This window comes from Sceloporus occidentalis, unplaced genomic scaffold (assembly GCF_023333645.1).
Source record: "Sceloporus occidentalis isolate IW3139 unplaced genomic scaffold, rSceOcc1.0.p SCAF_280, whole genome shotgun sequence".
Lineage (NCBI taxonomy): Eukaryota > Metazoa > Chordata > Lepidosauria > Squamata > Phrynosomatidae > Sceloporus > Sceloporus occidentalis.
This window is the reverse complement of record NW_028317260.1, coordinates 488911-560999: the sequence shown is the minus strand read 5'-3', so window position 1 is coordinate 560999 and position 72089 is coordinate 488911. Positions and strand designations below refer to the sequence as shown.

Genomic DNA, 72089 nt, shown 5'->3' with positions numbered 1-72089 from the left:
TAGTTATAGCTCGGTAGGTAGCACTAGTATAAACATTAAATAAATATAATAAAGTACTAAATAATAAATCTAACTTTAAAATACATTTAAATAAACCCCTAATTTTTTTTTAAAACCCATTAAAATTAAATTATTATTTAGACATAATACATCTTTAACCAAAGCAGTGCACTGCTACTAATCTTAAACATAACCGTACATTAACCCTAAGCTATTTTTTAGTTCTTGTCCAACATTTTTCCATCCGCATACCTGCCAACACACCCAAGATTTTGGTGGACAGTCCTGCTTTTTTCCAGTCCTGTCCAGTAAAAGTTGGGTTGTTGCAAAGTATGCCATTGTAAATAGGTAGCAAATGTTAGGCATGTATTACAAGTGGTCCAAAATCAATTTAAAAATGTAAAATAATCCCTATTCTTTTATTAAACATCTATGGATGTGTGACTGTGTATGATAAACGGAGGCCAAGTTCCTTGGAGCATTTGTCTCTAGGTCATTTTGTGTACAGTACACCTCAGTACGTGTGTGCAACTCTATTGGTCGTTTCGGCAGGGGGCTGGCCTGCCATCAACGAATGAAGTGCGTTCTGCAATTCACTAGTTGATGCCAGACCAGCCCCCTGCCGAAACGACCAATAGAGTTGCACACACGTTCCTTCACGGCAGCTGCTGCTGCTCCGATGTGTTGTTAACCCCGTATTAACCCCTGCAAGGCAACCGGGAAGGAAACGAAGATTAAACGAGCACGAAGAATGTCCGCGAATATTCGCCCGAAGAGAAGACAGGAACGGGCGAATATTCGCGGAATACGAAGGTTTTTTCCCCCCCGATGACGAGCACGAAGACGAACACGAAGAGCCCCCTGGTGCCCAAGTCTAGTTTCCACCAAAGATCAGCAGTACTAACACAATGGCAAAGGATGATCTTCTTAACCCTAGGCCAAAAGAATATAAATGATTGATCACTCTGACATGCATTGCATCTCTTACCTCTACAATGGATTTTTTAACCTTTAAACACAAGGTGACGAATTAAGTCTATTCACTAAAGTGAGGGTTGACAAGAGAGTTGTGGTTTCAGCTCCTTGACTTCACTAAAGATTGTGAAGGACCAACCCCAATGAGGTTCTGCTACAAGAAGAGCTTGGCAGACCCTGTATAATGTATAGTTTAGCTTAGTTTATAGTAGTTTAGTTTGAGAAAAGACTTGGGTCCATCAAGGTCAACCCAAATCAGTGAGATATCTTCTATTCAAGTTATTAATGTAGGGCCATCTTAGCTCTTCATGCTGTAGTAACCTGCCAGTGTTGGACCATCTTAGTTCACCTCAACTCTACTGCCCACTTCCCCTTTAGTAAATAGACCCCCAACCATTTAGGAACATGTCTATAATGTCAAACCAAATAAGTATTAAACTATGTTAAAATGCCGATATTTCTCTTAAACATCTGCTTTAATGACCTGTTCCTTACAATGGTAAGAAGCAGGGCACTTTAAGGCCAGCGGCAGCCTGATGGTGTAAGTGTGACTGACGGCTAGATATGTGAGGCCACATGCTTTGTGTTTATGCTCATGTAGCGCGTAGACGGGCTGTCAAATTCTATGTAAGTTATGGACCAAGACTTATGTTGGCCGCACTATAGATAGCCAGCAAGGTTAAGATGTATTCTTGGGTAGGGTGAATGCTCTATGCTGTTTATCAAATTGAATTCTGGGATTAGCTAAACACGGGGAGTGCAATATCAGGCCAAGGGTAAACGGCAGAGGCATTATATTAATTGAAAGCCAGCAACGAAAGTAAGTGAAACATTAACTCCTTCTGCTCCAAGAGCTACAATGTATCAGAATCCTTGATTGCTGTTCCAGCACCTCTTTATAGCTTTCTAAAATATTTTGGTACATTTATAATATAATATTCTTCAAAGAAAAGACTATAACGAGACAGATCTGCTAAGGTGTATTTACTTAACATGGTAGGAAGCTCAATTAATAGTTTGTCTTAGTAGAACAGCACCTTTAACTCCATAAACTATCTATAACCCAAAAGGCGACACAGCGCAGCGGTCTTTAGATTAAAATTTTATTCTGCCGATAAATTGCCAGATCTGCCAAGGCGTACTCGCTCGGTCTAAGTGGAACCGCAGCTTAACCGTGATGCATTAATTTGCAGGATGCTCTCATTTGTTCAGCGAACACCATTTTTCTTTATTATTTAAGCTCGGGGGAAGATGTATTACAAGAGACGCCGAGATGTTGCTTTATCTAACACGACGCAGGCAAATATTCATAATTCACCGCAGAGCTCCATCATGGTAGCTGTCGCTGCCCGCTTCCCAAAGAACCATAGAAAGTCTACCCTGCGTTATAAAACGCTCGGAATAACGCAGATCGATGCGGCCGTGGAAATTCCTTTAATTTCAGATCAGCATTTTATTTATTTTTAGTTCAAACGCGACGTTCTTTGCCAACAGGCCCGGGAAAGTCAATCATGTCCTTGTGCTTAGTCGTTTTTTTTTTTTCTTTCATTCATTGTCTTCTACTAATTTATTTTGTGTTTTGTTTCCTCGAGAGACAGGTTAATGCCTGCGCGTTATCAATAGTTTTTTTTTTTTTTTTTTAAGAGGAGCGAAAACCCATGTTTAAAGCTTCGCAATTTCTCACTCCTCACTTGTGACAGGGGCTGGAGAGCTCACGGCTTTGGGCTGAAGTATCACCTATTGATTTTTGGCAGATGGAAGCAGGTGTTTTCTCTTTTCTTTTTTTTTTCAGAGCAGTAAAATGTAATTCCAGACTTGCGCAGAAATTAAAAATCATTACAAAATGTAAAATAAATGAAAAATAAAAACAGAAAAAATAGATTTTTACATGATCGTATGCAATTCATAAAAAAAAAAATATATATATATATATATTTATATACCCCCCCCCGTCCCCCGAAAACTCTCTTGGACTGAAATACCTGTGCCCCTTTTTCCTCCCCTGATGCGCTCTCTTTTCTAGGAGAATGTTTGCTGGGTATGAGGGGATCGCAGGGTTCTACAGCCCCAAAGGCCCCGATAATGTGTATAGAAACAGCAGGAAAGGGGTTTATAAATTAAACTCGGGACCAACAGGTCACAACCATAAGTAACTACACCTCCTAAAGTGTCTGCCTGGCAATATAAAAGGTTTGGAGGTATGTGGGGTCCAGCCCTCTGAACGGATACATTATATAGATAAATTATATACATTTATATATAGATATATTGTAACAAACCACCTAACCACACAGCCTCCTTGGTACTGTTACATAAACAAAAATAAACAAAAACAAATCCTTGCTCTTCTCAGAGCTTACTATTCCTCCTTCCCTAGGGCAGCCTGTCGGCTCACCACCTTAAATAAATGTAATTGTATTAAAGACAGGCTCTCCGCTCAGCAGGCTCTTTATAGCCCTTAATAGGCCACAAGTGGCCCCCAATCAATTTACCACCTACCCGGGTCACAGTTTTTAGAAAATATGGACTGGACATTTCAGTAAACAGACACCCTGTTATTGGGATAGAGAACTGGCCCACCCGTCTCTTCCGGGTATTCCACCCCATGGACCCAAAATACACAGAATAAAGCATAGCAAATATTATACTATACTCTCCCCGGGGCTGTACTTGCCTGTACTATACAGGGCAGGAACTATAACATTCTGAGTCCTAAATACGTAGAATTTAGGACTGCACCTCTCACTCTGTCATAATATATCAATATATATATATATATATATATTTATACATGCATATATATTATATATTACATTTTTCTTGTTAATTATTGTAGATGTAATAGGGTGATATATATATATATATCTATATATATATATCATACCCCTTGAATATATGTATTGTAAGAAGTGCTGCGTAAATTTATATATAATAATAAAAAATTATATATATATATATATATTTATATATACACATAAAAAATAACACATAACCAAGAAGACCACAACGAAACAACTTAAAGCATAAACAAAAAAGAGAAACAAGAACAATCTGTTATTTGAAATAGATACATGCAATACCCAAGGCTCTCTCCTGGAATAAAGTATCTTCTCCTATTATCTGGTTTTTGTGTGCAGTCTCTTTCAGAAGGATCCTGGCTGCCCTCTATCTGCAGAAAGAGCACAAAGTGAATTCCAGGACAGGCTTGGGCTGCTCTCAGCATGCAGTAGTAATGAGAGGCAGGGAGGCAGAAAGAGAGAGAGAGAGAGAGAGAGAAGGAGAGAGAGAGAAGGAGAGAGGGGGAGGCAGAGAGATTCACAGCTTTGCAAAGCCCAGACTGGATGCACTAAATACATCAATCCAGAACCAGGATCCTGGGGGGGGCTTCTGATCCAGAAAGAGCTCTAGATATGGGGACTAGAGCATATGAGAGAGAGGGAGGGACATTCAGCCTGGAAGAGATGTGACTCTGCGAATTAAATCTCTCCAGTAACAGGAAGGGGATGAATGATTTTTTTCCACCCAGCTCTATTAGAGTCCTGCCTCACTGGAGGAATACAAGCTCTGCCAGGTAAGGCTCTGCTGCAAAGCTGTTATGGCTCCTGTCATGTTCTGCATGTCTGTCTCCCCATCATACACAAGGAACTGGGTCTTTGGGTGGGGCAGATAGCTCCTAAGCTCCCTTCTGTCCAGGGAAGGAGCCTGTAGAGGGTCTTTTAGTAGCAGGGGGTCTGTAGTAAGGGGCTGATATGATCTCACCAAGAGCTTGAACAGTCTGCATTGAGAAAACATAAGTAAGGTGGATTTTTTTTCCTCTTTTCCATTTTTCTCTTCTTTTCTTTTTTTCTTTTTCCTTTTTTTTTTTTTTTTTTTTTTTTTTTTTTGCGGTGGCTTGATAACAATAGAACAGCATCTGCATGTTGTGCCAATACTGGTCTAATGCAATCAGGATGTAAATTAAAGCACACAGACAATTCATATGCACAAGGAGCCACCATCCTGCAATGCCTGCCTCCTACATACCCCTGGCAGGGGCAGGAGCCTGAGCTTATGCCCACTCCTCTGGTCACCGTTGTAGAAAGACCAGGAGGACCATATGCTGATCTTTTGTTGAGAGGTAGAAGACCCCCAGAGGTGATGTTTTTGGCAGGTCAGTGGGATACATAGTATCACTGACCCCCCACCAGGATCCTTATATCTGTCACTGAGCAGCAGATGGAGATCAGAGGACCTTATACCCCCCCCCCAATTAAAATGATCTGATATGGTATAGGAACAGCATCCTCTGGATGGAGTCATATCAGATTATGTGACCTAAATTTTTAGTGCCTGTTGCCCTGGAATCAGGGTGGAATAGACAGGAGGGGGTGAGAATTGAGCTAGGTAACCTGTGATTGCATTATATAATGTGTTACATTGTAATAGAACAGTATACATTCTGGAGGGGGTGTTAGGTGTATGCTATATGCAGGCTGGGATGCCTCTAGTTGTTCCCTGGAGGTATCAGAGACACATTAGGGGTTCACTCTGATGGATACATTCCAGAAAAAAAAACTTGCGGTCTATCTCAATGGGGGTGAAAAAATTGGGGGATGTCTTATGTTCCTTTGGTTAACAGGGCTTGTGGATTTAATAGACTCTCGGGTTTAAGAATTGGGCAGCGAAGGGACTCACAGATCTGTTCTGAAGTTAGTCGCTTGCTGTTGATTTATTTTTCTTGGCCCAAGCGATCTTTCGGGTGGAAACCAGTGTCTCTCAACAGGTAGAAATCAAGTCATGTTACCCTTTCCAGTACTGCAAACACCGTGCATGTGGCTCCACTACCAGGTCAAGCGCATCTAATAAAGACGGATCCCGGGAAATGAATTGTTCGCTAGATCCAAAAGGGTCGTCATAACTTCTTGGTCTGATCAAGTCTATATCGGTCCTCACCTTATTACTCTACCCAGATGATCTCCATTCTCCATATTTCATGGTATCTGATGTTTGCGTTCTAGTAGGACATGTGCGCTGTCCATGGTGCTGAACACCCACGGTACATTGAATGGTGTTTTGGGGAACTCTCGGCGCTCTACGGGTGTTGTGTAGACTGCAGGTATAAGCAACCTGTAGCTCGGCGTTGACTCTAACCGGTCATTGCACCCGGGCAGCGTCTGGGAACACAAATGCTATTGACATAAACCCACATCGTATTCCAAGCTCAATGAGATCGGGGGTGAGTATGGCAGAAGCATGTAGAATATATCACACGCTTACATCCGGTTCCTATAAAGGTATCCCATAATAACGTGTTATCTATAGAAAGTATGATGTATGAGTAAAGATCGCCGAGATATTGTATTCGTGACACAATTGCAGAAAGACAACTAAAACGAATTAATTGGGACATAAGACTTGATATCTTGTAGCAACCCCTTCTAGTCTGGGTTTTCCTGCTTTAAAGACTCAAACCTTAATCGGTCCTCACTATTATTGTCTCATATGCCTATCCCATGCGTGTAAATTTCTCACTTCTGCTGGGAGGCTGTTCCACGTATCTACCAGCCAGTAAAGCAAAACTCCTTTACATTCCATCTAAACATTTAACCCTCTAGTTTTAGATTAGGGTCTCTTGTTGTAACATAATCTCCCCTCCTTGATGTATGGGGTCTCTGGTTTAACCAGCACCACCTGTTGCGTATTTAAGGTTGGCTACAAGGATTCCTAATAATGTTCCAAAATATGGTTCCATGAAGTATTTCTGTTGAGTTTAGATTCTGCTCAAATACCGTGTTCTGTTCTATTTATCTTACCTGCTGCATTTTATCATTTTATTCCTCCCCATCCCCCCCCAAAAAAAGTTAATTCGGAAATATTGAATGAATAAGTAGATGTTATTTGTGGAATATTTTGACACTATTTTGGCTTGATTGGCATGATTGACACTATTCTTTTTTTTTTGTCTGCCGTTTCCCTATTCATACTGTCCTGTCTTTAGAAATCTGATTGCTTTTGTAAGAGGCTCTTTTAGGCTTTTGTTAGGAGAGGCTGTGATGTTTTTTTTTCTTATCATTACCCAATTACCCAACAAGAAGTCAGTTTGCATCAGAAAGAAAACATATGATGAGGAAGGTTCTGCGGCATTTATTAGGAATGGATCTTTTTTTGTCTGCCTCATTCACGGCGGGTAGGATAAATAAAATAAAATCGCCTGAAATGAGCATTTTCAATTAGCTAAAAGCATGACGAAGGGTGTGTGTGACCCGCCATCGATCATAATGGCTGGCATCGGAATGCCGATGCGAAAAGAAAATTAGGGGCCACAAACTGGCTCCTCTATATTACAGGGAATTGCATCGGCAGTCAAGAAGCTAATAGAACTTGTGAATAATTTTCAAGATTGTAAAGAATGAAATGATGTGTAAGAATGTGCGTATATTACATTTTGCTGCCTTTCTTGCAAACAAAAAGTTAATGTTTGACTTTTGACTAAAAGCTTACTTAAAACTCAACAAATGTTATTTTTTTTTTTATCAGCCTTTTTGGTAGACCTGTCTGGATAAGGATTCTGAGAATTGTAGTATAAAATGCTCTGTGTAAGAATGTGCGCATACTCATTTCTGCTACCTTTGTTTCAAACAAAAATTGAATGTCTGACTGTCCACCAAAAGGATCCTCAAAGCTTAACAAATGTATTTTTTGATCAGCCCTTTGGGTAGAGTTGTCTGGCTAAGGATTATGAGAATTGTAGTAAAAAGTGATGTGTAGTGTTAGAATGCGCATGTACTAATTTTTGCTAGATTTGTTGCAAACAAGAAGTTAATGTTACAGATACCTAAAGCTCAGCAAATGTCATTTTTGATTGTCCCTTTGGTACAGTTGTCTGGCTAAGGATTATGAGAATTGTAGTTAACATCTGATGGAGTACAGGTTGTCTAGATATAAATGAAATTGTTAATTTAGACTAAATTGTGAAATGTTTTGGTTCGGACAAGTAGCCAATAGCGGTGCACTTGGCACGGTAGAACCTGTTTAAAAAGGCTTAATTCATTGCATATTGGTTTCTATGGCAATAACACCACTTTTAGTACTTTGTACTAGAATTGGTCTGTTACAGACACGGCAAAGTGACACGTCGTCCGTCCGTTGTCAGATTTACGATTGCAACGCTTACTCGTGTTGTTGAGAGTGTAGTAAAGGCGTCACATCGCCCGCCATAAGTGAATTTTATCTGCTATCAGTCACGGTTGTTTGAGATGGAGAATGAATGATCCATTCCGACACCGAGACCATCCGCTCTGTATCCATTTTATTCAAGAACCAAATTGACATTTAGTAGGGATGCGGAGAGAGCCAATGTGGGCGTTGGCGTGACAGGAATCCTCAGACGATGCATGAAATGTTACTGGATTAATTAAAAAAAAATATCAAGGAGAAGTTAAAATTTTTCTGTAATTGCACCTTAAATTTTTGATGCTTTGGGATGTTTCTATGCAAATAGAGTTTAACACTATATTGTCCAATGTAAAAATGCATTAAGGCCCCTAAATAGTCATATGCAGAAATGGGGTGGTCTGGGTTGCAGAGGGGCAACCCCCCCCCCATGGTGGTCCTAATTCTCCAAACACGGCCCGTCTGATGTTCCCCACAAACAGACTTTTGCAAGGGTAAGTGAGTGTGTTAGTGTGAGTGTGTGTTAAGGAAAATGTATATGTGTGTGAATGACAGTTACGGTGTGCCTGGAGGGGGGGGGGCACGTGGCCACTAGGCTATATATGTACCCCCCCAGGCCATTAACTTGAGTTTGAATAATAATATTTCTAATATTTATGATAATAAAACCCCAAAGTGCAGCCACATACAGCACAAAAAAAAAAAAATATAATAAACAAGAAAAAAACAATACAACATTTTAATTTTACATTTGTTTTTTAAATACAATAAACTTTCCATTTCAATTAATATTGACTTTCAAAGACTTTAATTTATCTTAAGAAAAACCAAAAATGAATTATACGCCAGCCGTAGGGTTTTTTTCCCGTATATTTTATTCCAAATACCGCAAAGTGGCTGCGTTGAAATACTTACAAGAGGCACTAAACTTTAAACATGTTTTGCTTTTTTTTCATAGAAACTAATGTAAATTTTAAGGAGCACTTGGAATTTTGATTCCCCGTTTAGATCGCTTACAGAAGAGCAGCTGGAGGCGCGTACTGACTGCTACCGGCAGGTGACTCCACGAGACTCGCGTCTTGCCGATCAGCCGTCAGGTAGCGAGTCGCCGATGGAAAAGACCCTTCTTTCCAATAAAACTCTAAACAGGGGATCCAGTTAAGGTCATTGATTAGTTAACAAGGAGAAACAATTATGTTTTATTAACGAGGGCAGATGGGTAACTAGCGGTGGGCATCGTGTGCCAACTAATGCCCATTGTGTAGGCTCCGTGAAGACTTGTAATGGTTCGTATAGGCGGTTGGGTTTGAGGAGGCATCGAAAATAGGTTCCAAAATGTTGTCAAGTATGGCAATGCGGAGAAAAAGTCTTCAACACAAAAGCGAAAGGCTCCTGGAGTGTAACTATAGTTACTAAAGCTGAGGACATAAAGCGCCTATCAATATGCAGTCTATATCGAAAACACAGAGCAGGTGGCTAAGCGGAGCAATTCAAGTAATGAGACGTTTCTACTGGTTCTGTCACTCACAGGGGTTTTAAATAGAACTAACAAGACCTGGATTATGAGAAGAAAGTGGTTCTTCCTATGGGGAAATTCCGTAAGGTCGCGGTGCCCACCTCTGCCACACACCTGCCGATATTTTAAGCTTCCCCCCATCTAGAATGTGATCGTTATTGAGCAGGAGTAACCCTGAAGACCACTTGGCTCCATGGAGATCTGTGTCTTCTCACTTCAACAAGAGAAATCACTTAAGCTCCGATGCTCCTACTTGAGCCTATGGTCCATGTCAGGGATGGAAAACCACTGCCAGCTACCTGTCTGGCGTCAGGGTAGGAGAAGCCCACGTCTGTAGAGTGTTACATCTGCAGTCGAATGTCACACTTTTACTTCCGGTGGCTTTTGCTCAGAAGGTGATATATCTGGGCATAGAAATGGCCGTCACCATCCTTATTAGCTGCTCACTTAACTGTTTAAAAAAAACACGTAGTGATGGGAGTGAACAGGAGTGATGGGAGTGAAAACCGGCCATTGGAACACAGGAGTGATGGGAGTGATAAAGGGCCATTGGAACACAGGTGCGATGGGAGTGATAAAGGGCCATTGGAACACAGGAGTGATAGGTGTGATGGGAGTGATAAAGGGCCATTGGAACACAGGAGTGATTGGAGTGATAAAGGGCCATTGGAACACAGGAGTGATGGGAGTGATAAAGGGCCATTGGAACACAGGAGTGATGGAGTGATAAAGGGCCATTGGAACACAGGAGTGATGGGAGTGATAAAGGGCCATTGGAACACAGGTGCGATGGGAGTGATAAAGGGCCATTGGAACACAGGAGTGATAGGTGTGATGGGAGTGATAAAGGGCCATTGGAACACAGGAGTGATTGGAGTGATAAAGGGCCATTGGAACACAGGAGTGATGGGAGTGATAAATGGCCATTGGAACACAGGAGTGATGTGAGTGATAAAGGGCCATTGGAACACAGGAGTGATGTGAGTGATAAAGGGCCATTGGAACACAGGAGTGATGGGAGTGATAAAGGGCCATTGGAACACAGGAGCGATGGGAGTGATAAAGGGCCATTGGAACACAGGAGCGATGGGAGTGATAAAGGGCCATTGGAACACAGGAGCGATGGGAGTGATAAATGGCCATTGGAACACAGGAGTGATGGGAGTGATAAAGGGCCATTGGAACACAGGAGTGATGGGAGTGATAAAGGGCCATTGGAACACAGGAGTGATGGGAGTGATAAAGGGCCATTGGAACACAGGAGTGATGGGAGTGATAAAGGGCCATTGGAACACAGGAGTGATGGGAGTGATAAAGGGCCATTGGAACACAGGAGTGATGGGAGTGATGAGGCCTCTGTACGCCTTTGAAAAGATTGCATAAAAAATCAGCCATTTCCAGGTACAATAGTCATTTACAACATTAACCCCGTCTGCGCTGGATTTCTGATCCATTTCATCTTATTTTAATGGAGAAAATCTGCTTTTCTTTCAAGAACAAGGACATTTCTAAGTGACCCAAAATTTTGAACAGTCGTGTAAATCGTTTTTTCCCTTTTCGAAAAAGATTTTATCTGAAAAATAATATATATGAGATAACTCTCACTGGGAGTATTAACTCCTTCATAGCACATCTTAGAGGATCGCCACCCGTTTGCCTGCCAAAACATCTTATAACTGTAGCCTAATGGAGACGCACCAAAAATCTAGAATCTGCCGGCAGATCGGCCCCATCCGGCCCCCGTCTAGTCTGCCCGTTTTTCTTGCTGTAAAGACTCAAACCTGGTCATTCGTTGGTCTCGTCTTAGATTCAGGCGCCATATGCCTATCCCATGCATGTTTAATACCCTCACCGTATTACTCTCTACCACTTCTGCTGGGAGGCTGTTCCATTTATCTACCACCTACACAGCAATGTGATTTTATGTGACAATGAAGCCACCATATTGTTCATATGGTATAATAGTAAGTAGTAAAAAAGTAACAGTGGGTGGCAGCTACTAACCTTTTAGAATGTATGCACATTTTTAAGTAGACTCTGATTTCTTGCCTAGCCTGCTGTGCTTGTGATTTAACGGCCCCGGGATGCTTCTGCAGCCTCTCTCATCAGTACATCAGCGTCGGTCTGTGCTGGATTTTTAATCTGGATATTTACAGGATCAAAAAGATGCGCATGAAGCTTTTTTTTTTATTAATAAAAGCAATGGCTGAAGAGGCTCATTGTTCATTATAAGAGCGGATGAATAACAAACTCATTCTTTAACATGACAGCGGTTGTAGCAGCTACAACAGAGCCGGATAAGATAGATGTTCAATAATTGTCTTGATACGTTGGGTTAATAACGTTGCAGCGTGTGATGTTAACTCGCGGCTGAACACAAGACGTTGATAACACTTGTGATTCTGGCATTGGGTTGGGGTATTAATGAGTCCAGAGGCGGGTCAGGGGGGTAATTTCTAGCCAGAGGCGGGGGGGGGCAGTAGTAGAAACAATTTTCGGCAGATTGGCCCCATTCTAGTCGGCTCCTGCTGTAAAGACTCAAACCTTCATCAGTCGTCGGTCTCGTCTTAGATTCAGGAGCCGTATACCCAAGACATAGGGCAAGGCGGCCCTGGAACTACAGTTCATTCAGTATGATGTCATTAATCAGCTTTGACAAAAGAGTTCTGTTCACTAAAGGGAGAGTTGGTTGGCGACATTGGAAGCTTTCTTGTTTCACTGTTTATTGTGACACTGATAGGTTTCTCTGGCAAGAAAGTCTCAGTCCTGTATAATGTATAATTCAATGGGGTTAAGGAGACTGAAGAAATATCACTGATTTAACTATACATTAGACGGGGCCAGCCAAGCTCTTCCTGCGGCAGAAGCTCCCCAGGGTTGGACCTTCATAATGTAAAGTGAAGTCAGGGGGCTGAAACACAACTCCCCAGTCATTGTAGGCTTGATGTTATTTCTCCAATGCTGGTTGTTTGTTTTTAGGGCAACATACAGGATCTGTTCTATTATCATTAATACATCTCCCAGGCCTTCCTTCAGTTATCTTACTTCATTCAGACGCCTGAGAGTTTATATATAAATAAAATCATTTTTCCCACCAAGCTTGCAGGCTGAAGTCTAGCTACAGTTAAGGGCTTAATTGGGGATGACTAGGTGGCCCCTGGCACTTTAAGGCCATCGGCCACCCATTGGCTGGGGTGGCAAATCAGATAGGAATGGGGCGTTTCCCCGGTGTCCCAGATGGCCCGTCCAGGGCTGGTATGCCCAGGCCACCTATAATGATCCCATAATGATTAGTTTTGGCAGTCCTGATGGGTCCAATCAAGTCTTCTCTGTGTTTCGACCCACCACTGCTGGGGGTCCAACCATTTGGAACTCCTGCCACAAAAGTTCCTCCTGAAAAACTCAAGTTGGGCATTTCTTTAGTAAAATAAACTTTAATTTAACTTCTATGCTGGAACGAGTTATGTTTGTATGAAAGGGACTTCCTTCGAAGAGTGACTCACCCGGTGGGGGCGGAGGACACCCCGGAATATTGAAGTCAAAGTGTTATATTTAATAAATTGAAAACATAACGGTATTTTCACATTCCTTGGCTGAGTCATACGTCTCTGTATGTCTTTTTTTTTTCTACCTAAATCTGCAATATCTGTAGGAGTTTTGACTGTATCTGTATTGATATAAAAAATCAAGCTTCATTATATCTTCAGCTTCAAAGGTATTTTTTCCCTCCGTGGAACATCAATACATAGTTTGATTTGTGTCTAATAACAGTTGGTCAGAATATATGAGGTTTGAGCCATGGTTTCATAAGTGGAGCCATGCTCGGCTAATGAGGACATTTCGACGTTGTAGGTTTGTGAATCTTGACCCGTCTTGTTAAAAGTTTTGCTTGTATTAGTAGCTTTTCTTGAGAGAGAGAAAAAAAAAAAATCAAACTTGTAATTTAACCCATGAAGTGACTTGAACGATGATGGATTGCTCGTATTGGAGCGAGAAGATGAAAAGTAAATTGGATGGGGGAGAAAGATATAGAGAAAAAAGAGATAGGATGGAGAAATTTGGGGGAGAGGGAAATGGAGGGAGATAACAGACAGAGATATCAATATTCAAGAACTCAGAGACCTCATGAGCTTTTAGGAGCCTCTTCTGCTCCCATAAGAGACAACGGGAAATTCAAGTGAAGACCTGGTGGAACAAACCATGGAATAGACATTAAAAAAAACCTTAATGACCACATCAATGGAAATTTAAGTGAGATACCGGTGGCTTTACCTATAAAAATGTCCGCACATTGAGTCTTCTACTGATCCATACCCCTCATCTGGCTCACCAGTGGGCCGATACCTACCCAACCCGTTGCTGTGCATTGTGTGTCCGACTGCCGAAAAATACATATGGCTGGCACGCATGATGAGGTTTATTACATTTCTACCCAAAACCCTCTTTTCTAACCAGAAATTGCTGTTCTAGAATGGAGAATGAGGCGCCGTGCTCCTGCGATTTCTTTTTAGGGGGGGGGGCAAAGCATGCCTATCTGATCTCCCTGCGAATTAAAATGAGCTCTTGATACATTCGCACAACAGGTAAGTGTGTTTGAATCCATTTAAATATGCAAACACTTTCATTGTTGCGAAAGACCTTTGTTGTGCGTGTGACCGGTTGATACAAATTAATTATCCAGCTTAAGGAACCAGAGAGATTTTCCTCTTTTTGTGCCGTGCGTTTCTAATTATTTACTTGCAGAATCTGAACCACCGGCGATCGTTCTAAGCCAGGACGGTGACGACCCTGCAAAGCCGTGTCTCCATCAGGCGTCCGTGTCAACGCAAGCGAAGAGCTGCACTGCAGGGTAGGCAGAAAAGCTGCAGTCTCTTCTATCTGGTGGCTCGCCTTGTAACGCGGGGCTCTTTAATACGAGCTGGCATGGAGCAGCTTGATGTCAGCCATTGACACGGTCCACTATGACAGACTGTCAGCCACGTGACAAGGCCCTTTGGACACAATACAGCTTAGATGTGCGCCGCTGGCTTCAATGTCTTTAATATCTTTTGTCCCTCAAACTCATTTGCAATGCACGATCGAGACATTTCACAGTTTCGGTCATTCTCTTTGTCTCAAAAACATCTGTTGATTCTTTTCAAGACCTTAGGTGCGTCTTCTCAATCCTCTTTCAACCTCAAAGTTATCTTAACGACATCTATACACAGCAAACATTTGGGTTCATAGGTCCTGCAGGTTAGATAAGTAATTGGGAGCAGAAGATGACCTCATGTGTTTATATAATTTACAGCATCATTGATGATGTCATGCATAATGACTTACTTTTTTCTACTAATGAGTCTAGGTATTTAATCTTGGAGCCATATCAACTATATGGATAGAAGAAAAAATACTGCTCCTAGAGTTAAGGGCTGTAGGACCCTGCGATACCCTCATACCCAGCAAACATTGTCACCTCCTATTAAAGAGGGACATCGTGGTAGGAAAGAGGGGCAAAGGGACTGTCCTTCCAAAGCAGAGACTGTTGGAAAGTATGAAATAATACAAACATATAGGTTTGATTGGTTGGATTCCATATCATTTCAGTTCATTTATGTCTCCTAAATCTTTTCATGTAGGCTGACAGTGGGATTTATTCTACTGGAAGGAGTTTTAATATTGCCCAGGGTCATTTCCGCATATATTCAGCATACTGCTATCATTCCCTTTTGTATCAGTCCTGTCTTTATTGTGTTTTATTTTTATTTTTTTTCGTAAATTTGGGGTAATTCCGTGACCTTCCGCATTTGACCATGCTAGATCGGTTGTATCTGTATAAGACAAGTCAGAAGCGGTGACCTTTATCGAGTCCAGCCGGCGTTATGTTCCTTACCTCCCAGCCGCCTGCCTCGGCATAGCTGTCTTGTCGAGATACGGTTTAGTTAGTATTCAGAAGACGTCGCCTACTGAGAATCAAACAGAGAGGTATTTAGCGAATGAAAACTTGATTAGAGCACTACATAATGAAAAGAACCATGAACAGCAAAGTAAAGAGTGAGTAACCCTTTCAATGAAGATCTGTATGCAGATAATGTCTGATTGTTCTTGTAGACACCAGCGGGAATCCTTTAAGACACAGCATTGTTTTCTAGCAACAGAATTCCTTTGAAATTGGGATTTTAATGATTCTAATGATTAAAAAAAAATACCGTAATTTTTTTTTATTTTTTTTTTAGTGAAGAAGTTTGTGTTGACATCACTGACCCAGAGATTTGTCAAAAATAAATAAATTATAATAATAAGCTGTTTATTGTATAAAAAGGACTTCACCGCTTAAATACCTCCCCAGAATTTTTGGGAGTTGAGACTTAAACAAGCTGTCATCTGAATTTAATAGGGAGAATGATTACCGGCCTATTGGTCCAGGAGACGATGGAGTCATATAAGCTTTTAGGACCTTAGAGGCCTTCAGATGACTCTATCTGCAGAAAAGACCTCTGAAGTCCCATGAAGTTCACGTGACTCAAGGGCCGCCGTCTGAAATTTAGGGGCCCCTCAGATAACAAATGGTTTGGATCCTCCTCCTCAGATGATCCCCCATACCACCAGGATTATCTCTCCTACTTATCCTTTATGATAGCCAAGATGGCACAAGCAGGCTCTTTGGGGACTACTGTTTGGGGACTAAGATGTCTTTTTACAAATTGTAGTTATTTACTTTTTCCAGAATTCACGCTACCTTAGCTTATTTAAAGCATTTTCCAACTACCTTGCTGCCCCTTTTGGATCACGTCTAGCCCCAGACGACAACGAGGCGTGGCAGGAGACTAGCAAAGCCTCTGCCAGCGAGGCCTCTTCCAACAGCCCCCTCTAAATGGGATCACGAGCTTGGTGTGTTTGTGGAACTTTTAAGAGATTTATAGGATTGAAGTTCATTTACTCTTCCCTATTGATCGTGACATAACAAAGTAGCCGCATATGCAAAATAACTACTACAATGCAGAATAGCTAATTTATAGATGGATTCATCTGGTGATGACAAGTCATCAAATGTTCCATTTTACGTACACTTTCCAAGGCTTGAAGAATAAATTGTTATTTTTTTTAGGTTCTACGTTCCTGACAAATTGTGCTCCAGTTTGGGTGACAGATCCCCCCTTAATATGACAGCCTGATAATAAACACAGTTCAGTAGGGCGATATAACGCATGGCACGACAAAGCCGTGGAAATCATTAGACTCGATAGTCATTTGACACTGAAGAATCTTTTTTTCTTCAGATGCTCACGTTTGACAAAGGTTTCCTACAGAGGTTTGGATTGTCAATTTCCCTCTAGTTATTCTGCTTTGTTGTCTTTAGATTGCATATTCTTGCACCCTGCTTTACACAATGCAGCCAATCACATGCTAATGGCAACGTAATTCCAGTGTGAAAAGGCAAAAAAAAAAGTGATTAGAGTCACGTTTTTTTATTTCTCAATTCTGCTTCCTATAAATTAACCCATTCAGCTTCTGGTGAGAAGCTGACATCGGAAGCAACAAACAGTGGAAAATCTAGTTTCTAGGCTGCTGCTTGCTTACTTGTATATCCTTTAGGACCAGGCGCCCACGTGCCACCCAACACATTCTCCCATAGCCACTAGGTACAGGATTGATCCCGTCTCCACCATGGCAAAGCAGATTCGGTTCATGATATATATAGTAGGTACATCCTTGGAAATACCAGAAAAAGTAATCGAACCCTTTAGAATTATCAGCATTTATGTAAAAACGTGTCTTAACACATGATATGATATTCATCTAAATCACAATAATAAACAAACACAATCTGTTTTAACTAATAACACAAATTATTGTATTGCTCTTGTCCATATTGTATACATCATTCGAACATTCACAATGTGGTTTGGAAAAAAGTCTGTGAATATCTAGGCTAATCACTTCAACAAAAGCTAATTGGAGTCAGGCGTTAACAAGCCTGGGGTCCAATCGTTGAAATGGGATTTGAGGTGTGCTTTAGAGCTTCTTTATCATTAAAAACAAAACACTCAAACATTTTGAGTTTTATTTTCACAAGAAGCATCTGCTGATGTGAACAAAAAATACGTTTTTAGAAGACTTACAATAAGGAGGTGTTAACCTGCATAAAGCTGGAGAGGGTTACAAAGTAATATCAAAGAGTTTATATTAATCAGTGCACAGTTAGACAAATTGTTTATAAATGAAGACGATTTACTACTGATTTATTACTGTAACTATTCTCCCTAGAAGTGGCCGCCCAGCCAAGGTGACTCCAAGTCACAACGCGGATTGCTTAAGGAGGTGAAAAAGAACTCTAGAGTAACAGCTAATGGCTTGAAGGAATCATTGGAACCGGTTAACATCTCTGTTCAGGAGTCTGCCATATACAAAGGAGGCTCAACCTGTTATTAAATACATGGGTTCACTTATTTTTTCCACCCGCTTAATGAGTATGTTCAATAGAGACATGACATAGTTTTTTGTGTGTGGTTATCTTAAGCACATTGAGTTTGCCTATGATTTATATTATTTAGATATAGATGTAGATCAGAAGGAATTTTATGAACAATTAATGGAGAAAAACAGGTAATTGTAAAGGGTTCATTTACTTTTTCTCGCCACTATAGGTAGACATAGTCCATGTTATCAAACAGCGCTGACATTTTAGGTTTCCCAACTGGACGGTCCATTGGATCCAACTGGATGGTCCATTGCAGCTCCTATGTGGCCTCCTCATGACACTGAAGCTGAGCTTCACAAGATGGCTATTTCTGTAGGGTATAAGGACTTTGCTGCAACTCATCTCATCTGATAAGAGCTCTTGTGGCATTTGCAGGATATGAAAAGAAATGTGTCTGCCATATCTATTCCCACTTAATGTTTTGTTCTCCGTACTCTAATGCAATCTGAAGAAGAAAAACTTTTCTATCCTCAAAGCAATGCAGCAACTCAATCATGAACATAAGAGTTCTCTTCACTTAGGTTGGGATGCAGTAATTGGAGAGAGAAGCTTTCTGTGTTTGATGTGCGTGAGACATTATATGGCAGGCCACTTGTTTGAATGAAACCAAAACCCTTACAACAAACACAAGCCGAATAATAGAGTGTATCGAAGCATGTTCAGTAATAGAGTTGGGCAAGCAGGCATGGGTTCAAGCACAAAACCCAGCTTGCTTGTCAAGAAAAGATGAGACCACAAAAAGTCTACCTCTCTCTTCCTTTTCTGGGTTTTTGCTCATGTTTGGAAGGATATATCGGTGCAACCGTATATATGCACATTAGGTCCTGCTCCCCTCATGCAAAGGCTTTCTCCGTATACAATAACAGCAAAGATAATATTTTCTGGACAATAGTCCAGTTCTCATACCATCTAAAGACTGCAAGCCCTTTGCGACATGGATTTTTTCCCAAATGCTTTCTAAATGTAAATTAAAATAATATTAAACAAGAAAAACGAGATTCCCGGGGCCGTTCAGAAATGAATGATTTCCTGATAGACAAATATTTGTATCTTTCAGTCCGCCCTCGCTGCACTTATTATTTTAATAATAGAAAAAGAATCGTCTTCCTACACGTTTTCCTTCCCACTATCTCTCAGCGGAATCACCTTCTGCAAGAAACCATTTACTCCTACGGAGAAGTGTAGGATCTTCTCCTTAATCCTTCATGTGCCAGAGGGTGCAGAGAAGCATTGACATGTGAATTCATTGCACTCCTCGACGGTATTCACAGGGTTAAACATAACATTTGTAATTCAGGTTCAAGCTGTGAAAACCACATTATCAACGCATAATGAGAAAATCACGAATCAGGCATCACGAGGCCTCTTAAACGCTACTACACCAAGGTCCACTGATCAGAGCAGCATCTTAATATGTTTATGGATTTGGAGAGGTCGGAGAGGATAGACAGTGGCTACTTCAAAATATATTAAGGGAAGTCCTCTGAATAATATAGATACCCCCTACATTTGAAGTGTCCAAATCAAGACCCTTGAACAGCACAGACCTCCATGAGCTGGGCAAGTGGGCAGAGGATCTCCTCCAAATGGCCTGTGATGGCCACTAAAGGTGGGGCAGTGGGGTATCCACTCAGGATATTGAAACTGTTCTGCAAAGACAGCACACTTGGGAGGTATTTATATATAACTACATTTATTGTATTTTCTCGCCAAGATTCTGTCCTGCTCCATTAGGGCAAAAAACATATCATGGAGCTGTGATGTCATGAAATCTCTGAGTCGTAGGGTGTTTGGGCAAACTCCTTCATATTCTGATTTCACAATTCATTTTGTCTCTATCTCCTAGCGAGTAAAGGTTTTCATGAGGACCATCTGGTTTCCACCAATGGAATCTTTGTGATGGGCTCTTAAAGGTTTAGTATTTGAAGGTTCTCTGGTCAGGACATTTAGAAAGTATCCCTAGACAAGATCATAAAAGATTAATTTATTTAATATTACAATATTTTATTGATTACTCTCCCACTAAATAGAAGAATATGGAATTCAGGCATTCCGCGTGTCTTGTTCTTGTTTTTATTTCAATATTAAGCCTCCCTGGACCATGTTCTGTGATTTGTTTCTTTTCTTTATGGGTTGATTTCACCTATAATAGCCAAAGATATGTTAATATATCACAGACTGACAGATTCCTCTTGATCCTTCACGCACTGGGAGCATATACCTTATGGCAAAAACCTTCTTAGAACCATCAATGGATTATTGAAATCTCTTCTCGATAAAGAACGGAAATAAAATTTCCTTCCGTAGAGGTATGGGCAGAAGACGGTCTTTTTTAATGGAAATGCTTTCACTGAGCTGTTCATTGTGGTAAATCGTTTCATTCACATATTTATTTTTACTTATTCACACTTGGGAGACGAGCTTTATTTATTCCGCCGTACAGAAAAGATTACTGGATTTATATGGATTGGAAAACCAGAAGCAATTAAGTGGTCTAATTGGAAAAAGGGTGCTCATTTTTTGTTGTTGCATGTCTTCTTAGATAAAACTGATAGGTAATGTTTCTACTCGGAATATTTATGGTCCAGTTTTCCTAAGATGACCATAAAAAATATTTTTATCTCCTTAAAAAATTACTATATCAGTATGAGATATCCAAACCTCCTCAGATGGTTATCATCACCTAATCTCTAATGCCACTGGAATGGTAAGTGATGGTAGGTAAGATATAGGCACCAATTTCCCATCCTAGTGAAGGGAGGAGGCTCATATGGGCTCTGGGTTTATCATCACCACTCTATGGGCCAGTCTTGATTAAGAGGTGGTCCTGGGGACTCCTGTATGATTCGTTATCTAAAATGTACATTTTGACAGTTGCACCCGATGACACATGGGTTGTCAATCAACTTGTTATGACCTTGACTGCAACTTGGAATTTACGGCCACACTCACAGCTTCAGTCAAGTCGGGTCAATCAAGTTAACCCTGAACCTGACTGTCCACCCCCCTTGTGTCCAACCAGTTGTTGATATTATCGCAACTCCATCTGTTGACTTTCTTTTATGCCAGTTTTGATTTGACATTTTGTTTCAAAATATAGTTCCGCATTCAGAATCTGATTTCCATTTTATAAGATAAGTGCTTGTAAAAAAAAAAGAGCTGAACGAAGAACAGACACTTGACCAATAATTGTTCAGTGACTTAATAATGTAAGCTTAACCAAGCTGAGACGTCAAGCGACCGCAAAATCGCAAAAGATTATACATAACAACACCTAAAATCAGGCTATTCAGTGCCTGCGCGAGATGGCTTTCTAGTGCTGTGTTGAGAATCCTGAACGTTTAAACGTTAACCTTTTAACAGAAGCCTTTGTTTTAAACCTAAAACACCAGATATTTGAGCAATGTATCCCAATGGAGACACCTGTGTTGGGGATGTGGCTAGAGTTGGGGATAACGTGGTTGGCAACGGTATGGTGTGTGGTTGAGGCGAGACCACCTGCCCACCATGCCCAATGAGACACCTTGTGGTGCTCAGCTTCAGAGCCTTGCGAGGTGGCCATATGGGAGCTGGGTCATTCGAAGGAGATAAGAGGGACACCCCATCTGACCCTTGATCTCCACTAACTGCAAAAGTAAGACAGAGGGGCACCTAACCAGGAGCGCAGGACAGTGCCAAGAAAACCAAGACTATCTCTGAGAATCAGAACACTTGGGAGGTGTATTAAGTGGTCAACTCACTAAAGGGAGAGTGGACAAGAGAGTTTGAATGACAGTATTGGCTTCAACTCCCTCGATTCCCTGTTCTTTGCAAAGGTCCAACACTGGCAGGTTCCTCTAGCAGTAAGGGCTGAGTTTGCCCTCTATAATGTATAATTTATTGGGCAAGGAGACTTCAAAGTAATCTTACTGATTTAACAATACATTATACAGGTCTAGCCAAGCTTTTCCTGCATCAGAAGCTCCCTGGCCTTGGACTTTCATAATGTATAACGAAGTCAAGGAGCTGAAACACAACTCTCCTGCAAACTCTCCCTTTAGTGAATAAACCCTTACGAATTCATATACACAAACATCTGAAATACCCACAAATCTGAAGCACCTTCAAATCTGACATTTTACTAATTGAATGGCATTTGCATTTCTGTCCTCCATGGCACTTGTAGATATCAAAGGCATCGTCAACTCAAAATCTACAAAACAGCAGCCGTTTAATTAGCATGATGGGCCGCTGACCTCGAATGCAAATTAACGGTGACTTTTAGCATTCAGAAAACCAAAGTAAATTGGTTAAAACCTATATATTTGGGGTACATTCTTGAGAGTTTGATAATATAAACAAGAATGAACAAGATATTTATAGGTACAAATGAATGCATTAAAATGAAATAGTCAAGATAATTAAAATTCCAAGTCGGAATGGTTTTTAGTTTGATTTCTAATTGTTTATAGAAGCTCGTACCATGTCTAGAATCTCCATACGGGAGAAATAGTCACATATTATGGCCTTTCAAAAAAAAAAAAAACATTCTTAATATAACATGACATATGATACATGCCAAAAATCTCTGTGCATCGGGACACAGAAGAGATATGTTATCATTTTAAAACGTGATTTAATAAAGATGGCTTTTATTTCAAAGAACGGGGTTTTCGTGGAAATTTATCAGATTGTGATGGGACTGTTGGCTTTTAGTCTTTTTTTTTACATTATTATCTTTAGCTTTATTCTGTACCGGGATGTGGGCTTGTAAGGAAAGAACGCATTGTGGTTAAAGGGAAGGTTTAGTGAACCTGAAACCCCTCAGTTTGTTAACAGAACCTCTTAAAAAACAAGAGGCATAAATATAAGAAAGCTATAGAAAGGTTATGTATCAGAGAATTACAGTTTTGTGTAATATTATGACATATTATGCCCCTCCTGGAAACTATATGGAGCCACTGCTGGCCTCGTCTAATTAAATGGTTACTAATGAGTAGCCTGCCAGGAGCAGAAGGAGTCGGTCTCTCCGAGGATCTATTACAACCTGGCAATGTAGAATTGTTCAGGCAGTATGGTGTATTTTTAACTATTTTTGGAGACTTGTATGGTTTTAAAATCATGGCTTGCAGTGAGTGCTGTGGCTAGAATTCTGGACCAGGTACTCCCACCGTTGTCCTACGTGAGCCTGGCCAAAAAATCGGGCAGAAAGTCTAAGCTCCTGTTCGTGGAAATCAACTTCTCTTATAGATTTCGGTGATGAGGGTGTCTCATGAATTCAACCTCTAGGACGACATGGACTCTATAGTCTATATAAAGATACAAAGACGTAACTGGGGCTCCGGGCATCTGGGGCAGGAATGGAGGTTCTGCCCCACATTGATGGCACATGCAGGAATGGAGGTCCCACCTAAGCATACAAATGTGCTTTCCTCTTGAATGTAACAATTTAACATGAATAATAGATTAAAAACAATATTCTTATATTGACAGAAATGTTGGGTACAGAACGCTTCGCCGTTACCCTGTGTAAGCAAATCATCTGACGAGTCTTTCTAAAGTCAAATTCCCATAAATAGCAGGTCTTAAAGTAATATGAAAAGATGCGAACTGGAAATAATAATCAAGGCAGCCAGAATATATCATCCATAAAGTGAATTTTATCCCAGGAATTGGAGAAAAATGAAGCGTTTGGCAGAATTAAATCCTTCGCTTCTTAAAGATCTTCAGAGGACTTCAAAGTAATGATTGATAGATCCTTATTAAAGTATTGGCTTTATAAAAGTACAAAACACACAGTGAATCCCGAGTATAGGAGCTGCTGGGTATGAGCGGTGTGAGATAACATTAAAATGTCCTCACGTTCATTGATGATGAAGGTGATGATGATGACGTGGGTTTGGGTCAATATAACCAGATGTCCCTGTTTTTAAGAGACATTCCATTGATGAGATGTTTGATCTCCTCAACCAGCCCATTTACAGTATGGAAGCTGTGTTGACTCAGCACAGCCGCCATAGACTGCTTTAGAAGGCCTTTAAGACACAGGGAACTAGAATATGACATCATCTCCTGATGCTGTGTGCCTTAAAGGAACAGTGCGCTTTTTTATGCAGGGAGGACTGCAGAAGGGGTGGCTGGGGGGTGCTGAAGGTAAATAAATCTCTGTATATAAACCATATAACTAGACAGCACCTTCCCTAAAGACACACGCCATAACTTCCCCCAGCATGTTCATGGTCTACACGTCTTGTTGGTTGCTCAGTAGTTGCACAACTGGGAACCGACCCCGAGATCTTGCTTTCTCGAGTTTGAGTATACATTAAATGCTTTTAACCTGGTTTATGGCACTTTAGGCTTTGGCCTTGTCCCGCGAATATAAACTGTTCAATTTTTTAGCAAAAAAACCCAAAAACCTTGGGGAGAAATTATACTGTAAAAGGAAAGTATGATTTATAATCATATGTAACTGAAGAGCTCTGAAAAACAGATGAGCTTTAAAAGGATCGTTAAGAATATATATACTTCTCAACCACTTAACTGTGCTTCAACGAAGATCATTTAACCATTTTTTTGATTTAACACACAAATATAAACTGACACTTTTATTTACCATTTTCAGGGAAAAAAATACCATGCAGAAGACCAGTCATTTGCTAGCAATCCCTATCATCCATTAACCTACATATTTCCAGGCATAAAATGTTACACAACTTGTGTTAAGATGTTGCAAACCTATTGAAACACAACAAAAGACAATCTTGGGGGGCCCGTTCTACCAGGTTTTAGGCTGAGAACATACGGGGTCAACGACTACCATGAGACACTCCGAGATGGTAATTAATTGAGTTCCTTCAACGTACCTTTAGATAAGTCTTATTGTTACGTATTAACGAGACATGTAACAGAGCCTTAAGGATTACCCAGAGGGTTTACTCTTTGCCTTGATATATTGGACCCAATCTGATGGATATTGGTTTCGAACATCTCAGTTGTTCCAGGATTCCGCCGTGTGATTTTATCAATTTTTCTGGATTTTGGTTATTTTATTTAGCTTTGTTGGTGGTATTTGGCTCATCCTCAGGGATGAGCTCATCAGATATAATGGAAGAGGGATGTATATTTGGCCACACAAGGTCCATCTGAGTTAAGGTCCATAAGTAACATTTTCTAGTTCCTGTCCCCTAAAAATAAATCTGATAATTTGTCGATGGAAGGTGTTCCACCTCATTTAATTCCCATATCCATGCAGATAATGATCGTTGAATGTCTCCGCAGGTTAATGTGTCTGGGAAACAGAAATTTACGGGCTATTAATGGGAATATTCACTACCTGCCTGCCTTTGACCAAGTTCCAAACTATAGCCGGAAGGACAGCGAGTTAAGAGATCCATGAGAAAACTACACATTTTTTGGCAATGTTTTACCATACACAGAAGCTGGCACAGCTGGAAGAGGAAATCCTGAAAATAATGTGAAAGCACCCCTACTGCAGGTAAGATGGAAACCATAACTATGAATGTCATTGTTTGAAGGGAATAGGTTCTGGGAGCTTAAGGTCTTGAACATGGAAGACTGACAAGTTGAGGAAACCAGACATATTTCAGAAAAAAAAGGCAAATAATTCAGAAGATGGACCTTAAGCAACATATATATAGAATGTTAACTATATTGGCCTGGTCGTTTCTTGGTTTGTGTCATTATCTTTCTCATTACCTTACCAGGTCAAGAATCAAGAAGCCTACACGCGCTCAAGAGGTCACCCGACTTCCCGTGGAGAGGAGGCTAGTTTCATCCAAAGAGCAGGAACGAAGCAGTTCCAATCTATTTGAATGGAGGAAGATAACCTGAACATCATCATCTTTCTCTAAAACAGGTTCATTCATTGTGGATTTACATTTAGAATCCTAGTTCTTCCAGAGACCCTGTTGGGACATTCTAATATAAATTCTGATGGTAGTTGATAAGGTTCTGATGCTTGAACATGGACACCAACTATTATATTTACATAGTATACTAGGGCCCATAAAAATGTGCTATGATGGCATGCTTAACCAATTGTGTCTGATTTCTGAACTTGTGACGATTCTTTTTTCAAAATTATTCTTCTTATAAACGTTCTAGTGAATGCCAGTGATCCACATCCTCTCACGTTGAGTAACTCCAAGGAATGTAAATGCTTACCCCCTTTACAAAAAAAAAGATGGTGGCCACTTGGGTGTTAATGAAGCACCATTTCTACAGGGGTCGTCATATTTACTAGGGAATCCACCTTGAAAGTGAGGTCACTGAGATATGATCTCAAGATCATTACAATGATAACGTGGAGAGAGAGGCGTTAAGTACATTAATTTTTAGACCAAAAAGAGAGGGGGTAGATAAGTGGAACAATAAGGGTTTGGGACAGGCATATGGCTCCTGAATCTAACATGAGACTAAGAACTGATTAAGGTTTGAGTCTTTTCAGAGGGAAAATTGGTTCCTTTTGTATTCATCTGTTGTCTTTCTGCTTGTAGTGCTGAGAGATGTTATTGCGAGATGTCCGGGGACTATGAAGAGGATTTTTGCCAAGCCACCGTCATGCTGCTGAAGGAATTGTGCTTTGGCAGCGAACGCTTTAAAGAACAGGAAAAATGTTTGGAGTTTTCCGATATGCTTCGAAGCCGGGGCATGACGAGATACATGGATACAGGTGGGCTTCAAAAAAACATTCACAAATGTGATGGATAATATTTTATTTACAGTTTCATACAAAACTCCGGTGAGGTATCTTGGCTTAGGCCAACCAGGTCTGTCGGCCCACTCCTTGGACGGGCGGCATGTCCAGGGAGACAGTAGTCCCCTACTGCAAGACCAGAGATCTCCCTAGCGTGTTGCTGCTGAATGGGCCGGTAACTGGTGAGAAATGTTTATACATCTCTCCCTTTCCACTTATCTTTCTGCGTTATTCCGGTCTCTCTGTGCACTTCCGTAAAAAAGAGCAGAGTCACGGGGAGTGTTGCTGAATTGCACCGGTAGGCCTGGTTCATGGAGAAGCGGACGAAGAAGGAAGATGCAGGACGAAGTAGACAAAGAAAGAAGAGGCAAGAGAAGAAGTGGAGCTGTGGGAAAGGAGACAGGGACACAGAAACGGTCAGCGGAGAAGGTAGAAAAACTTCGACACAGCATTAGAGAGTGTAAAAAAGCATGTGAATGAGAGTGTGAGAGAATGAGTGAGTTAGAGTGGAAAAAAACTAGGAAATTTTTGCTTTTTTTTCGTTTGTTTAGTTGGGGTCCCTCCTACATTTGTACGAATTGACAAAAACTATTATTTGTTGATACATATATATCTTCATCGTATATCACGGCGGCTTCTTTATCGTCGTTATCGGCACTTACCTTACATATTACCAGAAAACTTTCTTTTGGACCCCAGTAAGGCATTGACCTACTTAACAGGTAAAACTTTTCCGAATGTCAGATTAATCAGATTTACGGGGAATAGGAGATCTGAAAAAATTTCACTTACAACGAAACCTAACCCATTATGTATAGAATCTGCAGGATAGAATTCCAATGTACAGACAGATTATAGCATTAAGAAAGGAATCTCGCCATAATGCCTATAAACAAAGGAATGCATTTACCTGCATTACAATTAAATATTATGGAAACATTGTTAAAAATGTAATCAAAAAGAATAATATTTCTAGCCATTATCATATTATTTTTATAAAAGCCCCCAAAACCCCTCTGAGCCAACCCTATTTTAATCTCATGCAGAAAAAGTTTGGATTGCGCGTAATTGTGACCGTGTATTTTTGCTACAAGGTCAAATCTATCATTTTAAAGGGTAATGGGGTTATTTTGTTGTGCCATACATTGTTATAATACGTTAAATCGAATGATTGCTTGATGGATATTAGCGGTCTCTTTGCTCCATTTGCGCCGTAAAGGTCTAACCACACGCGTTGAGCGCTAGATTTTTCTTCTGGAATAATTTGAATAGTCAGTAAGTGATACTAACATTTCTGTTAGATTTTTTATTGTTTTTCTACAATCTTTCAGAGTCTGATGTCGTAATAGCCTTGAAGATAGTGAAGGCATCTGTCAGATTAGGTTCACCATTGCAAACACTAAATATGCACCAGATAGACAGCAAATAATTCCCTCAGCCCATTGGAATGAATCGCTTGCTCTGGTTGCTCTGTCTAGCTATGAAGTTGATGAGATTGTATCCTTATGTCAGAGTTCTGAGTTAGAAACCCTTCTTCCGCTAATGGCGGATAAGTAGGGTAGGGGGTTCCACTCCATGTTGGCTGCAAACAAGCGTGCTTGATAAATAGTGGCAGATGTCATCTAGTTTCTATGATGCCTAGGTTTCTGCCTAGGACACGTGACAATGTAGGGTTCCAAAGAAAAGGTTTCCATGGGCTGTGAATGAAGCGTGAAGACACATGGATGAGGACCACACTTTAGGGTCCTGCTCAGCAGTGGACCATGATGTTCTACAGCGTACCAGAAATGGTGACACCGAGTAATGATTATTTCCACATGCCCCATGGTACTAAGACAAGAAAGAGAATGTGCTTAGAATGTTGTAGTTCTCAGGATAAGACGAGCACGGTATTTTCCCATCACTGGCGTCAAAGAGAGGCCACCTTGTCAGCGTTTGTGCGCCTGGCAGGAGGGCAACAACTAAAGTTTGTTTTCACCAAAGCGATGACATTTGCACAGAGAAAGCAGTTGTAAAATCTTCATGAAAGCCAACGGAAACACGCGGTCCAGGAAAGGGAAATCAATAGAGCGTGTATGTAACCTGTTCGTTACAAACAGAGTGTAGAGAAGCCGGTGTCTGAAGACGCTGAATTATTTACCAGCAGAGAAGGCAAGGTGCTGTAAAGGGCAGCGATGAACAAAGGTGCGCCGGAGAAATATGAAATCCTCGGAAGAACGCAAGCGGACAACGGGCCGCCCAGATCTCAGGTCCTGGTGAAGGTCACGGACGTATCTCCTGCTGCACTCTCACCCAGCGGAATTTTTACGTCCTTTTCTAGTTTGTACAAAAACAGTGGGACCTTATTGGGTTTTCAGTATTATTTTTGGTTTAGTGGAGCTTGGGATGTAGCCATTAATAATATCAGTTCTTTTATTGAGTACGTCAAGGATAAAATGATCACGGCGGGGCTATTCTCTGGCACGTGGTGGTCTGACCTTCTCGCCCCCGCCAACTGACTTCTAAAACATCAGACCCGCGTCTATGAAAGCGATGGTGCTAGCGGAAATGTTTTTCGGTTGTTCTACTTGATATTAACTTGTCATGACAAATCTCCTTATGTCGTATCACATTCTTCAGTTAACATAATTAATTATTAAGGCATCTTGCTGAGATTGTGTCTGCCGTAGATGAAATGTACTCAGTTTTACTAACAAATTAATAAATATATATATATATATATATAAATACATATACACACCGTATATATATACCTCTATATATATAGAGAGATATTCCAAAATACTGAGCTAAAAATTAAAAAGGTAGTGAGCTTGAAATGATGTAAAATGTGGTATTAAAAGGAAATGATTGCCTAAGCAGCTCAGTTTATTGATCTCACTGGTATTAAAAGTGTTAATTACATTTATATGCAAATTAGATCTTATTGTATTACTTGAATCACTGGTTTAGTCAACATCCTTGTGTCTATAAGAGCCGAGAACAGCTGCTGAACCTGTCCTGTTTTTTTACTGGTTTTTTTTTTTTACTGTATTTCTATTTTTTCTGCATTGGGGATAATTTTTTCTGGAATATAATCTACAGGGGATTATTTTAGTGAAGGTTAATTAAGAAAGACATTTTATGGTGCCCCCTCCCTCAGTATTTGAACACTTTATCTCCCAGATCTCAGCTTCTCAGAAAATCTAGAAAACTGAAACCTACATAGATATATTAATAAAGGTCTGCTTGAAGCTGCGCATGAAATAGTTCTCCTTCAGGCCCCAAAGACCTAGGTGTCCATGCTTCACATACAATAATATGCTATATTTTCATGTTAATAGTTTGCTATGGTTACATTGAGCTGATGCTTTATGGTAATGTAAATGAAGTAATTTCCCCATAGACTTTTATACAACAGAGAGTCCGACTGGGTGATTAAGACTGAGCCATTCTACTGTTTACCACAGTCAGTATGATAGGCACTCAGGATGATGGTCTAGTAGATCGGGCTAAGATAACAGAGCGAGAACAAATGGCTAATAAACAGCTGCCGAATAGCTTTGATCTGCCGTCAGATTCTAGGTTTCTAGGTATCTAAGAGTTCTCACTTAAAACACAGTCCTATAACGGTAGCAACCAATTAAAAATCATTGGTTGCTATGGTGACATGGCAATTTTTAAACCAGAATCACAGCCCTAATTTTCTTTATATATTCAATGTTCTCATCCTTTATATAAATTAAAAATATGCATTTTTTATGTTTTTTTACCGTTATTTTAAATATATTCGTTTGAGTTAGTGAATATAAGAATTTTTAGTATTGGTGTTGCTTTTTTTTTATTTTTCTTTTATAAAATTTGGCACGGTGCCTGCACGACCTTCTATACTCTTGTTTTCCACTTAACGCAACAGCTCTTTGTTTTTGGGTGTTGGTGCCAGAAGCATATAGATTGGGTTTCATTGAGTCGTTGCTACTTTGTCTTTTTCCAGAAGGTGATTGTTCTGTGTTGGTGAGCGGAGTTATTGTACCGGTTTTGGCTGCTGATTCAGTGGGAATGAAATCTCTCGTGAACATATGTATATTTATTATTTATTAGATCAAAAGAACAAAAACATCCATTATTTATAGAGACGGGCATCTTCATCAGCGAGAGGAGATAGATATAATGTATAATATATCATATATATATATATATATATATATAACCTTTGCTCTCCCTATTATTGTTTCATTCTAACGGGTGTAGAGGTTGAGTATAAAGATACCCCACACTGTGACCTCTGCTCCCTGGTGGTCTAGTGTCATAGAGAAGGGAAGTAGTAGTGATAAATTGTGGAATTTATACATTTTTCATAACTGCTCCCCCATCTTTAACGCTCTTTGTCTAAAAGGTCAGATGATATCTGGGCCCTTCTAAATATATGAAATAGTGTCATCACCCACTATGATTCCTTTATGTCCCTCACTATATAGTCCTCAGCACAGGGAGGTCAACATCTGCTTGTCTTTATAAAGCAGTAACATCTTGTCCATTAAGAACCAGCCTTAGACCCATAGAACACCTAGATCCTAGATCTTGTTTAGGACACACTATATTTTCAGGGGCACCAAGATATGCAATGGGGAGGGATTTCATGGTAGTATTCATGGTTGTCCATGGTTGTTCCACAGTTTGTGGCCAGGATCATTCTTTGTAAATAGAGACCCATCAAACTCTATTCGTATAGAGATTTATTCCATTATGACTAATCTTGTTTGCATTTCTACTTCTTTCCTAGATGTCTCTGTAAGCCTACTGTCTGTCATTGTCACCTTCTGTGGGATTGTCCTTCTTGGGGTCTCGCTCTTTGTTTCCTGGAAGTTGTGTTGGATTCCATGGAGGGACAAAGGATCGTCCCAGACCCAACGCAAAGATTATGGACATCATGGCCATCTCCACCATTCCCACTATGGGGACCTGCTGGTCGACCGCGTGGAGCTTGGACCTGAGATGCCTGAACGGTCTTATTTAGATATGGATTCTTACCCAGAAACCAACATTAAAAATAGTCAGACGTCTCCTGACATACCAGTGGAAAGTCAGACTGGGCCTAAGGAATCGCAGATACCTTATGCACAGTCCCATCAGCAAGTAGCAAACATAGCGCCGGCCTCAAGGTAAGTTACATCTTATTCATATTATTATTATGTTAAAATATTACAGAAACCTGATGAAAACTAGATATCGCTTTACTGGTTCCAAAAAAAAGACAGAGCTTCAGAACGATATGATCCCATTGATAAGTTTGCATGAAAAGAAGGGACCTCTTATGTGACTCTGTATCATACGTTACAAATGTGCCACTAAAATATTATTAAAAAAAAATATCACAATGCTTAATTTTGGGTTTTTTGGGGGTTATCCCAGCACATTGATTATTTATTAAGAAATTCTCATTTATGGTCCTTTTTGTTTCATGTTGTTCCAATAAACGCGTTTATCTGCAGGTCTGGAGGCCACCATTGTATGCAGTCATGTGATAGTTTAGTTACTTTCCATATCTCAAACACAACACTAAGCTGGTCCTTTACGGCAACGCTCTGTGTATAACAATACTTGTGTTAATGAAGTGCTTTTCTCCAACAGGGGGTCCGTCTGTGCGATTAAGACCAAGCCATTCTATTGTTAGCCACAAGGCAGTGTTATAAGAACTCAAGTGTGTTTGCCGAGCGATTTGGCTAAGATAATAGGACACAACACGTGTTACATTGTATTCTGTGTAACAGAAAATGGCGTTATATAAAAAAAAAAAATTCAAGGGGCGCTCGTATTAAATAAAACTATAATATGAGTTAAATATCACGGAAAGAGTAATAGCGTTTGGTTTATTGAGTTACTTAGAGCCTTGGCTGCATAGTTTGGCACGCTTTAAAGTTTACCAAATACATAAAATGAAATATACAACATTATTACTTATAATGCTACTTATTATTATTATACCCCTGGGAGATATTGGAGAGCCTCTCTTAATTTGATATTTTTCATTGACTTCTGGCGCGTAAACTTTCCGCGCGATACAAATTCTCTGCCTGTATAATTACTTGTCCAACGCTACAGCTTATTAATTTTCATAAACGCCTTCCATCTTTTGGAAAGAATGCTACGTTTTGTTGCACACTGGGTTTTCATAAAATATGAAGTGCGATGGAATAATACATATTGTGTAATTACACACATAAGTGTACTTACTGAAACATTCCGTAATGATTATTATTCTAAGTGTGTTGTTTGCCGACAGACGTTAAGCAATGATTCACCAATTTTGTGCATGCCGTGGAGGAGGTAAAATTCACAAAAATGATAGTATTTAAAAAAAAAATGGTTTCCTCTTTTATGAAAGGACCTGCGTTTGTGGGGCTTCTTAACTTAAAGGTGCTCTCCCATCTACACGCATTTAACTTAATGCACCATCACATATATTATTCCCCGAACTGTTGGACTACAACATTTGTAGTTTTTGGCGGGTTATACTTAATGGTCATGGGGCAGAAAGTCAGACACTGATAGGTTGTTTCCATAGAAACTGGAAAAAAACGTCTTAAAGCCTTTCCGTGTCCTTGTTATGTGATCAGACGTTCAGATGAAAGAATAAAATGACGGGTCTGCCAAGGTTTATGTGCCTAGCATGCTTGAGAGTGCAATTAATATTTTGTCTAAGTGGAACAGCACCTTAAAACCACTTGATTCAGACAAATCCTGTCTCTTAGGTTGAGATGACTGATGATTGCTCCGCAAATAAACAGTCTCTTTCTGTGGCTGGAGGGCCACCTAGTTTTGCTTTTGAGGGCCAGTCCTTCCCATCCACCAGGGGCAGTACTGAATAAAGAAGGGCTAAAAGTGTCTTCAGTTTGGTCTACCGCCTTTTAGCCCCCCAAAAATACATTTTTATAATCCCTATACTCAGGGCTCCCAACTGTCCCTGTTTAGCAGGGACAGTTCCTCTTTGTCTGCTATTTCCTCCCTGATGTCCAAAATTGCCTGTGGGAATTTGGAACAGCGGGATAAGACATAGACATGAATATGAAGCTGGCCCTTCTTTGCAACTATAACGACTTCCACTCTTTTGGAAAGGCTTTCCACAAGATTTTCGGATGTTTCTGTGGGAATTTTTGCCCATTCATCCAGTAGAGCGTTTGTGAGGTCAGGCGCTGATATTGGACGAGACGCCCGGCTCGCAATCTCCATTCCAGTTCATCCCAAAGGTGTTGGATGAGGTTGAGGTCGGGGCTCTGTGCGGCGGGCGCAGTCATGCTGGAATAGAAAAGGGTCTTCCCCAAACTGTTCCCACAAAGTTGGAAGGAGAACATTGTCCAAAATGTCTATAGTATAGTGAAGCATTAACATTACCCTTCTCTGGAAGTAAGAGGCCCAAACCCTGATTTCAGTAATTAAGACACTTGTCCCAATACTTGTATCTATATAGCGTGTGAGCTGGGATTATATAACCACACAAGGTTTGGAAATACCACACAAGGTTGTATCTCTTTAGGAATTATAGTCCTTTTTATTAAAAGGTCCAGCAAACAAAACATTAATATAAAACAAACAAAGCCTCGCTCTCTGAGCAATAACTAACGGTTGGAACTGGCTGTAGTTGGACGGCTTCCCCGCTGCCAACAAACAAGATGTAGCAGAGACCTTTTTCTTCTTAAGGAATATTTCTGTAGACTCTTGAGGAGAGAAATGCCGTCTCACTCACTCCTTGAGTCCTCTCCGCCGAGTCCCTCACAGGGAAACTTTATATCCACCTCCCGCTGATCATTGCCAACAGGTGATGACCCACCTGGGAGATCCAGAACACCCGGACTGGACTCCCCACCTGCTGCAAGTAAACTGTGGAGTAGAGCACTGGCCCTCCCGTCTCTCCAAAATGCTCCACACCAGGGACCCAAACTAAATTACAGAATGTCCTCTATTCTGTCTGCCACAAAACATTCTCCCTGGGGTTATCAGACACACCGCACTGCAATATGCTCCAAGAAACATAGACCCCAGGCACCGGCATGCCCCTCTCCCTGTCACACGTGTATGTATACCCATGGCGAGTTTGTCAGGAGGAAAGGAGCGGGTGGACACCTGTTATGTTACAATATCACCCCTCGAAGAGGTCAACCGCAAAGCAATTTAATTAGACTTGTGCCTTGTAATTTATAATTTAGTTTTGCGCCGACTGAACGTGACGACCTCCATAATTAGACTGTTACATTTCCTGCAGAGAGACAGCCATTGGGTGCATCACTTTCACACGCGCACGGAAGGTGCGAAAAAGTACGTGACATTCCTTCTATTATTATATCACCCCGTGTCGCTCCGGCAAAGGGTCCAAAAAACAGAATCGAATGCTTCTAGATTATTCAGAGTTCTATACAAATTCTTCACTTTTTAGTTACCTTGTATTTAAATAGTCGGTTATTTCTTTTGTGGATAATAGTACCTGGAATTCTGACGGCTGAGACTCTCGCCACCTCATTCCCAAACCTCCTAATAAATATTTTTATATTTGCTAGAATGAATGAACAAATTAACACAGCTTGTGAACTGCAAATAATGTAGCAAAAAAACACGAATAATATGGCATTCTACAAATTCTTAGGATAGACGAGAAAATGTTTCTTATGTTATTTATTTCAGGCACTGTTACCGTACCGCAAAAATGAAAATGAAAAGGTATTAAATTAAATTCCAGGCATAATGGGTTCATTCTTCGCACGTTCCTAGAGCCGCCATCTAAATTGTCCAATAACTATGAACTCCATCTTAAAAAAAATGATATATTTATTAGTTGTGCCTCTTAGGGACACTTCAGAAAGAGTTTAAATAATCCTCGAATGCAAATCTAAAAAAAAGATAATTAATATAATGCCAGTTAATTGCCAACGCAGCCTATTATACGCTCACCCGAGACCAGTAATTCTCTCGCTAGAAAATTATAGGCTTCCGCGAGTGTCACAGAAAGCCCCAGCTGAAGAGGATAGCTTCTGAGGGCGAGCTGGAGTCACAGATGTGGCCAGCCATAATGACGCTAGAAAGGTAAAAGGGTTGAGGATCACAACATGAATTAGAGGTTCATTAAATTTTGATTGATTTCCTGGGTCTTCGTCTACGATATTGGATACTTTGCTCATTTGTAGTGATTTAGCTGCCGGAGCACTGTTTGTACAAGAAGTGTGGCTTAAATAAATGTAACATTTTAATCTCGACAAAACAAAAAGAAAGATACATGGCCGCTTAACCACTGCTTAGAGCTGGGTGAGATGATATGGGCTCGAGACCCATGTCTGTCTCAGGAGAGGAGGAACGTGAACATGAGCAAAATTCAAAGGTGGAAGCACCTACAAGGGCTTCGTCTCTCCACCATCATCTGGTCCTAGGTGTGTGCCCTGAAGGTAGCCCAGGCCAATGCTTGGCCCATGGCCTCTGGCACATGAAACCAGGTCTTGCTAGGCAATGGCGCACAGGCCACTTCTAAACTTGGTGCTGTAGCTGAAGACGGTGCAGTTACTAAACCAGATGGAGCTGTCTCATAGACCCTCCGGAGCCAAGGGTCCAAAGCAATCAATTTGTAATAGATTGACTAATTTAAGGTAGACTAAAACATTTCAACTTGCATTAAAGTTCCTAACTCAGTGGATATCGCTATCCATTATGAAGCGCCAACATTGGGGTCAGACTCTGGCAAGAAGGGCCAAGTCAGCTCTTAAATTAAATTCACGGAATGAGAAGTTTTAACTAAATGGAAGGATGATAATGAGATACAAAAACTACTAATAATCTGTTCTGAATAGAATTTACCAAAATACGAATACAGTCTATGGTCTCGATGAAGGTAATATTCTTAGACATTACCATTGAGTTTGGCGAGGTCACGGCTTGGTGTGGATCCCTATGAGTTTGAATGTCAGGACACCTGAAGCCACCATGTTGAAATGTTACCCAACTATTATAAACGCAGATAAGCCATTCTCTCTAAATAAAATTCATTGGCGGGGGAAAAAAAACTGATAACGTTTCTCCTGTAGAAAATAGAATTTGCCGTATATTTTATTACTTTACTGAACTCAGGAGAAAAAGGTAAAACATGCAAGAATTGTAGGAATTATGATAATTCTACCATTATGGTGTCAGTCTGTGCAATTTATCAAACCTACGATGGCACCAGAGGAGAAACAGATCAATATTATTTGAATACCACTCATATCGACCTATACTGAATCAACTAACCAAAAAACGCCATTCAATTATCCCACTTACAGAACGCTATAAATATTCTTTGAACGTTATCCACCCACGTTAACACCACGGTATCGCACAAAACACAGCAGCTGTCTCCTGGGCTCATATCGCTTGCTGGTTGTCTGGCTAGTTCACGACGTGCGAGGACCTTTTCTCCGACAGACAGATGTGACAGTTGTTTTTATCTGTTGGGTTTGCCTTTTTTTTTTTTTTTTTGTGAGCCGACTGTGAAAAAAAGGAGACAGCGGGAGAATACGTTTTATTCTAGAAACATTTTATGAAATTATGGACTGTAGACATGAGTTGGAACGTAGGTAGCAGATTGAGCACCTTCTAAGGGCTTCTGTGGGACCCCCTCAAGAATATGTGTGATGCTGATTTATCATAAAGTTATATCTCTTTAAAATGTATTTAAAATAATGGAATTCTGTATTTTGTCCCTAAATTACAAAAAAAATTACTTGGACCAACTAAAATTTTCCCAAGGGCCCCAACAACCTAAACTGACCATTTTTCTGTAAAATCTACCATTGTTATATGTTTTATTTATTACAATTTTTTTTTAAGGAAGCAGCACACGGGGCTTGTATGGTTTAGGTTTACGACATACGAAACATGTAATATTTGTTGAAATACTTTTCTATAAAAGTGTGTTTTCTTAGATCCAGATATTTTTGTGTAAGGTTTACATTAAACATACACAGAAAAGATACTTGGGTGATTTTTAATTTATCCCTTTAAAACTTGGACCATTAGTCCCCACTCATGGTGTGTATTCAGAAGCAGGTCTAATTACAGTTACAAGGTCTTAATAGTAAGGTCTGCCTTTTTGCATATGGTACAAACGTCTGCAACAGGGTAGACATCCCTAGTGGAACAAGACAAATGGCAAATTATTAAAATAAATGAAGAATAGAATGAAGATCGAGAGTGTGGTAGTTGCAGTTTAACGTTGATAAATGTAAGGTTATGCACTTGGAATGTAAAAATCCCAGAATATAGCATTGAGGGCGCTGTCTGGGGCACTGTTCTGAGAGTGACAACCGTTGAGAAGGACTTGGGGTAATTATTTATCAGACTTTAAAAGTAAGCAGGCAATGCAATAAAGTGTCGGAAAAAGCAAGCAGGGTGCTGGGTTGTATAGCGAGAGGCATAAGTAGCGGGAAGGAGGAAGTTCTGTTTCTTTACAGATCTCTGGGCAGACCTCATCTAGAGTATTGGGGACAGTTCTGAAGACCTCTATCTCCAGGAGGATATTGACACATTGGAGAGAGTTCAGAAAAGGGGAAAAGGGGAACTAAAACGGTGAATGGTTTGCATGATAAGAGTTATCAGGAAGACCGAGGGATTTCAATATGTCCGGCTTGGGGGAGAGAAGAGAGGGGACGAGAGAGAGACATTTAAATACATGTTTAGAACAAGAGGCCATAATCTAAAGCTAGAGAGTCAGAGGCTTGGATGAAATGTAATGGGGTTTTACTTTACTGAGAGGGTGGTAGATGAGTTGAACATCCTCCCAGCCGAAGCGGTAGAGGCTAACACAGTGGGGCAATTTAAACATGCAGGGATAGACATACGGCTCCTGAATCTAAGACGAGACCAACGACTGATTAAGGTCCGAGTCTTTACAGCAGAAAAAATGGGCAGACTAGATAGGCCGATTATTCTTATTTTGGGGTTGTGTTAAGAGGGTCATAACCCCGAGAAAACACGTATTATAGAAGTGAGTGAGACGTAGCAAACAGCAGAGTATCTTTTATCTCCACATCGCTGGCTGAGCCGGTCGGATCTTCCCCCGTGATTTTTCTGCTTGTCTGTCGCAGTACGGGAAGACGCTGTCAGGAAGGATTACATCACATCACAGCTGGCACCTGCTCTTATCGGTCGGAGCGGCTTAGTTTAGCCTTTTTCTCTTGAAACCTAAAGCAGGAGGGAGTGTGACATAAGTGAATACGCTACGGTTTTTATCACGCCCAACTAACCCAAGGCTAGAGGAACATCACGGGAACTGGAGTTCATGCGGACAACCAGAGTCGTTTTACCTGATGGGAGTTTTAGTTAGATTCCTTCCAGATTGCTAAATGCTATTGTGGGGGCTAAATAAACAAATACTCGGCCAAATAAAACTCTATTCAATCCAATCAATAGAAAATGCTCTGTATATTTATATATATAACATATAGGCGCTGTTTGTCTGTATATCGATTGGTATAAAGTATGTTGAAGATGACAGGTCCACTTTAAATAATTGAAATGTTAATTTGAGTGCAATGTTTATATATTCTTATTATTTATAGTCCCCCCCCATATGTCAAATTTAGGAAAGATATCCTTTACATAAGTCTTTGTACATGGTGTCTCCCCTCTTGGGGTAAAAAGATGAGAACGTGTTTTGTGCAGGCTCAGAATTTCGAAACCATGCCTTTCATTTTTATTTTATTTATATTTATTTTAATTTTGTCCACTTTCTTTTCACAAATCAGGCAGCTTTTCGATGATTCATTTAGCCATTTCAGGAAATGTGCCGATCACGTGATGTCAGAGCCGGCTCTTAAAAAAAAAAAAGAAATAAAAATGAATAGCTGGAATTTAATACCCTTTTTTTTAATCGTTTTCCCCCCGACAGGTACAGTACGCTGCCAAGACCTATGACTCAACAGTTGTCTAGCCCTGATTTCTCAGGTCACGTGGATGAGAAACCAGAGCAAACCACCAGCATCGGTCAGATCAAGCCAGAGTTGTATAAGCAACGTTCAGCGGACGCGGAGATGAAAAAACAAGAAGCCACCAGCTGCGGACGGATCAGCTTTGTCCTGCGTTATGCCTACAATACCGAACAGCTAGTGGTCAAGATTCTTAAAGCCTTAGACCTCCCGGCGAAAGATGCTAACGGGTTCTCAGACCCGTATGTGAAGATGTATCTGCTGCCAGATCGCAAGAAAAAGTTCCAGACTAAAGTTCATAGAAAGACTCTTAACCCAATCTTTAATGAGACATTCCATTTTAACGTGCCCTTTAATGAGCTTCAGAACCGCAAGTTGCACTTCAGTATTTACGACTTCGACAGGTTTACTCGACATGACCTTATTGGGCAGGTTGTGCTGGATAACCTGCTGGAGTACTCTAATCCTACAGAAGAGAGTCCCATCTGGCGAGACATCTTGGAAGCCAGCTCCGTAAGTAAATCTACTAGATGTTCTACTCCTTCATGATTGTAGCAACAACATGTCAATATCTTATACAGTAAAGACTACACTGAAGTTTCATACCAAGGAAAAACAATCCCCTTGGGTTGACCGGTCAAGCCTTCACATTGGAGGTCAAAGAGATGTCTATTGTGGTTGAGTGTTGCTTAAAAAAGTTGAATTATTTCTATCTAATGTTTCCACCTAGTGGATACAAATTTGGAACTGATCTTAAAAAACATATGGGGCACGTTCTCCGGAGGGCTGGTTAGAAATGTGGTGATATATAGTTGGAGGAGGACCTGGTGGGCTGAACAATCAACCTGCCTCATATGTCCAGCCACCTCTGGATTTATTAAATCAGAGCCCGGGGATGCGGTGTAACTGTATCAAGGTGCTCCTCTTAATATATTGTAAATTAGCACACTTGGGTCAATATGTTTTACATGTGGGAGCTGTAGTTGTGGTTTGTGCTACATTATGGTGGGTCCACAGACCTGGTTGAAAAGAGAAATGGGGAGCTTGGCAGGTATGGGTTTTTATGATTCGCTTTAAAAGAGATTGGCCACCATAGGAATGAAAAGTACTTTTTGGTGATTTTATTTGTTCTGTAAAATCCTGTAAAACTCTCTCTCTGTAGTAATGCAGGCCAGGCCAGTGGTAATGGGGATTAATTTCTGGGCAGGCGGGTTAATGTTGCCAAAAACAGTTAAAAACTGTACATTTTTTAAAATCAGAGAGCTAAGCCTGGACACATCTTGCGAAACCTATTTCCACGCTTTTTGACCCAGAATAGATTTTATTTTGGTATCTTGGTATCATATACTTATTGTTTGGTTACGACTTCCATTTGGGCTTTTTATTTGGTGTAATGGGCCACACATCTCCTGGAATCAGCCTTTGTTTATTCAGCTGTGCTTGTGTCTGGATTTCCAACAGTATCTCCGTTCAGCAGATAATCTGCTTGCTTTTAATCTAATGTCTAAATGTGTCCTTAAACATTGCCTATCGCCTGGTCATTCCTTTATTCTCTTTGCTTGTCATAAACATTGTTCCGCTTTTGTAACGATGACGTCTTGTAGGTTCTTCTCACGTGCCTGCGATGCAATCAGATCTTTCTTCAAAATAACCTTTGTTGGAAATCACAATGATATTTTCCTCCTCGGTGGTCTGCAAGAACACTGTGGAGCCACACAATGTTACAGAACCACCTTTTTGTGTCTAAAATAGAATATGGGGCCAACTCAAGGTCTTCTACAGCAGAAGCCTATTGGGGATTGGCCTTCATAATATGGCTGGCCTTCAGTGAACATGAACACAATAATGGGTAGAACTTCCCCAAAACTAATTTAAATTGACTCCAGTTCTTCTAGTTATTTTTACTTTTGTTTGATATTTCTGGGTTTTTTTTCCTGTTATCGAACCACGCTCCAAAAATCTACTTAACCACAGCCAACAAATCCAGTATTTCATCACATCACGGAATGGTAGATTGTCCCACCAGGTGTCTGTGTGATATTCCGTACAGTTTCTGGGGTTCTGCTTGTTTAGAGAGTCCCATGGCAGGTAGATCAGTCACTTTCAATGAGCCTCTAGCTCCTAATTGTCTTGAGGATGTCAGGTTCTTAGCTCCTCCATCTCCTTGATCTCCATTCACGGTTACTCTCTCCTACACACAAGCTGTTTGTTTAAAAGCCCAAGAGGTAGACGTTCACATCAATCAGGAGACAATTCCATTCCGACGTTCGGGTAGGGATGTGTCAATTAGCGTCAGGGTCGCCTAGCAGGAATTATTTCTGTTACAGTAAATTTGACAATGTTTTAGCAGGGAATATTATGATGTCGCCCATCTTCTCCGCAATTCATTTGTGCAGTTTGTACAATCGTTTGGTGTTCTCATTACGTTGCCAGAAACCTGCCAGATGTTTTACCTTTACAAGGACACGCTTTATGCTATATAATACTGTCTTAACCCAGTATTGTATAAAATATAATTTACTTTGTATTGTAAATGTTACAAAAACATAAAAAAGCACTTACTAAATATACGGTTATTCCCAGTTGGACAGAAAAGATCAGTAATATAATAGTTTTTCGAAAACTCCCCCAAACACAAAAATAATAATAGGAGAATAATAATCTAAGCATAAAGCACCCCATAAGGGCTATACATAATGTATAAGCTCGAGCTGAATATTTTACACAATTTTTTACCTTTTCTCTGGATTTTGTCACAATAAATTAATTATTTGGGGGGAGGGTTATCATTTTTGGGGGATTTCCTCCTATTTTCTGAAAAAAAAATAATGTTTTTTTTCTGTTAGTTAATATTCTTATTTAGATAATTGGAAACTCCAGAAGATTAAAAAAAAAACTATAAGGAAAAGGTCTGTGTGAGGAAATATGAAAAATGTAGTTGATGGTATTATGTAGTAGAACATTCCAAAAACCAGAAAGGTTAGATGGAGATCATGGAATATTTTGAATTGGAAGGGGGAGAATAAAGATACCTTTTCAACCATATTATTCAATGAACAAAAGACCTAAACAGTCTCGAAAACTTGCAATCCATTATACGCCAGTTAGCCATCATCATCTGTACCAACTTTGCTTTCTCTCTTTGTATGGCTAACGTGATACAACTCTACACGTTATCATCATGACAGTTAGGAACGTTCATGCATTGATTCCAAGCTCGTCCATAAACAGACGTTGGTTTTCATTTTCATTTTTTAAGAAGTTTTCTGTTTTTCTTAGAATTCAGCCCAGACTGTAACATAGTCTTTACTTAAATGTGTATTAAGGAATACCCGAGGTCCGCCAAGTGTCGCTTCACACTGCCTTCCATGAGCCTCCCAAACAGGAAAAGCGGCCAACAGTCATCTTCCCCATTCCAACAGGCCCCAGGGGGCTCCTTATTGCTTGTGCTGAGAAATTAAAATGATTAAAGTTACTATAAACATATCTGGAACATACAAATAAATAAATAACATCTCCCAAGTAGAGTATGTTTGTATAGAATGCCCCCACATGTGGAGCATTTGGGCTTCTTCACAAAATACATCATCTACTTGACGTGACGTAAGAACATTAGTGTCGACCTATAATTAATTAGCGGAGCCAGTTTTCCGAGGCGTATCCGTTGTATCGCATTCAAAGGTTACAAAGGATATTAGGCGTTTGCAGTCGGTTATCTGGCCGCACACGCTAACATGCAGCGACCCTTGACCTCCGGGGATCTGTAGAGAGTTTCATTGATGAATTCTATTGACTCTAGCCAAAAAATCTAACAATCGGACCAGACATCTAATTAATTTTACACACCCCCCCCTGTCTTATCATATAAATGAATTATGTTGGCATTTCCACAACATTAAATGCTTAATGACTACGCGCTAGTCGTAAATCTTACATTAGACGAGATGTTCCTCTGTAAAGGTACCTTGAAAAAAGGCTGTTGATGTCCATAGTATGTCGTCTACCTAATGTGTTTCTACGTTACTCGATAAGCACCTGTTGTAAGGTCACAGGAGGCTGCCCGCATGGTATTCGGCATGTACCGACACCCCAATAAAAGCTAATGAAGTTATCAAAAGGTACAGCTTCTTCTTCTTTCCCATTTGTCTGTATCTGAGAATAATGTGTTCAAAAATAATTGAACGGACGTTTTCATATCCCAGATGGCCTTACCAAGGAAGGATGTGTATCAAAATATTTTAAAATGCATTAAAAATACCCAAAAACGTTGATGTAGGGAGAAGCTGCAGCTCACTGGTCCATCGGTGGCTTCAGATTATTCTCATCACTGATTGGCTGCTTAAAGTATCCAATCAGTGTCCGGAACATGTTCCAATTGAAGCCATTACTGAGGCAGTGCTGGAGCTGACTGGAGGTGAGTATATCCTATGGCAGGAGATGTCCTTAGCCGACAAATAGACGAGTAGTCGGGGAAAGGGGCAAATACATATGGGGGACCCCACATATATGTAAAATGATCTTTCAGCTATATAAAGTATGCATTAAAGTATACATAATAGGTGGAGTGTCCCTTTATGCTGAAACCAGAAACCAAATCGACCATGATTCTAGAAATAAAAATACACAATTTTAACAAGACAATTTTTTTGCCTAATTTTACAAGCATTTCCTGATTTTATGTCCACATTATAAATGCTGCTGCCCCCCCATTCCTTAGGTTTTCTGTATAATCAGTGTTTTCCTAAAGAAAACAAATAGTGTTTTTGTGTCGTAAAACACTGTACTTTCTTTACCAGCTGTGAATTATTTTCAAAAACAACAGTATTACTACAGCTGTGGCTTAACACACTTTTCTTTTTTGCCAAAAATAAATAAATAAATAAAAAGGCAAATTAAATACAATATGTTTTTGAATGAAAAATAGTAAAGTTCCATCATTATCATTAAAATTATCCTCTTAATCCTCTGATTCTAAAAAAATTTAAAAATTCAATTAAAATTTAGACTAAATTAATTCTTCTGCTCACACCATGAAATTTAAGATTGGGCAATGCAAAAAAAAGTCATTTATAATATTAAACAGGAAAATATTCTCTTATTATTGAAAATACCTGTTTTATTTCAGTAAATTAAAAGACATAAATAAGTATTGTTTTGTATAGTTTTAGGGTTAGCAAGAAGAATGGTGCGACGCGTTTCGCCTTTATTCCAAAACAACATTTAGCAGATATGATCAAAGCGGACCCGTTTTCCTACTAATTCCTTAAATTTCACGCTTCATCAGATTTAAATCATTATAAATGGCACTGGTAATATTTACTTAAAGAAAAGCAGGGATAGCGCCAAAAAAAGTGAATCTTTGTCTTTATAACAATTCCTATAGGCAGCTGCTTACATCACTAAATTCTACATTAAAAAAATATATATATTATAAAAACATTATAAGAGTATTTAATATTCTAGTTATAGATTTATGCAAATGACTACCCACCCAGAGTCACATGATAATGTTCTATTAGTTAATAATGACATCAAATGAAATTAATCTGGGAAGTCGAAACCTGACATTGCTTTTTATGACTGGGTTTTAAGTGAAAAGAAATGCAATTTAATTTATAATTAATATTTAATCGTAATGGTAATATTTTACTAACCACAGGGAAAAAGAGGACAGTAATAGACATTATGAGTAGCTCACCTTCGTTATTGCCAATAAGCTGGTATTGTAACTCTCATCAAGTTTATCTACGTAAATAGCAAAAGAGTTTGCTTCTATTAAACTAACACTCTTAAACATGACAACTTTATGTACTGTCCTTGTCTTGATCTACCGAATGAATCTACCCAGACTTCATCTTAATGCATTGATGTAAACAACTGGTCATTATCCCCTTGGTCATTATCCCCTTGGTCATTATCCCCTGTCTTGATCTACTGAATGAATCTACCCAGACTTCATCTTAATGCATTGATGTAAACAACTGGTCATTATCCCCTTGGCCATTATCCCCTTGGTCATTATCCCATGGTATCCTATGGTTAGGTCCTATAGGTTTCATCTGTAGTAGGGCAATGTTCCCCTTCCACTCCATTTTTAACATCAACGTAAACCCCATGGACCAATTATAATGAGCTCTTGCACATCTTTGCTGGTATGTTCCTTGACTAAAACCATCCTTCTTCTTCTTTTTTTTGCTCTTTTTCCTTCTCCTTCAACAAGGATGAACATTTTCTCTTTATGTTTTTCCATAACAATGGTAGTCTTCTTACTTCCATTCATCATGTTGGGTGATGTTCAAGCCCAGAGGAGCAAAATCTTTTGACAATCTCCACTTCATCGTGATCCACCTTGAGTTCCTTTATAGAGCCACTTGTCTGGATTTTCTCATTCATGATGACTTCTTAATGTTAAGGTTTGGGCCATCAATTGAAATATCTTCTTTTAGCTACATTATTAAGTATTCTAGAACGTATTTATTTTCCGTCATGAAGGTCGCGTCTTCATCTTGTCTTCGGCTGTTGGCGTTTCTTCTGATGGTTTTGGTTCCAAGTTTATTGTTGCCTTTTCCTCAGCGTGAAAGCCGTATATGTACTGTGACAAATCACGCTTTAGATGTATTTTCTTGAAACTACAGAATTTGGTTGATTTGGTCCTCACCATCAGGGCATGATTTCTGTCTAAATTATTGTATGAAGCAACTAAGATTTATTGTCCACGTGTTTACGTATGTTCTATAGTTTCTCATGAGTCCCTTGGCTTTGCTACAGATGATGGAGTATAGAAATATTTCTTAACGGAATTCTCTACAGAATATTTGCAATTTCATTGTGGGATTGTGTTCCTTTCTGGAATCTTTCATGAAAATGTAACCACAGGAGAGGTGGACATTTCCACAGGATGCTGTTGCAGTAGCATATACATATTCTCATAACCGGGAAGTCTCCAGGTGAAGGCCTGTTTCCCCCTGGTCTCCTGGTCAGTTTCTTCTTTCTGGCCAAGGCATGGGCTTGTGGTCGTTCCCACTCGCCACTCACATTGCACCTACTTACCACCTGCTTTCCCTCGCTTCCCATCCAGCTTCATCCCACAAAAGGCACAGTAGAGGTCTATGCTGTTGATGCTGTCTATTTCATATTTAAGGTGACCCTTCTTATGTGTTCTCCTTGGAAGGAGAGCTGCATGTAGCTTACCATGGGAAGTTCCCATATATGTCCATTACTACCTGGGGTATCAAGGACTTTATCTAGGGTACGTATACTCAATATGCCCGCTTTACTTATGTTCTATGGAGTCCGTCTTGAGGGATGAACATTGTGAAGGACTGGAAGATGCTGTTGTCATCTGCCATGATACATTATATTATAATGACAGGTGGCAGGGCCAGCCACCAGGGTAAAAGTTCCCAGCCGTCCCATAAAAAAAGATAAAACATAAAAAAGGTAACTCCCGGCATAAAAACCTGCTTCCACATTTAATTAAAAACTCGATAATTTAATGCTCCGTATTCTGAAGCTGCCCAATTCAGTAGACAAATACGTGATATAAATCAAGGACGGCTTGCCATCCAGTTGGCTTCCTCGTACCGAACCGGATCAAACCCTCCGGGGTCTATTTAATAAGCTCAGAAATGAATGATCTCTGTGCGATGGGCCGACGTTTCTCATTTCGGGAAAAGCAGTAGCATTTCTTGGCCCTGTTTCAAGAGACACGGATTTCAATAACGTTTAATATGTATGGAGAAGGAAGCTCGGTTGATTAGTTTGGGTAATTGCTTCGGCTATAGACAGTATGCTCTGCGCAGGTCCGAAGCTAACGGCAGCAGACAATATCTTTCTTTTTTTATTAGTATTTATTGCCTTTAAGAGCCAAAAAGCATTTTAATTTCAAATTAAAAATAAGCCAGGACTCCTGTAGAAGTAAACGGTATAAGTGCTTTGGTCTTCTTGACTGCTGTATAATTACGTCTGGTGACCTTAACCTCTTTTAATTTGTGGAGGGTTTTTTTTTCTTCTCTTTTTTCTCTCTATCTCTCTCCCTCACACACGCACTCGCCCTCACCCTCACGGATAATCTAAAGCTATCTGTTCTATAGCGATGATAAAGATTTTTTTTTATCTGTAGTTTTTTTCTACATAATGTATATGTTTGGTCAATAAAACCCCGTGAAAGTCGCTATAATTGTTATCTGATGGGGATGATTTAATTTAGGGGAACGAGAATATTAAAGGGGTAGTGATAGCATATATACACTGTCTAGGTTGAAAAAAAATCTCTGCTGGGATCATTTTACCCATACATCCCAAAAGTACACTTTTCTGCAGTACAGTCATGATTTTGGGGGGGGCACTTTCGCAGTGTAGTTGCCCCACTTTCTCTGATCTCCCCTCACCAGCCTGTATAAAACCAATTGAGGTCTGAGCGTTCTGTGTCTTAGAACACGAGGCCATTATCTAAAACTAGAGGGTCAGAGGGTGGTAGATTAGTGGAACAGCCTCCCAGCAGATGTGGTAGAGGGTAACACAGTGAGGGAATTTAAATATACATGCATACGGCTCCTGAATCTAAGACGAAACGGGGAGACTGGATGAGGCCGAAGGGGTTTTATCTGCCGTACATTCTACGTGTCTACACGCTGATGTGTGTATGTTGTATGTTGCATGTACTTTGCTTTCCGGGCACACGTTGGCGCGCATGTGTTTCTGCGGCAAGAACTCGTTTTTGTTTCTCATCACCGATGAATTTGTAATGTCACAGATCGCTGGCTCTGACAAGTCATACATATTTATTACGCTGGAAATGGGACAGAGCCGGGGCGCAGACAACAACATTGGGCTACAGACACAAAAAACAGATGGAAACCAAAATAAAAAAATGAAGATATAAAAAATAACGTCTTCTTAATTCCCGAGGTTCCACCACAAAAATAAAAGGCTGGCGCAGGGTAATGGGGAGGAATAATCATGCAATCCCATGATTATTCTTTAAAAACAGCTGCTACATGGGTGCCCACTAAAAATTTTACCAGTTGGGGAGAAGCAGAATATTAGCCCAGGGTCGGGATCAGGGTACAAGCAAAATAGGGTGGAATTTCAGGGGGTAAATGGGTGGGGGTAATAGCTGGCTCCACATACTATTGCCCAATCGGACATCAGGGGCCAGTCCAATAGCCCTGGAGTTAAGCTATATAGGTACTTATTTTCTAAGGAAGGGACCTCTGAGGTCGGGTGCCTTAAAACGTCAAAGAGATAAATCCACAGCTGGATTTAGAACCACGTGCCTCCCAAGTGTCTTGCTTCAGGAGGGACAGTCCCATTTCTTCGCAAAATAATTATTATGCGGTGCAGCAGGTCATTTGCATACAGAGATGCATGGTGATGTCATCAAGTTACGGAAAAGAATACTTGTTTGCGAAGGTTTAAGGAAATATAATGACTTCTATATTTCTATATATTTATAAATATTTATATGAATATTTTGTTTTTGCATTTTAAGGAGAAAGCTGATTTGGGTGAAATTAACTTCTCGCTCTGTTACCTCCCGACCGCCGGCCGTCTCACTGTTACAATTATAAAAGCGACCAACTTAAAGGCTATGGATTTAACCGGTTTCTCAGGTAAGATTATTCCGTGCTTTAAAATAACTTTTTTTTCTTTTTCTTGTAAAAATGTCCTTGAAATCCAATAATTGAAATGCGGAGGAAGAGTTTTTGCTCACCGTTTGGCGAGACCGGCAGTTAAAAAATTCATTAACACCAATTGATTTTGGGCTGAAACGTTCTCTTTTCTCACGGCCGGTCAGTATATTTTGTAGAAAGTGTCTCGTCGCTAATGGAGACTTAAATTATTTCATTAGTTACAATTTTTTTTTTTCGAAAAAGGAAAGATTTTTTTATCTATTGGAATAAATTGCAATATTTTAAATGACCCAAAAAAGGACAATTGAGTTTCAGCCTAATGTGGCTAAAAATGTGGCTGGGTGGCAAGAGAGCTATTTATGTAACACAGTGTTGGGGGTGTGGTTAGAGGAGGGAATGGGTGGGTCATGGGCAAGTGTGGGTGGGTCCAGGGGCGTGGCCACCCACCTTACCTGACCCGACGAGCAGCCTGGCTACAAAATGCCACAAGGTGGCCACGTGGAGGCTGAGAAGGAGAGCTGTGCCCAAAAATCAGGACTGTTGGATGCTATGCTGTTGTAACCGAAAGAGCTGATTAGTGAATACAGCCAGAAACCTAATGTGCTTTACACAATGCGATTAACCACTCATTCATTCTAAAGCCGCAGTTGATGATCCCATGATTAATTAGGCAATACGGCACAGAGGGGAGTAAAAAAACAAAGATATATAGCGACGAAGTCCCTACAGAATACAACAAACAAAAATAAACAAATCAATAGAGACCATGAGTATGTGACGGGAAATATTGTATATAAATCAGAAGAGGTATAAGAATGATGTTAAATATCCGGGAAATAGCTCAATATATCGAGGGGCAATTAATATTATCCTACATTTAATCAAATAAAAAATATTGGACATTATTCTTACGCAGCCAGGTCTGAAATGCATACGGAGGGTTAATTTTAAATTGATTAAAATTGTAATTTTTCAAATTGAACAAAGAAAAATGCACAAAAGCATGTATTGGTCCTTAAAAAATAAGTATTAGTTTATAAATACAGCCAGTGTAGTTCAGCGGTTTGTTAACTATTGTAGTGAGATCTTATGTTGTTAACAATGAATTATAAGTGGGCAAATCTGGTGAGTTTTACAATCACAAATGGAGGAGTCGGCCATTTGTCATTTTTTTCCCATACTCACTGTTTAGTGGATAATATATATATATTCTGGACCTGTGCATTTGGATTCGATGGAATTGCAAATTTTATTAGCAAATTTTAATAAATTCTGCAATTTGTACGAAGCCACAAAACAAAGCCAGACCCCTACAAATGGGATGAAAACAAAGCAAAAAGGTCTGAAATACGTGGGCCCACATTCCCTCACACTCTCTCACTCTCTCATTCTAGTAAACTCTCCCTCTCATGCTTTCTAAATGTTTCTTTGCCAACCATTTCTGCTTCATCTTCTATATCTTCTATTTTCTCTTGTATCTGCAATCTTTTATCTTCGTCCGCATCTCGGCAGACGTAACCTGGCGAGAATTTACTCCAAAATGGCGGTACTTGCGTTGACACCCTCTCCGATCTTCCATTCGAGGGAGAGGACGTCACCAAAAAGCACCATCGTTTTGTCGTAACTTGAACTCACGTCAATATGGCGGGGCGTCCGTTGATGTCTTCTCACCGATGCTGCAGTCAGGGGAAAGCACATCGCTGAAAACACCATCATTTTGCCCTAACTTGAACTCTCTTGCACTTTCAGTGACGTCCTCTCCCCTGATATATATATATCTTATATAGATAGATTATACTTTCGATCAATTCATTGATCTGCTCCAAAAGGGACAGCAGAAACTTGATCTTTGCATTGTGAAGGAACAGAAGCTTGACTCAGGATATTAGCTATACTTATCCCTGCTAAATATTTCATGCCCTAATCAGGTTTCAAAGCAGGCTTGGGTATTTCAGTTCCTCGGCTATTGCATAGGTCTGATCGTGAATATAGTAAGGATTAATTACTTACGCCTTGTTATAGATCAGGGTATTATTTCTGTTCCTTCAGTTTAAGATCGGATCTCAGTGATAAATTAAAAGGATACATGTGTTACCGTTAACCATCTAGCGGTTATTCCACAAGAATTTATTTAAATGAACGGTTATCGGTTTCCTTCGGTCCAGAAGTAACTTTGTGATCTTTCAGCGCCCTGCCGCTCACTCGCTAATTGCTTAATCTCGATTACAGATCCGTACGTGAAAGCCTCTCTCATCTGCGAGGGACGGAGGCTGAAAAAACGGAAAACGTCGATAAAGAAGAACACGTTAAACCCGACGTATAACGAGGCGCTCGTGTTTGACATTCCCAATGAGAATATGGACCATGTCAGCCTCACAATCGCAGTAATGGACTATGATTGGTAAGACACCGAGGACCTGCGTGCGTTCGCAAACAGATCAATAAAATTTATTTTTAATTGCTAAAAGAGTGCATAGGATGACTTACCTGTACAGGTGCAAGAGCGTCTCATGCATTCACATTTATGTCATTTATTGACTGCTGGCCTTAAAGTGTCATTTTTCCAACCCAAACCGGCTCTGGCACAACGCCAGTATATTTTCAAGTGTCCCGTATGTCCGGTTGAGGGTTGCATCGCTGCTTAGTAAATATGAATCCCAGGAAGGTCTCCAATATTCACGTTCTTCTACCTACTAATATAAAATAATTGTTGCATCCACTATAAGAGGCCACGGCTCTGATCTGATGGAGCGCCGAGGCTTATTGTCTCATCTTTCACTTCTCAAATAATTAATGTCGATGCTAAAGTGTCATTAAGCAGCAGGGATAGACAGACTTTGACACTCCAGCTGCTGCCAGGGCCCGGAGCGTCGCGTTTGTGGAAGGGGCTCCGTAGGAGGCCGGGGAGGTCGGTGTAATTGGAGATGATTTTAGTTAACGGGTAAGCAGAACATAAATTTTAAAGCGACATTTAAAAAAAAATGAATAAAATAAAACACTAAATACTACCCTTTACAAAATTTAAACAAACATTTAAACATCTCATTGGACCAGCACAGAAAAAGCTGTAAAGTTCCATAAGATTTTATGACCTCAGGGACCAGTTTAAGTTTGATGGAATTAGTAGAGGATCACCTCTGTCTGCCTCACCCGTCTAAAAAAAACTGTAGCTTGATATAATTTTATGGCTTTTAGCTGAGGTTTTAGCCAATATTTCTTTTGGCTGCAATTGTGGCACAGCCATGTTCCTCACATACATTCATATATGTACAAATTAGACATGTGAAACAGGCCGAAAAACAAGGCTGCCATTTTGCCTTAAGGTGAGCATATATACATATTATCCCTCACATTTATATTTAGACGCAATGTTTAGTACTCATATGCAGTGCTGTATTTATCTTGAGCGCTGTCCTAGGCCTAACCCAGGTCAGCGCCAACCACCCTTTCTCCATGCCGCCCTGCTTACTGCTGAGCACCAGGATATGACATCATATCCCAGCGCCCCATCTTTTAAGAACATGCAGGGCTGGTCGGAAGTAAATTATGGAGGTCTGTGCCTCTCCTTGGGGTTAATGGTATAGTTGAGGAGATCAGGGGTCTCCTTTTTAACCGGCCCATTCAGCAGTGTGGCTGCATGGAGCCTTATCACCCATTAGGGCAATTGGCTCTCTGTTATGCTATAGAGGGGCTGCTGCGTCTCTGCCGTCCTACGACTTGGGAAAACAATAAGTAATTATATTATGAAATCTAACATCTTTATAATATCAAAGCCGGTTGACTTCAGTTTGATACTTTGGTTACTAGTGAACAGGATAATGATAGCTTTTCTTGATAGGATCTCTATGAATGTAATAATTATCATAATTACGTGGCTTGGTTTGCATTCATGGCCAAATAATTAACTTATATCCGAAAACGGCAGGTATAAAACGACATAACAGCCTTTTTTGTAATTTTTCTTGCACAGTATAGGACATAACGAGGTTATTGGAATGTGTCGGGTGGGCAGCGATGCAGATATGCCTGGCAGAGAGCACTGGAACGAGATGTTGGCAAACCCTCGGAAGCCCATAGAACACTGGCATCAGCTGGTGGAGGTAAATACTAAATATTCATAACTTTTTTGGCTTCCAGTAATCATTAAGGGGGGATTATCACAAAAAAAAGGTTCTAAAGAGGGACTGTGTTTCCTAAGCAGGGACACTTGGGAGGAGGGTTGCCACCTTTTGCCAAGCCATTTCCAGTACGCTATGTGAGAGCATAGCGGTGTGACTGGGGTGTGATCAGGAGTGCGGCCATAGGTGTGGTTTCACTGGTGACAGCTGAAACATTTGATTTAGTAGAGATGAAAAGATAAGAAAAAAGATAGGAGAGACGAGAGAAAAAGGGTTGAGGAGAGAAAAGAGGATGGAGATAAAGAGATGTGAGAGAAGGGAGAGGAGAAACAAAAAGAAAGGGGAGAGAAGAGAGAAATGAAAGGAGAAAAATAGAAAGAAAATAGAAAGAATAAACTTAGAGAGTAGAAATGAGAGGTGGATGAAGGAAGAAAAAAAGAGGAAAGAGAAAACAGGGCGAGGAGGGCGAAAAGAGAGAAAGGATATCAGGGAAAGGATAGAGATGTGAGAGAAGGGAGAGAGGAGAAACAAAAAGAAAGGGGAGAGAAGAGAGAAATGAGAGGAGAAAAATAGAAAGAAAATAGAAAGAATAAACTTAAAGAGAGTAGAAATGAGAGGTGGATTAAGGAAGAAAAAAAAGAGGAAAGAGAAAACAGGGCGAGGAGGGCGAAAAGAGAGAAAGGATATCAGGGAAAGGATAGAGATGGGAGAGAGGCAAGAGAGAGAGAAAGCTCTTTGGAGAGAAGAGAAAAAAGAAAAGGAGAAAAAAAGAGGGAAGAGAGTAGCAGATAAGAGAACCACAACGTGGAAAGATGAATCACATGGTCACTAGCACAGCATTTTTTTAGGGACATAAATTTTGGAACTGTCTAGCTGAAACCTGGACAGGTGGCAACCCTACTTTGGAGGTGTACTCTTTACACACACAGATTTTTCATATGAATTTTGACTTGTTAGACATTTACAAAGGACTCCGCTTAATGTGTCTTAGGAGCAGGTAAAAACTATCTGTTTTTTTATGAACGTTTTCAGAAAACTCTATTTTTTTAACAGCTGCCAATACCATAACTGACACGCTTCTCCCAGTTTCGTAGGATTAAATAAATTGCCTCTTATTGATCCGTGCAGGAGAAGGCTCTTAGCAGTTTTGTGACAAAATCACCCCCTCCTCGAGAGAAGCCAAGTATAATTGTGGACAATACGCATTCTGACTAGTGGCGCCTACTACTTAAGAAGTGAAAACCAGATCAAAAGGACTGTAAGTATTTCCAAATAATTGGGTGCCCCCCTCTTAAAGTAGCTGTTCCCCTAAAACACACATTAATTGCAGTCCCCAGTATGTTAAATAAATCAACTTCCGTTATTTTATTCTTTTATTTAAAGATTTAAGCACATAAAAAGCAGAGAAACTCTTCAGGTTCTATGGCAACAACCTATCAGTGCCTGCTTGTTTTATCACATGATAATTAAGTGTTCCTAGCAAAAATGATGAATGAGACATTGTTTTACCAGATTCAATAATTATTTCTCAGAAGGCTTTCTGTATTTGATAATTTGAGAATTATGTGTTTAATGCTGCATTTAGGTATAAAAGTGCTAAGTTTAGCAGAGTAGGTAGAAACACAAAATTCTAAATATTTTGAAGGTTGTTTATATCAAAAGGACATAAAAAAAGAAAGAGGAGCCACTCCATTGGGATATGGGATACAAAACACGTTCCTAATTTACTTTTTCGAGAAAAATCATGAAATAATCGGCCGCCTACTGAGGAACATTTTTTTCTCATTTTCCTTAATTAGTTTTCATATTTAATTTCTTTCCCACAAGCAGTCATGCTGATTATAATTTACGGTACAGTAAAATTTCATGTTAACATCGGGATAAATCCACGAAGACAACTAAATTCTTAGAACTGCAACTGTACATCCAGAGAGATGACAGATCAAACGATGGATAGATGGATAGATAGATAGATAGATAGATAGATAGATAGATGGATAGATAGATAGATAGATAGATAGATAGATAGATAGATAGATAGATGGATAGATAATCTAGTGGTTGGTTCTTCTTCATATCAAGTAACTTTAAGTCCCATCTGGTCCCAGTGACCAATGGCTCCAACTATGACATCATAGCTCATAGCCTTCAATCTTTTGAGGACCACAAAAGGCTCATAAGAAGACCAAAAATGGTGGCCTCATGCTGTAGAAACTCTAGGTACTGAGGACTTGACTTTACATTTCTTGAAAGAAAATACCTTATACAACTTGTAAGGCTGAGCCGTGATCGTGGCTTCCATGAAAGCTCAGTGATTTATAAGAACTTTCTATAATCTCGATAATATGTTAATTCCTTTAGCCCGTGGAACAGAATCCCGCTCAGGCAATTTTACTACCTGGTAAAAATATCATTAAGAACAGATAGTTTGCAAAAAAAGAAGCAATTACTGAAACAGGAGGCGCACATCTGTCTACCATGACACCTCTGTTGGTAATCACATATATCCTTAACGTGGTTGAGATTAACTAGCCGGTGTTTAATATTAGAGTCTAAATGTTTCCATTAATCCTTCCACATTTCGACGTTGTAGCCTATAAGCTATCGCTCTGGATAAAACGTATCTTAAAGCACTACCAATTGTCTTATAAATGAGCGGTAATTTGTGATTACAGGATTTATTCATGTTTCAGACCCGTGAGTGTTCTTAGACTTCTTTTCCTTATATTGTTGGCCTTCGGGGACCACCTTGGGGATTACTTTCATTTCTTCAGCTCCACCAAACCCTTGTATCAGAAATATATGACATACAGCCCTCCACGACAAGCCAAAGACATTCGATCATGGTACTCATAAGTTCTATCAAGATTCAGGTCAATATGAAGCATGGTTCAGATGTTCTTCAAGATGACCAACAGGGCTTTCGTTGACCACCACCCCCCATACCAGAATACCCAATTCCTCAGACTTCTACTGGTTTATTAACCAGACTTGGTTAGGTCTTCCTTTTTTCCGTTTTCCTTTTCCATCATGGTTACTATGCACCACTTCTTTTTTTTATCATTTTAAATTGCCAGCTTCCTCAATGGAAAAATTTCAGTGTTGTAATTAAATTCATTGGTTTGTGGCAAAACCACACAATTAACCCATTACTATAATTAAATAGTCAAATTATTCAGAAGGTCTTTTATTGAACGTGGTGAGAGTGAGCACTATCTAAACAGTAAGTAAATGAGTCTGTAGCTCCATCGGATTGCTTAAATATCCATAATGTTTTCCATCGTTAACAATGTTTCTTTTTTTCTTTTCTTTCAAATTTTTCCCTAATGTACCGATGCTTTCAAAAATCTCTTCGGTGCTTTATTAATGGGCCTGTCTGTTGACTCTAATGAGCGCTGCTAATTAGGAATTCTGCTCGCAATTGCTTTGATTAGTTCTCATGTATGAATAAACATTGCTACATTTACAACCAGGCTCATAATTGATGCATAACTTGCAAAACGTAGCATTTCATACACTGTTTTTTTGCAAGAGCGCAGACATGGTCAATCTGTCAGTCTCTTGTTATCATTGGCTGAGATTTGTCAGAGTTGTTGTTTGTTAATCACGTCAGATTTGATGTTTGAGAATCCAGATGTTTGGTATTCCCTTTAGGCAACAGTAGTTTTCCTTGTAGCGAATCCTGATCTTTTTTATGATTCTTAAGATAGGGGTGCCATGTAAGAGACAGATATCATTCAGACAACCTCCGGGCCAGACCATTAAACATGAACACATCCAGATTTAGTTTGCAGGTGCCCTAAACTAAAATATCGCCTTGTTTCACCCATGTCCATCCAATCATTCTTGGATCAAAAAAAAATAAAATCACATTATGACTTCTATTTTCAATTGAACTTCCCTTCAATTGAACTCCACTTCTAGAACTGAAATGTCTTATGAATTGGACATGAACATGGGCCATTCCTGTGCTCCTTTAGTGTGTTCTCCACGTAGCCCCTTCGCCTGTATGCATCTTGAAAGGTACTAAATATCGCCCATTAAGAGTAGGGTTTGTGACCATTTTGTAATTTGGATGATCCAATACCCCTTCCTTTGAAGCTCCATCTGGGGAGACACATTGTAACAGAAAGGGCCTTTACGATACAAGGGTTGTACTAATTGAAACAATATCACATCCTCTGAATCTGTTAACATTATCATGGATGAGCAAACTCATCAATAGAAGGGGGTAACAATTCAGGGCTTAATTGCTCCCATGTTGATGGTTTAATTGTAATACCTGACCTGGGTTCAAGTCCCTGTAGGTTTTTTTGTTTTGTTATTATAGCCATACATCTGCTCTACATGCATTGAGCTCTTTTACCAGCATTACATACAGATGTGTGGTTTACCATTTCAATTTGCAAGTGATCTAGCTAGCTGGAGGCTCATTGTTTTCCTATACAGCTGTGTCTCGATTTGATGTATAATTTAGCTCCATAGCAGGCAGACCTGATTTCCAAGAATTACTTATCCTGTATATGTTAGATGATATATATTGATTCTAAAGGAAACATAGGAAAAGAATCACATGGAAGGAGTAAATCTCCACGTGTCTAGACAGCAGGATAGATAAGAGAGAAGTGGGTACGATGGAAATGTTTAAATACATAAAGGGTTCAACCAAAGGACAAGAGGGGTGTACAATTTAAAGAAAATAATACATATAGCCATATGAGCTAGGAGAAAAATGAGTCTTTGGTGAAACAGGGGACCTTTTTTGGGGGCCAACATAGAAAAATGTTTTTTTCAGGACTTAGGAAGTCTCTTCTGAAGAAGGTCCCAAAAGCTCAAGTACATCTTTCTTCACTGTTGGTTCATTGAAAGGTATCAGCTTCGACTAAAGATGAATTGAAATGCTACTGGTCATACCATAGAACTATATTTAAGGATCATCTGGGGAAAACCCATTTTAACCATTGGCTTTGTTGTTCCAGTACGTTGGAACATATGTGTCCTATGTATATGTAAGCAGCTATGTTATCTACTGTTGTAAAGTATGACCTTCTATAATTTCACATAAACCTTGTATGTGATTGGCACTTAAAGATACCTGGCAGACACTAGAGGGCAACGGCCCACCAGACAAATTCTACCTGATGGCCAGTCTGGGTCTAATGGGCCACAGACCATCAGACCAGACTGACCATGTCAATGAGAACCAATGTTCTGGTATTTATGATTATAATAGGAATACTGCATTATGTCACATCTTACGCTTGTCCTACACATTTTCCCATACAATTCTCTGTTTGTTTTTATTTTTTTCAGGTCTCCGTGTCAGGTGCTTCTATTTCCTCTTCATTACATTTTTTGTTTGCGGGGAGGCGGCTCCTCAGACTTAGAAGAGAAAAAGGCTCCAAACACGCAGCAGATAACAGCAGAATCATTTTGATTTTCCTTAAAGCCATAAAGTACTCATTATACATTATTAGATGAAGGTCACCAAGGCACGGTGAACTCTAAAAGTCCTTCTGGCAAACGATAATGCAGAGATCTGAATTATCGATAAACCATTTCAATCTCCAGCGACACAATGAACACTGCATGGGTGATGAAGATGAAGAGTTCGCAGAACAGAGTTAATTCATTAGATAAAACAACTACTGATTAGCCTAACAAGGAACCTGCATCTGAGTTATTTGCATGTCAAAGGAAAGCCTCTACTCCCAGCGTAATAAATCCATGAGCAGGGAACTCAGTGCTTGGCTTCTGAAGAAATGCCACCATGACATCACCCCTTGTTTCCACATTGGTTGGGTTACAAAGAACAACTCTTTTGGTCAGCGTTCTGTGTTCTAATGGCCAAGTATCAATGGTGGTAGATGGAAGACTCTGCATCTTCTGTAACCGGAGAAGGTCCACGAAGACTGTTGTTGACCAACACACCTCACTAGCTGGCATTGATGATGTTTTGGGGGAAGGTAGATGTTTTCAGAAGACTTTGTACAAGAGCTTGTGGCAATAGATCACTGGACAGCAAGTGAACTTGTAAACCGCAAGCTTCTCGAATTGCGATGAAGGCACTTTTCCGTTGACTGTCTTTCTATTGATACATGTAATAATGTACATTATGTGTGTGTGCGACTGATAAAAATGTCAAGTTGATTGATATTCGATGGTTTCCTCATTCCTGTTTGGAAAAAAAAGGTAGCTGCAACAGTATTATAAAGTTGGGCAAGATTTACGACTATGATCACTTTTTTTGTGTTTATAGTGATGATCGTAACCATGTGGAAGAGTTTGTCTTCCAGCCTCTCATTGAGCCTGGCTTTGTATTCTCTTTTCTAATGCAAAGACGAGATAGAATAGATAGGGTGCAAAAATGTTGAATCAATGTGCCTGTAATCCATAAATTTACATGAAATTTTATCTTTTCGGTTACAAACACTAGATTGAGCATCCTTAAGAGCAAGGATTATCACAAGCGGTTCAAGTATTCTGATAAGGTCAGGTTCTTTGACTTTATCGATTGTCTTTTCAAAACCTATTTAGGGTCCCCAAGAATATCCATCCCAAATCAAGGAATAAAGTCTTGTTGAGATCATTTAGAGAAAGGTCAAAGACAGAGATGATCAGGTTTCACATACACCTGTAGAATTAACCCCCTTTTGGAGGGGTCAACCACCATGAGCCAACATATCCGCGGTCATGCAATACTTAATTTCCGTTACGTTATTTCACAATGAACATCTTATTTTTGATCATTTTTAGAGATTTTATTTTTTTAGATTATTTCTATTAATTTGGGGAGTGTTATTGGACAAATTACTAAATTTTTTTCTAAGCTACCATCAATTAGTTTGTTTTCTCTGTTTTATTAAACGCTTCATACTATTTCCTGAACACCTTCATGACTTGTTACATTGTGTTGATATTGGATATTTTGGCGGTTACATTGATGTCACATTACTCTTTTGGGGGGTCTTCCTGGAAGTTGTGGTCAATAAAGCTAGTCCATGCGCATAGGGTTCTAGCTACATAGAGTCATGTAACATTATCATTAGTTCCGCTAAAGTTGTGGCCCTTTGTTAAGAAAAGGCGTCTGATCCCAACACTTCCCTGCCCTTTAATTGGATCTGCTGAGATTTGCATGGACCTCATAGCATGCGCAAAATTTAAAAAAAAAAAATGCAATTAAGGGGGACAAAAACATTCATTTGAACACCCATTTGTCTGTCTTTCTGTTTTAAAAAAAATGAAATGATAGAAAATAAAGTTGACTCATGCTAAATGAAACATTTAAAAAAAAAAGTGAACCAAATGCACGCGTGTAATTTGTTGGAAAAAAAAAATCATTTGTCTGTTTATAGTGTGTGAGAAAATGTTCATTTCCGAGCAGTCTCTGACTGTAAAGCCATACAAAAAAAAAAGTCTAAAATCCAAAAAAAGTAATAAAAAATGTGAAATAAATACGAGAAAGTATGTTTTTTTTTTATGTAATAATGTTCTGAATTCTAATACACATTTTATTATTTAAGAAAAAAAATATTTTTTTATTGTTAAAACTATATATAGTTATATATAAAGAGGGAGAGAAATTCAAATTGATAATTAAAATAATAATATAAAGTATAAATATGGACAAAAAATAGGCTTTCTTGCAGTTATGATATAAAAGGTGAGTAATATGTTTTTTCCATAATTTACGGCACTAAAAGACGGGTTCATATTATACACAAACGTACGTCTTAATTAGACATGCATATCACACACAAAAGCATATCATACGTGAGATTTCATAGTATGTCTAATTTTAGAAGGACATACTCAGAACTGTTTGTGGTATCAATGAGCATTGCGTCTCTGCACAGTTGAAAACCATGGAGAAACGGTTAAAAAATATCTGTGTGTATTAATATAATTCAAAACGCACTTACATATGGTGGAGATTGTACGTGGAGTTGGAACAGATTGGAACATGGAAGAGAAGACAGCAGGTGACACCTGTAGACATCAAAGTGGTTAAAACCATTCTCAAGGTAGAATTTACTATTTTATGGCTAGTTTTATTGGGTAATTTAGTAACAGGCTGGAATGAGGAATCGGATAAACTGGTTAAATCCAACTTAGTCTTCAAGGCCTTTTCTAATGGAGAACATTGGTATATTTGGGACAATGATCTAGCCTGTCTGCTCTCGTTGGCCTGTAGCTATTTTTAAACGTTAACATTTGAATCAGTCATCATGGACTACTTTCAGCCTTTTTTAGCCAGAGGAATTGAGAATTTGTTGACTCAAATGTATTGTAATTGTTTTTTTGCATCTCAGGTAGAAGAGCATTGATTTCCAGCGTGAAGACATCGGGATCTTAGCTCGTCTATTAGCTAAAATATACAGACCTTTCAGGATCTTTATCTGGACTATCAACCTAGCATCCACCTAAAAGAATTATGTCCTACCCTGACCCATGAGAAAGCTGGTAAAATAGAATCCCCTCATAAATGATTTTTTTAGGTAACTATGTAGCTCGTAGATTAATCGTACAACATAATGTGCAAATTATAAACATTGAAATAATAAGTCATTTGAATGATGTTCATTGGCAAGTATTTTAGAGATCTATTAGAACCACTATCACAACCAGATACTCCTTTGGAGCAGAAGAATCGATATGCAAGATTAATGAATGCATTATAGCTTATCAAAGAAACATAGAATCTGCAGATAAGACCCATTTGGCCCGTTTCTCCTGCTGTAAAGACTCTAACCTCAAATCAGTGGTTGGTCTCGTCTTAGATTCAGGAGCCGTATGTCTATCCCATGCATGTTTAAATCCCCTCGCTGTATTAATCTCTACCGCTAACTGTGTTGGGTTGGATTTATCTATATAAGTGAGAACATTGACCATGGAGTTCCACCACCACCACCAATGGATCTGCCACTATATAGCGGTCGGGTGAGAAGAAGGCATGGATTAGTCTACTTTCAGGTCATATTAACCGTGTTTCAGAGACTGATGCAAGGAATATGTTACCAATTTTGTGGAAGGAAAAAATACAGATCAGTGATGTATGTCTATAAAAACTCATGAGTAATGTGGTGGAAAAAAAAATGAAATGAAACTCTGTTATATGTTTAAGTGAAACCCCTCGGGATGTGCATAAAATCCCCATTAGATACATCAGCTCAAATCATTCTTAAGGACTTAATATGTTGCGATATTCCGGTTTTCTTTGTAGAGTCGAATACCGTTCTACGAAATTATCCCGTCTTCATTTGCGTCTTTGAGACCGTAATATATGTGCATTGTGTATGTTTGCGCAGAGGAAAATAACCTCACGTATCTGTATTCTAACAACTGCCATTAAACCTCATCTCCTAGACTCCCCCCTCTCTCGGTCGGAGACGGGGGTAGCTTTCAATCTCTTATTTTCTTACGCAAATATTCAGAATGGATTTTAAATATTAATATTTTGTGTCTGTGTCCTGAAGGAAGGGAGCTGGCGCTCTGTAGCTGGGCTGAAAATAAACATGAGAGGATGAATTCAATTTAATCTGTATTAGTCATGCACTGTGAGTTCAGTGCCTGGTTATATGGAGCTATGTGATAAAACCGGAAAGAAAGAAACCTCAAAGAACCTCATAATAGAATGTCCGCCATCCTTTATGACAGTAGCCAATTTATTAGGTAAACCTATCTCATATCTCACAGTTGTGTCTTTTTAGGATGGACAGTCCCTCCCTGCGTCCCTCTTTCCTCCCTTGACTCCCCTCTTTTCTAGTAGCTCTGAATGTATCATAGTGTTCGACAGCCCCAATATTGTGTATAGAAATAGCAGGAGACGGTCACCAAGTCCTTGGTTAAAGGCCGTCCATTAGCCCCCCTACCAAAACAAAATTGACCCCCTTTGGCCATTTAAAATGTTGTATGGCATGCTATCTACTTCTTAGCTGACAGCAGAGGAACCCGACATGGTCTTCTGCTGCCTTAGTCCCTCCATGTCAAGATTTCATGGTTTGTACGTTCAGAGATGCTCTTTTGCTCACAACTGTTGTAAAGAGTGATTGTTTGAGTCATTCTGTCAGCTTAAATTAGTCTATTCATTCTCCTCTGACTTTTCTCATTAACAATGTGCTAATGGTCGATGAGACAAATCACCCTTTAGTGACTCAATCTAAGACAATGGCTCCCAAGTCCATCTATTAGGTTCCGCACCTTGAACTTCATCTTGGTTTTCAGAATATACTCTCTAGAATATCTTACTTTTGTTTATCCCTTTACGTCTACATTTCTAACATTGTCCATAATATTCACGTTGTGTTCGCTTAGAGTAGCACTGACTGTTAGCTCTTTGTAAATTAATTATTGGAGCAGTATCCTCTTCCATAACACAACTGTGAAGTACGTAGAGTTCCATCACCCAAGACACTTAGACAAGGATATCAATAAAACCTTTTCTGGTTTGCGACCAAACTAAAATGATCGCATCTATGTTTGTGAGAAGAACCTCTATTGACGCAAGTATTCTTACTAATTTAATTATTCATCATACAGGGCCAGCTCAGACCATCTTACGTTTGAAATCTGCCAGGGCTGCTCCTTCGTAATGCATGATGAGGCCTTTGAGATGAAACTATAGTGAATAAACCCCATTTACTCTGTCTATGAATTCTGTGCTATACATTCAACTGATGCACAGTTGCAGAGATGTATCTAGGCTTGACCCAGGGCAGTGTCCTAGCAGACCCCCTACCAATGGCCGCCATGTTCTATGCTGAGCGTCAGGATATGATGTAATATCCAGCATTTTAAGGATGCGCATGTTTGAGATGGAGGCTAGGCACAGCCCTCTATGGCCAGATACAAGGGAGATCCCAACCAGCCCATGGAGCAGTTGTCCATTTGGTAGCCTGATCATCCAGTAGGGTAATCTGCAAAGGGGCTACCACCCTATGCCTAGTCGGCCTTGGGCAGAATAAACCGCTTGCCGGGTACAGGAGTTTGTGAGGAATTGTTAAAACTACAGGATCTGTGAATCCATAACACGTCTTTATAACAGTCACTGTCAGCGTATCTTTATTCCTTAGAGTGACTGAAGACTTGGGGCTATATTGTTCTACAAAATATAAAACACAGATCCTTGAACCTATATTATTGAGAATATGACAGACGAGAAGCTATTTTTTTTTAAGGAAAAGAGAAAATGAAAAGCTTTTTATTGTCGCCGTGCCATTTAATATATTATTCAGCAGTTTGGGGAATTCTTAAAACAAAGGAGAACACCACACAATGTTTTATTTGCCATTATTATAAAGCATTCTGTATATGGGCCAGTCATACTAATGGGCCACACCCATATATTTGCATATATTCGCGTGTGGTCGGAAATCTTAAAAAGTGAATTATACAAAGATTAGTAAAATTCTTATAATTGGGTGCACATTTAGTTGATGATCACATCTGACAAAATAACAGGTTTTTTAACCCAATAAGATACATGTTTTATATTTTTTTGTAATTGGCCTTCCAATTTCTTTCTGGTACAAAAAATATTTATTGTATTGGATTTTCACCTCCTCCATGGTCCGACGATTCTTACAATTGATTGGCTGCTTGTACCAGCCAATTAGCGGCAGTAAAACACTCCCAATGAAGTCAATGGCGGCGCTTTCTACCCATGCGCACACGGGTCTGGATAATCTACCAAGCTAGTTCTTGGGTTGACTTGCGGTGAGTCTGTTACACTCAGGGGCATGTGTTTAGCCAAAAACCTCAATCCCATCACATCTGCTATGAGATCTGATTAACATTACGTTATATTCGTTGAATACATACAATTAAGGTTTTAAGGTGTTTTAGAGGATTCTTGAAGCCAGAAATTAGAAAGAGTGAATCAAAGAGATGCTTTTGTAAACTGGATTATTTTTTAAGGCATGCAGCACAAGAGGTATTTTGCTATCTAATACCAGCCTACCTTCATCACGAAGGTAGATGGGTACATGGATGGTAGATAAGTGGAACAGACTCCCAGTAGACATGTAGAGGTTAATACAGTGAGGGTATTAAACATGCATGGGACAGGCATATGGCTCCTCAATCTAAGACAACACCAACGACTGATTAACGTCTGAGTCTCTACATCAGGAAAAATGGTCAGACTAGATGAGCTGAACGGGTCTTAACTGCTGTCAACTTCTATGTTTCAATGAACAGAATAACTTGGATAAAGTCAGTTGACTCCATGGACACTTTACCCCAGATACTATCATTTTTGCACCAAATAAGATCATAGCAGACATATGCAATTAGACATTTCCTATAACCCTACTGAAATTAAGAGATACTTCAAAAAGGACACTTGGATAGGTACATGTCAGCCAAACTGGAGGTCATGAGCCAGCATGGTACTCAAACAATCACTCAATCGTTCCTTGTGTTGAACTTTGGGATAACATGCAACTTTTAGTCTTTAGAAAAAAAAAATATTGTTCTTCTTTCTGAAAATAACGCAATTTGATCAAAGAATACTTTCTGACTCCAAGCTTCAGAATTGTAATAGACAAACTTTGTTTATCAAGTGGCAGTTCATGTTCCTCCTATAATCCAATCATTATTCTCTCGATCACAAACTCCAGGCATTCCATCTGCTCGTAAAAGAAGTGTTCGGCTGACATTAATCAGTTTAATTTCGTCATGTCTAAAGGTAAGCTAAGTTCCCTCAGCCTCTAAACACACAAAATTGGTTTTATCTTCTAAAATTGTGTGTGTTCCCTTATATATTGCTTTGACCTTCGCTTGGATTTATGAAATATAGAAATAAGAACAACTCAAACTGTAAAATCTCTTGAAATACCCAGAGTTCTATTTCATACAAGCCCCTAATGTCTATCTGACCTCAAGGAGAAGCCTAATTGAATCCATCAAGTCTATGGCAAGGCCACCTTACCTAACCATAGAGTAAGAATCCACCCTATACAGTGCTTTTGTTATTCTGCATTATTATAAATATAGAAGAGCACAGCACTATGTATAGTTGTATAGTATAGTTTATAGGCAGGCCGAGGACCTTGATAGCCTCATACATCATGTCAAGAATTAGGGTTTTCATCTTGGCTGATGAAAGGAAGAAACAACATTTTGATGATTATAACCCCAAATACTGAACTGAATCTAGGTACCAAACTCAAGAGTTTAAGTGTAACAAGTACAGAAAGGGAACTATAATGTTAATGCTTGTTATATCAGACCCTAACATCTAGTTGGACATCCATCACTTACATGTCAACAGAATAACAACGTTGGTCGTTAGTGTTTTGTGTCTAAAGTATAAGGACAACTAGATAAAGTTATGAATAGAACTTGGAACCTATGGAATGGTAGCTCCTCCAACCCTTGGTGGTGCCCTAGATGAAATAAATTGAGTAATCTGTCCCCAAACAGAAGGGGTGAGTCCTGGGACTTAAAGGTAGAGTGTGTTCCATCATGGAATTGGGTGCAATGCCCGCTGGCTTTAGCAAGCAGATATCTCAACACTAAACTGTGGAAATGGTGTCCAAGAACAGACTTAACTCACAAAAAAGGACCTAAAAAAATCACCAGTAACCTCCAAAGTCTTCGAAGACATATTGTCCTGAGCTTTGTTGGTGGAGACATGTCTACTATTAGCTTTTCACAGTTATTGTGATGATATGAAAACGTATCCTCTAGGAACATTCTCTTTAGTTGAGATAGTTCAACATTTTCACTGTAGTTCTTATTAAGGCTGCCTACTGAAAGCTATTAATGAAACTGACCCAATGGATATGTGCAGGCATGCATAAATATATTTAATGATTGCGTATCCGTAATTTTCACCAAGTAAACCTACGTAGAGACAAGCCCTGGATAATAAGAGTAAGGGCTGCATGACTGGGCCTATATTAACAGTAAGCTGCTGTCAGGATGTAGAAAGGGGTCATCCGTAGGACATCCTATAGGGTTCCTTGTCCTGCTTGGGTGGGGTTTCTGGCTGTCTATTTATGGGACCCCCCTTTCCCGCCTTTGGTCAGACAATATTTCCAGCTTATTAAGCAGAGAATCTGTTAAAGCAGTGAATCCCCGCCCTCCCTCCCCAAATTTTCACTTTTATTTATCTGAACGGAGTCTATGGCTGAATTCTGAGCTTTAAGGTGGTATGTTTACAGTTGGCTGTTATGCCGACGTTATGTTTCTTGTTAATTTCTCCACGGGTTCAGTCCCTGGGGGAATTTTGGAAGGGTAGGGTGTTCCGACCCAACGGTTCCCGTATGGTATTTGGCGGGACATCCCTACAAATGTTATTTAACAATGTTTATGTTTTACTAATTTTCTACATTTTTTGTCACAGTAATAAAGCGCTGTGGCCTTACATTTTCCAACGACCTCCTGGCTTTTGTGTTTTTATTTATGTGTTTCAACTGTATGTTAATATATAGTGCCCGAGTCATGGGTTTTTAAAGGAAGTAATAACCAATGTATGAAAAACCCACCCTAGCTGCATACCATGGGAGCAGCCATTATGGCTCCCCAATAAGCTATCCCTCCCAACTGTGAAGTTGCTGATGGTTGTTGATTGGTTCAGGCAGCCTTTGTATAGATTGGGGTTAGGAGAAGGAATAGAACTTCCAGGACAATAAATTAATTTGATCTGCCACATTCTGCCACATATTAGCCCCCCCCCCGGCATTTAAAGAATTATACATCCAATATACCAAAAACCCACAAGCTGTAGAGTCTTTTTAAGAAATGGATTTCGGCCATGAAATAACAATTCTGATTTCTTTTTTAATTAGATTTTTTTTTCCATGCCTTTATCCGAGACGCAGCGTCCCCCAAAGATAAGGCAGCTACCTGTTTGATTTGCTCGTAGTGATTTCACTCACAGAAAATAATCGCTGCGAGAAGGACTGGCCAATAAAAGCAGATGAATTATCCTCAATATAAAAACAAATTCACGGCCCGCTCCTTGTGGTTGCTATTGGTGATTCGCAATAAACGTCCTGAAGATTTGTCTGAGACAGGAGTGTGCGTGAGTAATAGTGTCATTGATCAAAAAAAAAAAAGAATGTTGGAAAGAAAAGTTTGTAAAGAAAATAGTCTTTTAATAACAAGTATCAGAAACAGAATAGAGCTCTATCAATAATTATACAGTATAGTTCTCTTATTATACAAATATTGTTTTGTCGACTAAAATATAAGCATTGCCTGCTTTGAAAATTAGCTTTTTTATGTTAAATATATTTTAGAAACCCGTATACAAATTGTCTTCGACAATGGCTTTTGTGCATTTGTTCTTGGGTAACAAATTCTATATTTATTTTTTATGTATTTATTTTATAAAACTTATTTTATCAACTTATTTTATCATTGAAGCAGGAGTTTTAGACTCACTAATTTAACTATGGATTACGAACCTCATAAAGCTATTCTCAAGAGGGCAGAAGTCAGTGATATATCCTGGCCTAGGCCAACTGGGGGGGGGCAGAGAGCCATCTTGGGTGATCAAGCCCCCTGGTGTCCCACTGCATATTGGGCCGGTTATAATGGAGATCTTTGATCTCCCCAACCAGCTGCCTCAACACATCCTCCATAGACTTAATTAAAAGGCGATGCACAACTCCTTTTATTGTTGACCATGTTGACCATGGAGGGTCGCTCTCTTCCCTCCAGAAGCCGGCCTCCAACAGTTCAGTGTCTGGTATGCAATCAGATCTTTATTAAGTGGAAACCATTATGAAAACCTTTAAGTTTAAGTCATTATTTCAGAAGCAATGAGAAAATAAAGGCTGGTAAGGTGTTTGGTGGATATCCTTTACCCTATGATAGCTACGTTGTTTCATCGGCTTCCACAATAAATAGACTTGATGGCCCTGAAGATTCCATCCCAATGTCCCAATTCATTGTTAATATTTAGAAGTTCAACCTAAAAGTAAATATAGCTTAGACTTTCTGTAGAACTATGGTCAAAATAAAGTGCTTGTTCGAGGATCATGGTATAAGGAGATGGGTCAGCGGCAGATATAGTATTGTTTACAGTGTATTTAATGGAAATGTGGATTAGCAAACGGAGGGAATGTACAAATCGATACTGCAATCAGCTGTGTGTTCATGAATTGTTTCAGCTATTTCGAGAGTTTGCAGAAGTACATGGGACTTTAAAGTAAATCACATAAAACCTCCCCTCTTATCCCGGAGATAAGAGGCAATTAACTCAAGATATACAATATTAAGCACGAAACAAACATTTGGACGATTGTAACTCCTAACATATATTTGGGACACGTTAATGATATTAGCAGGGAAGTACAAGAGTAAGCGCGTTTCCTTGTCTGATGGTTCATAGCACCCAATATTTAGATCCAGTGTTGAGCTAATCTGTGACTATGGAGATAGCAACTTTTTTGGTTTACGATCCTACTTCCAGTTCTTGAAGCCTGAAAATATGGTTTCTGCTCTGGCAAAATAAGTATGAAAAAGTATATTGCGATACCAATGGAAAGAGACTTCCAATGCTTTTTTTGGAAAATGGATGTAGCCATATTGGTCCAAGAGAAGATCTTCTGTTGAAGTTGACTTTTGGGCCAACATAGAAAAGGATACATAAGTTATATAAGCCTTCGTAACCTCAGAGGCATCTTCCTCATCTGGCATTGGATCCATGATACCTTTTAGTAGACCAATGTTCATAGAGAACTTTCAAGAACTCAAAGGCTCCTTCATGGCAAAAGGGACCTCTCAATTCGTAAAGGTAATGTGATTCTACATCTTGCTGTATGAATATTAGTCGACTAAAAGGTATATGTGATACTGTATATTGATTTATTGCAATTTTTACATCTTTGTATGAATTATTCCAATTGGTCTGAAGATATCCAGTTTCAAGGAGAGGGATTGTTTTACTACGATACGACTAAGTTGGCTTCCATTTTAGTTTGTGGCAAAACTTCATAATTGATTCCTTCCTTGGTCTGATTTATCCAAACGTCTCATGGCCTTTGTACAGTTCCAGAACCCGCTTAGTGGCATTTATAGAGACCCAACTCACATATCCTTCCTTTAAGCATCTAATAGAACGAAACTCAAAGGGAGGGGGTGATTCAAAGACTTTCCTGGGTTTTCTTGAGCATGATCTACTGATGGCCAAATCAAAGCTCCTATATCTATCTATCTATATATATATATATATATATATATATATATATATATATATATATATGATTTTGACACAAGTAACTACATTCAATGGGATCTACTTGGCCCCTAACGCAAAATGACCAATAACCATTAAGAACATTGCTTTACCAGTGTAAATCAGGGTTTACTGACATTATAAGCAAGTTATCCCGAAACACACTAAAACAGTAAATGATGCAATACAAGGTTTACAAGGGCTTATTTAGCTTACTGGGAACGATGTTGCTAACGATCCTGATCTGGAGGCTACTCATTAATTTGTACTGTAGCAAGGAAAATGAATATAGCCGTATGAACCCAAGAGAAGAGTCTTCATAGATGGTTTCCATGTGAGGAAGGTACCTCTAAGGCCTCGAAAGCTTATTGAATTTTTTTCTTCCTCTGTTGGTCCACTAAAATCTTTCAGCTTTGCCTAAAGACACAATTAGCAGTAGTAGACTTTCTTTCCTAAAAGACTTTCCAAATTCTAAGCACCTGTCATCTTGCTATCGAAAAAGTTGCACACATGGCACTTGGGTTCGTCGTGCAAGGATTTTTCATTAGGTACACCTGAGCTCTCAGTAGATCTAATTTCTTTGGAAGACCTTGCCCTAGGTGTTTTTAAATTAGAAAAATAGTCTTGAGACAAAGGTGATTTTAGAAATGTCTGACCCTTGTATTGTTGGGTACAGTCTTTGTTGGAAAGGTGCCTACGCTACTCAAACCCATTAGATCTTCCCCAACTTGCCCCTACAGGCTCTTGTCTACCTTATTTAATAGACCAGAAATTGTCGATGCATTAGACATGCTCAACATGTCCTTAATTTTCCCCACACCTGATACTTTGACCCTGTCTCAATTGTTCTTATGGATCTGTGGATTGTTCTATCACCGTGCCTTCTGGTAGAGAAAGTATTGTCCTTCACCCTCAGAGGGGAACTCTATGGTTACCATCCTAGTTCTACTCCCACAAAAATAGGATAGCCTTACAGAAGAACTCTGAGTAGCTTCTCCAGTACATTGCCCCATAACTTTTAGTTTGTGATAAATTTCCCAAGAGTAATCTGCTCTCATTTTCAAAGCCAAAGGACAGCCTGGCTAATTTGATGAAAATAGCATTTCCTGTGGCGTGTAACACCTCGCGAATAAATAAGACTTTTTCCATTTCTTTAATTGCGTTTGTGCTTCATTGGCTTCAATTGTTACAGGGTCAGAAATTTATAGTCAATCTCCAAAAAAATTCACATTATCTCAATTAAAAGGTTTACGGCTTTTAAAACGGCTTTAAATTCAGAATTGTGTCTATACGGCTTCAAGCAGTGCAGGGCAAATTGTTCCTTCTCTATATCTATTTCCAAGCCCCTATCCTGCTCCAACCTTTCCTTCTCTCTCTTCCTTTTTCAGTGTTTTTGCCATCCATATTTCATCTTTTTTCTCTTTAT

At 39.6% G+C, this 72089-nt stretch overlaps 1 protein-coding gene across 1 annotated transcript; it reads left to right on the top strand.

The window, feature by feature from the left end:
- Nucleotides 1-26621: 26621 nt before the first annotated feature.
- LOC149275560 (synaptotagmin-C-like) lies at nt 26622-54687 on the top strand. The gene is made up of 7 exons (XM_089504597.1): nt 26622-26775; nt 31562-31940; nt 39683-40232; nt 49213-49333; nt 51584-51755; nt 53325-53454; nt 54601-54687. The coding sequence occupies exons 1-7, from the start codon at nt 26622-26624 to the stop codon at nt 54685-54687; spliced, it is 1593 nt and encodes a 530-aa protein (XP_089360723.1).
- The last annotated feature ends 17402 nt before the right edge of the window (nt 54688-72089 follow it).

Excerpts from the sequence above, each read along its gene's own strand:
- LOC149275560 (XM_089504597.1), top strand. The coding sequence starts at position 26,622 with ATGTCCGGGGACTATGAAGAGGATTTTTGCCAAGCCACCGTCATGCTG. Across the intron at positions 31,941-39,682 it reads AACATAGCGCCGGCCTCAAG|GTACAGTACGCTGCCAAGAC; the intron begins GTAAGTTACATC and ends TCCCCCCGACAG. Across the intron at positions 40,233-49,212 it reads ACATCTTGGAAGCCAGCTCC|GAGAAAGCTGATTTGGGTGA; the intron begins GTAAGTAAATCT and ends TTGCATTTTAAG.